Below are 55,742 nucleotides of genomic sequence, written 5' to 3' on the forward strand. Positions count from 1 at the left end.
GTTTGCTACAGGGTTTTTGTAGATACTTTTTATTAGTTTAGGAAACTTCCTTTTTCCTAGTGTGCAAAGATTTGTTTTTTTAAAGGGATAGAGTCTTGCTATGTTGACTAGGCTGGAGTGCAGTGGCCATTCATAGTTGTAGTCATGGTTCACTGCTGCCTTGAACTCTTAGCCTCAAGTGTTCCTCCTGCCTTAGCCTCCTGAGTAGCTAGGACAACAGGTGGGTGCCACCATGCCTAAACAGGTGTTAAATTTTATTAAGTGATTTTTCTACATATATAAGACTGTCATATTGTTTTTCTCCTTTAACCTGACATTTATAGATTTTCTAATGTTAAACCACCTTTTCATTCTTGTGATAAGTCCAGTTTAGTCATTATATGTAAAAAAAAATCTTTTATATTTATGTATATTATATACATTTAAATTTGTTTTTAATACAGCTCTAGATTTGGTTTCCTACTATTTTGTTTAGGATTTTTACATCATGAATGAGACTGGCCTATAATAGTCCTTTCTTGTACAGTTCTTGTTAGTTTTGGTATCAAGATTAATCTGACTAGGGGAGAATTCCATCTTTTATTCTCTGGAAAAGTTTGTATAAGATTGAAGTGATCTGTTATTTCTTGAACATTTGGCAGAGCTCACCTGTACCATTTGAATTTTTTGTGTGTGTATGGAAAGATTTAACTGCTGATTCAATTTCTTTAATAGCCCTAGAGGTATTTTAGCTAATGGTTTGAAAGTTTTATTTCCATTTTTTCTATTGTGTTTCTATTCTTTGTTTCTTTTTGAAGCTTTACCATGTATGCTTACCAAAGTCTAAAGTGAATCAATACTTTTATCTTTGTCCGATACAGTACAAGAACCTTTACAATACTTTGATCACCCCATGTCCCAATTTACATGCTGTTGACTGGTATTTTAGTTCTATCCCATTAAAAAAATATACCTCCACCCTTTTTTTTTTAAGTAAAAAAAGGTTTTATAACTAAGTTGTATGAACATTAGGAGGTTTAGGTCTTAGCAACAGGCCACTGAATGTGTTGAAAACTGATTGCTCACTGTTGTAACTGAGACCACTGGTGACACTGGATGTCCTAGAAGCTTCTCTTCATGGACTATATTAGCCAAAAATAGATGTCACTCATCTATCTCCACAATGGTGATGAGTTGAGATAATCCATATTGTGATGATAATCCATCAGTTGTTCTGAACGTTTCAACTGTTGGTTTCAACGTATCAACTGTTGGTTTCACAGCTACAAGCTTTTTCAGTAAAGGCAAATTTTCTCTTTCAATCCTTTCTTGTTCCCTCTATCTGTTGAAAACTTGGGGGATGACCAACCAGTCTTCTAGGAATTATAGTTTTGCTTCCTGGTTTTTTGCCTGTCCTGACAATTCTTTCAAAAGCCTTTGATTTTCATGATCAATCTGTCTCACCTTTTCTCTTGTGAAAGAGAACTTTTTCCTAGGTGCTACAAAAGGTTGATCAAAGTGATGTTTTTGCTATCCTTTTTTTTTTTTTTTTTGGAGACAGGTACTCACTCTTTCACCCTGGGTAGTGTGCAGTGGTGCCATTGTAGTTCACTGCAACCTCAAATTCCTGGGCTCAAACAATCCTCCTTCCTCAGCCTCCCAAGTAGCTGGGAATGCAGGCTCACGCCACCACATCTGGCTAATTTTTTTATTTTTAGCAGAGATGGGGTCTTGCTTTTGCTCAGGCTGTTCTCGAACTCCTAAGCTCAAGCACTCCTCCTGCCTCGGCCTTCCACAGTGCTAGGTTACAGGTATGAGCCACTGTGTCCAGCTGCAATCCTTTTTATCTAATTGCAGAAAAGCTTCAAATCTGGTCTTGTCAACTTCTTCAGTGCTCTCCAATGCTCTTCTTGGCCACTTATATCAAATACAGGCATACCTTGTGCTTTGCTTTACTGTGCTTTTCAGGTATTGTGGGTTGTTTTTTTTTTTTAATAAATGGAAGATTTGTGGCAGCCCTGCATCAAGCAAGTCAAGTCTATCAGTGCCAGTTTTCCAACAGCATGTGCTAAGTTTGTGTCTGTGTCATATTTTGGTAATTTCTCATTATTTCAAACTTCTGCATCATTATTTTATTTGTTATGATGTGTGATCAGTGATCTTTGATATTACTATCGTAATTATTTTGGGGCACCATGAACTATGCTCATATAAGACGGCACACTTAATCTATAAATGTTGTGTCTGTTCTTACCATTCCACTGATGGCCTCATCTCTCTCCCTCTCCTTGAGCCTCCTTATTCCTTGAGACACAACAATATTGAAAGTAGGCCAGTTAATAACCCTATAATGGTTTCTAAGTGTTAAAGTGAAAGGAAGAGTCCCACGTCTCTCACTTTAAATTAAAGGCTGGAAGTCATTAAGCTAAGTGAGGAAGCCATGTCAAGAGCTGAGATAGGCTGAAAGCTAGGCCTCTTGTACCACACAGTTAGCAATTGCATTCACAGTTGTGAATGGAAAGGAAAAGTTCTTGAAAGAAATTAAGAATGCTACTCCAGTGAGCACATGAATGATAAGAAAGCAAAACAGCCTTATTGTTGAAGAAAGTTTTAGTGGTCTGGATAGAAGATCAAACCATTCCTTTAAGCCATAGCCTAATCCAGAGCAAGGCCCTAACTCTCTTCAATTCTATGACAGCTGAGAGAGATGAGTCAGCTGCAAAAGAAAAGTTTGAAACTAACAAGAGGTTTAAGGAAAGAAGCCATCTCCATAACATAAAAGTGCAAGATGAAGCAGCAAGTGCTGATTTAGAAGTGACAGCAAGTTACCCAGAAGATCTAGCTAAGATTATTGATGAAGGTGGCTACACTAAGTAACAGATTTTCAATGTAGATGAAATGGCCTTCTGTTGGGAGAAGATACCATCTAAAACTTTCATAGCTAGAGAGGAGAAGTCAATGCCTGGCTTCAAAGGACAGACTCTTATTAGGGGCTAATGCAGCTACTGGCTTTAAGTTGAAGCTGGTGCTCATTTACCATTCCAAAAAATTCTAGGGCCCTTAAGAATATGCTAAATCTACTCTGCCTATGCTCTGTAAATGGAACAACAAAGCTTGGATGACAGCTGTTTACAGCATGGTTTAGTAAATATTTTAAGCACACTGTTGAGACCTACTGCTCAGAAAAAAAAGATTCCTTTCCAAATATTATTACTCATTGACAATGCACCTGGTCACCCAAGAGCTCTGAGGGAGATGTAGAAGGAGGTTAATGTTTTCATGTCATCTTATACAGTATTTATTCTGCAGCCCATGGATCAAGGAGTAATTTCAACTTTCAAGTCTTATTATTTAAGAAGTACGTTCCATAGACAGTGATTCCTCTCACGGATCTGGGCAAAGTAAACTGAAACCTTCTACAAAGGATTCACCGTTCTAGATGCTGTTAAGAACATTTCATGATTCATGGGAAAAGGTCCAAATATCAACATAAACAGGAGTTTGGAAGAAGGTAATTCCAACCCTCGTGGATGACTTTAAGGGATTTAAAACTTTAGTGGAGGAAGGAACTACAAAATTGTGTTGGAAATAGCAAGAGAACTAGAATTAGAAATGGAGCCTGAAGATGTGACTAAATTGCTGCAATCTCATGATAAAACTTGAATGGATGAGGAATTGCTTTTTATATTAAGAGTCAATAGAACTTCTTTCAAAATGGGAGTCAATCCTCTCAGACCCTGCCACTTATCAACTAAGTTTATGTAATAGTCTAAATCCTTTTTTAAGTTTATGTAATAGTCTAAATCCTTTTTTGTCATTTCAACAAATGTTAAAGTGACATCTTCAACAGGAGTAGATTCCATCTCAAGAAACCATTTTCTTTGTTTATTGGCTGTGTCTCTAGCTAGGGGACTGTAATCTTCATGAGGGCAAGGAACATACATATCTGCTTTGTTCCCGAATTTGTAGGCATTTAGTAAATGTTGAATTAATATTTGTATTTTAGAAAGATCACCCTAGATGCTATTGGAGAATGGACCTCAGGGTGTAAGACTAGAGGTAGGGAGTTAGGAGGCTGTTGCACTTAACCAGGCAGAGTTAGTGGTGATCTGGACTGGAATATTATTAAGCATCAGGGATAAAGAAAAGCAGAGAGGATTGAAAGATATTAAGAGGCAGAATCAACCAGGTGTGGTAGCTCGTGCCTATAATCCTAGCACTTTGAGGGGCTTTCAGGCACGAGGATTGCTTGAGGCCAGGAGTTCGAGACCAGCCTAGGCAACACAGTGAGACCCCATTTCTACAAAAAATAAAAAAAAATTAGCCAGGTGCGATGGTTCATGCCTGTAGTCCCAGCTACTCAGGAGGCTGAGGGGGAGGTGAGCCCAGGAGTTTGAGGTTCCAGTGAGCTATGATGATGCCACTTCACTCTAGCCTGGGCAACAGAACGAGAGTAACACCCTGTGTCACAAAAAAAAGGGGGGTGGCAGAATCCACAGAACTTTATTATCATTTCAGTATAAGGGCATGAGTTAAGTGATAGTTTTTAGGCATCTCTTGATGCCTATGTGATGTCTTTGCTCTATTCTCTGTTCACAGAACACACCCTTTTTGAGATTTTGCATTGATGCCCATGGCTTCAGTTACTTTCTCTGTGCTTATAACTCTCACATATGGATCTCTAAGTGAAATCTCTTTTCTGGGTTCTGTACCATATATCCAACCATGTATCAGACATCTGTATTAGGATATCTTGCAGGCACCCCAAGCTAAATATGTCAAAACCGCTGTTACTATCTTTCTTGCCAAAGCTTCTCTAGTGTTTTCAATCTTAGGATATGGTACCACCAACTTTCTACTTGCTTAATCCAGAAACCTGTTAGGAGGTGGCTCCTAGAGCCCAGTCTAGGAGAAAGTAAGGGTTATAAAGACTGCCTTTTAATTTAATTTATTTTTTGAGATAGGGTCTCCTTCTGTTGGCTGGGCTAGAGTGCAGTGGCCTCATCATAGCTTACTACAACCTCAAACTCCTGGGCTCAAGTGATCCTCCTGCCTCAGCCTCCCGAGTAGCTGGGACTACAGGCACGTGCACCACACCTGGCTAATTTTTTTTCTATTTTTAGTAGAGATGGGGTCTCTCTCTTGCTCAGGCTGGTCTCGAACTCCTGAGCTCAAGCGATCCTTCCGCCTCAGCCTCCCAGAGTGCTAGGGTTACAGGCATGAGCCACCACGCCCAGTCTGATATTCTGAGGCCATGTTTATTGTAAATGTCTTTACATCGAGCCCCTTCATGGATTAATGGAGGTGAAGGAAGACTATAGGAGTTAATTCTGCCCCTGTCTGTTCCACTAATCAGCACCTTGGTAGCATCCACCCAGATAGATTCTGGGTTGAAAATTGAGTTGCTAGTTCACATTCTCAAAGGGGTCAAGATTGGACATCTTAGGTTGACTATCATCTTTGGGATTCGTTTAGTATAGCTGACATACCTCTGTTTCAGGGAGGACACCATTCCTGCTCATATCTTTTTTGCTTTTTTATTTTTTTTTTTATGTTTTGTTCCTGGTTATCATGACCCTAAACTTCAGTGTCCTAGAGTTCTGTTTCTAGACTTGAATGTTGCTAAGATTCTCCAATCCACTCTAAGGCAGCCTGTCAAAAGCGTCTAGGCTCTCCTGTTATACCAGGCTAAGTTTAGGGTTTTGGGGCCTCCACGTGTGCTACAGAAGACATAGGAAAATAGACTTGATCTGGGTCTGTTCAGTTCCAGGCTGGTGGAACTGTGAATCTGTGTGAAACTACAGTGTGAATCTGCCTTGGGTGTCAGAACCAGGGACAGCTCCACCTGTCACCTTTACTGTCCCTCCCCTGGCTTGGGCTAGGGAGAGAATGGGCAGATTTGGTCATGGTATACTTCTCTAGCCTCTTTTCACTACTTGCTTCCATCTTTATGCTAGAATTTTACTACTGATAGTTCCTGGAATATGTGCTATTTCTTACCCTCATACCTTCTGCTAATGCTGCTTAGTACATTTTTCTCCCGTCCCTCCTTTGCCTAATTCCTGCTCATCTTCACAGGCCTATTTAAATAGCTGTCTCCTCCAGGTAACCTACCCTGATTATCCCAGACTAAATTAGACATACTCCCTCTTAGTTTCCATGCCACCCATGTGCCTCTGTCATTACACTCAAAGCTGCATTGAAATTACCATCTACCCAGTCCAGTCCAGTAGCCACTAACCATATGTATTAGGCATTTGAAATGTGGCTAGTCTGAATTCAGGTGTGTTATGTATAAAATACACACTGTTGATTCTTAAGAAGAAAATAATAAAATATACACTGAATTTCATTCTTACATTAAAAAGAATGTAAAATATTAATAACTTTTTAATTGATGGTATGTTATTTGGGGGTTAAATAAAATATATTAAAATTAATTTCACCTGTTTCTTTTTTACTTTTTATAATGTGGTTAGTAGAAACTCTAAAATTACATATCTCATATCATACTTCTGTTGGACAGCACTGATCTATGTATTTGTCTTTTCTCAGGGGCAGGGACTAGCTTGAATTTATCCTTATATCTTTGTACTTTTGGAGCATAATACATGGGGATGGGTAGGGTTACCTGATGCTCATTCTCAGAACTTGGGGGCTGAAGTAGCAAGTGTCCAGTAGACATTATTACATTATTTAGTTTTTCTATCCAGGAACAACTTGGCCTCTCTCTCTACTTAGGTTTCTCTCTCTCTCTCTCTCTCTTTCTCTCTCCCCCCACCCCATCCTCCCTTTCCCCATCCCCCTTTCTACCTCCCCCCTCTCTTCCCCTCTCCCCTCCCTTCCCCCTTCCCCCTTCCTCTCCCCTTCCCTCCTCCTGTTCCTTTCTTCCTTTCTTTTCTTTTATTTACTTATTTATTTTTTTAAAGGTGGGGTCTCACTCTTGCTCAGGCTGATCTTGAACTCCTGAGCTGAAGTGATCCTCCCACCCCGACTCTTTTCTTTCTTTTCTTTTCTTCTCTTCTCTTTTCTTTTCTTTTCATAGGGTCTTGCTCTGTTGCCCGGGGTAGAGTGCAGAGGCACAACCATAGCTCAATGCAACCTCAAACTCCTGGGCTCAATTGTTCCTCCTGCTTCAGCCTCCTGAGTAGTGGGGACTACAGGTGTGCACTGCCACATCTGGCTAATTTTTTCTATTTTTTGTAGAGACAGAGTCTTGCCATCATATAGGCTGGTCTTGAACTCCTGGCCTCAAGTGATCCTCCTGCCTTGGCCTCCCAAAGTGCTAGGATTACAGGTGTAAAGCAATGTGCCTGGCCTTTTTTTTTTATGTCTTCTTATTGGTTTTTGCATATTTTCTCATATATAGATCACAAACATCTCATGAAGTTTGTTTTAAAGATTTTGAATTGGATTTTATCATTATAGTTTCTAATTATTACTGGTACCAACAGTGAATGCTACAGATTTTTCTTGTTTTCTTGAATCTTTCCACTTACTTAGTCTATTAATTATACTACATCGATTCTTTGTTCCCATGCTGTTTTTTTAAATATTAAAAAGAGGAAAATATAAAAAAAAGAAAAAGGAAAATATAGGTGAGGATGGAAAATACTTTTCAGGTCATTCTTACTGTTTTGGCTCTAGGAAATTCTGTAGAGAAAGTATATAGATAGAGGGCTCTGGCCTACACAGCAGAGGCCCTTAGGTGTGAGTTAGCTATGGACTGAGATGCAAGGATTAAACTGGAACCAGGAGGAGCCAATAGATATTCTGGGAACATAGATCAAGAGCTACTGGAAGAAATTCGTCAGCATAAAAAAGCAAAATGCTATCTGGATTTCCCTTTTACTCTACCACTTTGCCTAGCTAAGAGTAGATCCCTTATGATAGGGACATTGTGCAGAAAGACACTGAGAGGTAGTGGCCAGGCTTGACTCCACTAGCCACTTTGGAGATTGGTCAGAATAGCGATCAGTGCCTTTCCACAAAGTTAAGTATAAGGCTGAGCATTTAGAACAGGGGAGTCAAACTGTTCTTATGGAATGCTGAGCTTCCAAGCTCAGTTATACCATGGCAGAGGTCTTACTATTTCTGACAGTTTTTGGATGCCTTTTCTTTGATTCAGGTAAACCCAAATTTACCGATCATTCTAGCACAGCTTATGCTAGGCACTAAAGGGGGACAGAAATGTACCTGATACTGTCCCTGTCTTTAGGGAACAGACTATAGCGTGAGAAGCAGATAATGATAGCAGCTAATACTTTAATTGCATTCTTTTAGGCACTGTTCTAAAGTCTTTTTATATATCAACTATTAACTCATTTAATCTTCACAACAGCCCAGTGAAGTAGGTACTACTATTATCATTTTACAGAGGAGGAATTGAGAGACAGAGAAGTTAAATAATTTGCCAGTTGTTGTACAACTAGTAAATGGCAGGGCCAGGACTGAAACCAAGACAATCTGGCTGTGGAGTCTTTGTTCTCAACCATTACTTTATACTGTAGAGGAGTAGTTCTCAAAATGTGGTCCTCAGATCAGCAGCATCATCCTCACCTGGAACTTGTTAGAAATGCACATTCTTGGGTCCCACCCAAGATCTACTAAATCACAAACACTGGAGGCAGGGCTCAGCAGTCAGTGTTAAAACAAGCTTTCCAGGAGGTTCTGATGGTTGCTCTTTGAGAACCTCTGCTGACGCAGAAGAGAGGCATGCTATGATAAGTGTCAGAAATTAATCTCCTCTTGGATCTGGACTGGGTATGGTCCATCTCTTAAGTTCCAGCCCTCTGCATAGCATCTAGTGTAAAGCAGGCATAAAAATACATATGAATGAATACATATGAAAGACAATATGGGAAACTGATGTTTGAGTTGGGCCTCTTAGTGCCCATCACTGCAGCAGACTGAATGGGAGGGAGAATAGGAGTTCCCAGAAACTGTGAGACTAGCAAGGAAGTGGTTGTGATACTTCTAGCAAGATATGATAAGGGTCCGCACCAGCACAAGGAATCAGAATAGCAGGTAGTCATGTGAGAGCCGTTCAGGAGGTAAACATGTCAAGACCTGGTGAACAGCTGAATAGAAAGAACTAGGGAGAGAGAGGAACTGTCATTTCTGACATGAAGGTGCCATTCACCGAGACAGGAAGCACAGGGCAAGCACCTTTGTGGGAGAAAGATAAAGGGTTTGATTTAGACTCCTTAAATTTGAAGTGCTAGTATCCAGGTGGAGCTGTCCAGCAGACACTTGGAAATATGAGTGAGACAAGGCTGGAAATAGAGATTTGGAAGGATAGCTGGGCCATTGGGCCTTAAGTGTGGATGATACCTTCAAGGGCAGACTGGAGAGTGGAATGAGAGGTGGGTTTGGAACCACAGTGAACAGTTATTTAATGGGGCAAGAGCAAGAGGGGCCCTTGAAGAAGACTGAAAAGCACTTAGGCAGTAGGAGACTTAAGAAAATGCTGAAGCTACGTAGAAGGCTCAAAAAGGAAGAAGAGACACAATGTCAGATAATGTGGAGAAATAATTCAAAATTATCCTTTGGATTTCAACACAAAAAGTCATTTAAGTGACGTTGTGAGAGTAGAGGCAGATTGACAAAGTTCAAGCGTGAGCTGTCGATGAGAAAGTGAAGGCAGGTGCTTCCCAGATCCGGCAAGTAGAGCTCTGTAGTCGCACTTAAGACTGTGACATCTTCCAGGGTAGGCAGGGTCTCTTAAATATCTGTGGTCTCAGCACCCAGCACACGGCCTGGAAGAGAGGGTGGCGTCAGTGAGTTCGGTGACTAGGGACGGAGAAAGACTTCGCGGAGGCACTCGTTTTGCAGCCAAGGCTTGAGGATGAGGGCGATTGAGAGGAGAGGTGGGAGGCAGGACCCCTGGGCGATGGGGCGCTCGAGGGTAATGGGGTCTGGGAATGAGGTGGGGGTTCCTGTAATGTGCGCGCGGCTCTGTGGGAAGGGCGGGGGCTGTGGGTAGGTTCGGAGGGACCTGTTTGGGGAAAAGACAGGGCCAGAGGCTGCTAGGGGGTGTCCCTCCGCCCCGCCCCTCTTACGCCACTGCGCGGTTCCGCGGCGCCTCTACCGGAGCCCTCCCGCCGGGCTGCATGGCGACGGGTGACCGCCAGGGGCCGCTGCCTCCGGTCCCCGGTGCCCCCGCCCCTCTCCATTGGCCTTTGTTGCCGTCGGAGCGCCCCGCTTGACTCGTTCCCGTCCGCCCCCTGGGCCTGGCGGTCGCGCCTGCGCACTGGCAGCTGGCCGGGCGCTCGCAGGGGGAGCTGCTGCAAGCTCCGCGGCGGCGGCGGCAACGGAGGCTGCGGGGGCGGCGGCGCGAGCGGCCGGGCTTGGTGGGGGAGCCGAGCCCGGCCCGGGAGCCAGAGCAGCGAGAGTAGGGGGTACCTAGGCCCATCACGCTGGACTCCACAGTCTCTGGGCCGCCTGACCTCCGCACGGGTATATGGGATGGAAGCGGGACCCTCGGGAGCAGGTAAGGGCTCCCGGGAATGGGGGACGGTGCATGCTCCGAGGACCAAGGCGCTCCCGCTTGAAGAGCATGGTTTCCGAGTGAGCGAAGGGCTCCTGAGTGAGAGGGGTTCTCATGGGATGGGGGGCTCAGTTTGAAGGAGGCTGTGTGCAGTTCCGGGGGAGAACCATGTGAAGAGAGCCCTGAGATGGGGCCCGTTTGTCCAAGGAGGCTATATGCAGTCCTGTGGGTGGGAAGTAGTCTGGGAGAAGGGCCTGAACGCACGGAAGGACTCTCGGAGATCCGGGTAGGCCTATGGAGAGGCCCGGCAGGTGGCAGGGGGCGGGCTCCAGGTGTCCACGAGAGGAGGGGGGCGACACAGATGGGCTGGGAGCTACCGCATGCTGGGGGCGGGGGCTCAGCCAGACTGGGCTGGGCTAGGCTAATGTCTCTTGGGAGAAGGCGCCAGAGCTGGGCTGTGAGCTCCGCCCCAGCTGGGCCTGACGCGGAGGCGAGGGTCAGGGGGCGGTGGGTGGGGACCCAGCCCTGGGATTCCCCCCGTCAATCTGGGGAGCTGGAGCGGAGGCGCTGGAGCATGCGCGGAGGTGGCAGCTGGAAGGGGCTGCCCGACGTGGTGGGGGCGTGGCTGGCCGAATACCCCCACCCCTCCCCCTCCCTGTTTGGCTTGGAAAAAGGAGCGCGCTGATGGGGTGCATTCTCTCTAAAGTTATGCTGGCAGAGCGCAAATGGAAATGGTTCCCTTCCCCCACCCTGGGGGCTCTTACACTTGGCCCTGAGGCCCCTCAGTCACAATTTGCCAAGAATAGGTTGAGGGATACTGCCAAAGTGCCTTTTTCTGCCGCATGAGGAAAGACTGGGACCCAGGCAATGTTTTGGGGGCGGGTCCTCTTGAAGCTAGGCCTTAGAAAAGATGTTGATTACTGAGGGGCCAAAGACAGGACCAGGTCTACCTAGGAGTTGTCTGCAAGTTTCTCGTCCAATACTGAGTAGAGATGGGGGCTTTTAATTCAAGGATAATTACCTTTTCCATTGAATTCTCTTGAGATTACAGTCTCTATACTTGAATATTTTCATGGCTCCTATCTCCCACTGGGTATCTTTCTTTTTTCTTCTCTCTACTCCCCAGAAACCGTCAGGGCAATGTCATTAGAGCCAACATTGCTGAGTTAGTCTATCTGCTACAAACAAGTTGGGGGAGGGCAGGAGTTTATACCTTTGCCCTGGTGAGTCCCAGGTGATAGTCTTAACTTATTGACAGGCAATCAGGAGAAAAGGAGATAAGGACAGAGGAGAAACTGAGGCAGGGCTGCCCCAAGAAGACTGGAGTCCTAAGGATGGGCTGGTGGTACCTCTTGTGTGTTAGGTGTCTTACCCTGTGATGGGAGGAGCAGTCGGAACCTGGGAATCCTTTAGGCTCTCTCTCACCACTTTCTAACATTTGATCTGGAGATGGAAATCAGATTTCCATTTGGGACTGAACTTCATTATTTTCCTGGTGGAAGAATTTGTATCTTTTATATCAGGCCTAACCTCCCCCTCCCCAAGGAAATAGCTGCTATCACCTCACTCAAGTCATCCATTTAGTGATTATAAGTACTTAGTGACTACTTTCTCCCAAACAGACAACCTTGAGGAGGCTGGTATGGTCCTAAGGTTGAGTACAAGGAGCAACTGACTTCAGTGGAAACTATTTCCTCTCTCTGTCAGGCCCCTCTCTCTTCATCCCAGGAACTCCAGGTTTTCTAGGCTGGAAACTATTTCCAACGACCTGTGGACTAGAGTGGCAGGTGGGGGAGGATCAGGTCCACAGTGGATTATTGGGAGCTGGCACCCATTCTAGACTGCTAATGATTTTATCCTGATGAATTCCTAATGGGCTCTGGAGTGATGAAAAAATTGACTTTTTTGTTTGTTTATTTCCCTAGAAGAAATAATCTTCTAGGGAAGGGTCTAGAGCCTGGTGTCTGGAGTTATTCATAGCCTTGGGAAAAGCCTACTAGTACAGGCTTTGCCTCATCAAAGGGTATAATTGAAATTCAGTCTGGAAGCTGAGGATGGAAAGGCCCCATAACTGCCTCCTTCCTAGGCCAGTACTGTTACTCTCTTGGAAGAAATAGAAGTGGTGTCTTGAGGACACAAAACTAAGGCGTTGTTGCTGGCCTCACTGGGCTCATGCCCAAGTGCGCCTTCTGTGCTCAGGTGTATTCTAAGCACATATACTGTACTGGGTGCTCCCTGAAGGTAGAGGCAGTGTCTGATTTATTTGTGGAACCAGCAAGTGCCTAGAATATAGGCCCTGACACAGAATACATGTTAATTAATTGAACTGAATCACATTCAAGTGTCAATATATATGGTTAAGCACATAGGTGGATATTTAATAATTTCTGTATACTCATGTGAGGACAAATCCTTTTTGGAAAGATTGGCTTCTTAGTCTTTGCTTACCCACCAGCTAACCTAGCCTTGAGTTTGTGTCTTTTGAATAGGCAGTCTGGCTCCTTGGGAGGTATGTGGGCCTCAGAACTGCAGGGAAGGAATCCTGAGCCAGGGCTTTCAGCTCTGTTACTTTTCCTTCTCTGGGGTGGTTGGGGATGGGGGAGGGGGAGTGTCCTTTTCAGAGACCCTCCCTCCTTGCTTTTGTCTGAAGAGAAGGGCCCCGCCCCTTTCCCTCTAGGCCCAAGCTTTGTCCTCTGTGCTGGGGCCCTCATCTGCATCACAAAGTGGCCGTCTGTCCCTGTCTGGGTCTGAAGGGAAGTGTCTCCCTTTCTCAGGCTAAGAGCTGGGGTAAGGGGGTGGGGGCGACTTTGTACTGCTGTTAGGCTTTCAGGGGAATGAAATGGGAGACAGGGTCCCACATCCTCCAGCCTTCCCTAGTTCAGGGATGAAGTGGGGATGTGGGTTCCCCTGTTTTCCCAAAGCTTCCTTGAACAGGAAGGTGCTCTAAGGCTAAGTCTGTTGTGTAGTCCTGTTTCTGGGAAGAGAAGGCTTTTAGGCGAGAGTGTATGTTCCATCCCCCATGATATCCACCCAGCCCCAGCTCTAGGGGATGTCTTTCTCTCTAGGCACCAAATAATTATTTAGCCTGGGAGGCTAAGGAGGTGAATGGAATTTAAGAACTTCGAGATGGGAAGAGTGTCTTTTACCAGCTATATCCACAAGGATATATGTTTATCTTGTGCAGTGTTTATAATTGTTTCTGGGCAGTTGCAGGTGTTCATGTGTTTGTGTGCTGTGTGTGCTTGTGTGTCTGGATATGTTTGTTCATTCATTTCATATTTGTATAATGAACACCTCCTGTGTGTGTGCCAGGCACTATAGATTAAGCAGTGACCAAGGCAGATACAGTCCTTGCCTTTGAAGAACTCAGTCTAAGATGGTAAAGGGTATGTTTATAAAGGTAAACATACCTTGGTGTAAGTGTGTGGATGTTGGTGATGGAAATGTGTGTCTAAGTGTGTCTGTCAATGGGCTTGTGTGCAATTTCTGTCCAGCTTTTTCTGGGATAGGTGGCCAGGTTCCAGTAGTTAGGCTTTCATTTCCTCACGTAGCTGAGTTCTGAAGACTTTTTGCCTCCAGGCTGGGCCTCCATTTCCCTGTCTCCGAGTAGGGCTGGGCTTGACAGGTGGTTCGAGGGAGACTGTACAGCTTAGCTCTGGGAAGGATGCCCCTCCCATGAATGGTTCTGACCTCTTCCTCACCCCCCAGCTGAGTATATGCCCCATCCCCCCCGCTCCAGCCTATCTGACTGTGAAAGCCGAGCTCTGGTAATTGGAGGTCCTGGGCTGGTTTATCCCTTTCTCCTCCTACCTAGGTTGGTCTTCTGCTAAGGACAATAGTAGCTGAGAACAAAGGCTTCTCTTAGGCTGTTTCCGTTTTTTCTGTCCCCGCAAGCTAAAAAATGAGACTGGGGGCAGCAATCAGACTAGCAAGAGAGGAGAAAGCAGCTAGAGCTGGCCCTGCCCTAGCCTTTCCCGAGGGCCCCCTCAGTCTTGAAATTGTTCCCTTTTGCTACTATCTGGACCCTCTATTTGGAAGGATCTGTGGGGCTTGGGGAGAATCTTGTATTCTTCCCAAAGGTAGTGTCTCTTCCTTCTTCAGCATTTTGATTGCTACCTCTCCTTTCCCAACTCCCTCTTCATTCAAGCTTTCTCAACATTGTGTCCCCACTTACAGCCTGTTTCCTCCTGCCCACTTACAGCCTGTTTCCTCCTGCCCTAGCTTCCAACTCTAACCTATCTTGCCCCAGCCCCTAACTCCAGCCTTCCCTCCTTTCCCTGGCCAATTCAAGCTTTTTTCCTGCTATGACCTTCCGTTCTGGCCTCTTCTCCAGTCTCCTACTTTAGCCTCTCTCCTTGCCTTAGTCTCCAAACTGTATCCTTTTTGCCTTTTCTCTTTTTCTTTTCTTTTCTTTTTTTTTAATTTTTATTAGAAAAAATTTTTTTAGGGATGAGGTCTTGCTATGTTGCCCAGGCTGATCATGAACTCATGGCTTCATGCGATCCTCCCACCTGAGCCTCCCGAGTAGCTGAGACTACAGGTGTGAGCAACCATGTCCAGCTTCTTCTTTTCTGTTTCTCCAACCCCAGCCATTCAGTTGCTTTAATCCTGTCTCAAACCTGCCCCCACTCTCCCCAGCTTGGCCTTTGGTTCTTCCTCCTGCCTACATGCAAAGGAGCATCAAGGTGATGCCATTTTATGTTCAAGATGATGATGAATGAAGCGAGCATCTGGATAGGAGAGAATAGGGCATTCTTGAACTATTAGATACCTGGTGGAGGTAGGTGTCTTAATCTTGTAGAAGGAAAAAAGGGTTTTGTTACTGGGAACCAGATTTAGCCCCTCTGCTTACATGTAATAGGAACTTAGCCCCTCTGCTTATATGTAATAGGAACTTATTACATATTCACTTGATGAATTTAAAATAAATGACAACAGTAATTTTTCTAACTGGAGAGAGGTTTAAAAAAAAAACAAAAAACAAAAAAACAAAACACAAATGAACCTGGATGTCTGAGCTAATGGAAGCCCTCAGCTGGGCTGGGTAGTAGGAAAGAGGCTTTCACTATGGTCGCCTGTTCCTGTTCTGGGAGGCATTTTGCCTTCTCTGATCAGAGTAGTTAGGAGATTGCCAGACTTTACCCTCACCAGCCTCTTTGTCCTGTAGCTGCAGGTGCCTACCTGCCCCCCCTGCAGCAGGTGTTCCAGGCACCTCGCCGGCCTGGCATTGGCACTGTGGGGAAACCAATCAAGCTCCTGGCCAATTACTTTGAGGTGGACATCCCTAAGATCGACGTCTACCACTACGAGGTGGACATCAAGCCGGATAAGTGTCCCCGCAGAGTCAACCGGTAAGTATGCACATCTAGGCCACCAAGTCCAGGGGGTCTTTGCTTTCCTGAGTCTCAGAACCTTGAAAGAGGGGCCAGAAAGGTAAAAGAAAAACCGGTAGAGGATAGTATCACCAAATCCAAGAAAGTTTTTGAGAACAAGATGCCAAGTAAATGCTGAAAAATATACTTGGATTTGGCTATTAGAAGATAATTGGTGGCTTTTGCCAGACCAATTTCAGTGGAGTAGTTGGGCTAGTTAATCTTACTATAGTGAGTTAAGGAATAAGTGGAAGGTTATATGGTAGAAATAGTGAGAGCAGATAGCTTTTTCCAGATAGCTTGGCAGTGAAGTGGGAAGAGAGGGAATATGTTGGCTCGAGAGGACTATAGGGGTCAAGTACAGCGCTTAGCACATTTCAATATTTGTTGAAATGAATGAATGAAGAGTTTTCAAGAATGAGACATGGGCATGTTTATAGATTGAGCAGGTACTAGTAGAGAAGGAGAGATTAAATGTATAGGACAAAGAGGGGAGGACTAAGAGTGGGATGTTCTCGATGAGACAGGAGGACATGGGAGGATGCATAGTTGGAGGGATTAGCCTTGGAAGAAGCAATATTTCTTTTTTTTTTTTTTGAGACAGAGTATCACTCTTTTGCCCGGGCTAGAATGAGTGCCGTGGCGTTAGCCTAGCTCACAGCAACCTCAAACTCCTGGGCTCAAGCGATCCTTCCACCTCAGCCTCCTAAGTACCTGGGACTACAGGCATGGGCCACCATGCCCGGCTAATTTTTTCTATATATTTTTAGTTGTCTGATTAATTTCTTTCTATTTTTAGTAGAGACGGGGTCTCGCTCTTGCTCAGGCTGGTTTCGAACTCCTGAGCTCAAACAATCCGCCCACCTTGGCCTCCCAGAGTGCTAGGATTACAGGCATGAGCCACCGTGCCCAGCCAGAAGCAATATTTCTTACTAAAATTAATTTTATTATTATTCGAAAACTATGTGTACCATATAAAAAAAATTCAGGTATTACAAAAAGAGAGATGAAAAATGTCTCCTTATCCCGGTCTCCAGTCCCAGAGGCATTAATTGTTATTATTCTTGAGTATGCTTCCAGATACTTTTCTATGTGTATGCAAGCATGTATGCATGCATAACATTTTTTTAAATGCACAAAATGTAGGTTTCTATATACCTTGTTCTATGCCTTGCATTTTTCCACTAAACAATATATTTTGGAAAATAATACATATCAGTACATTTCAATCTGCCTCATTCTTTTTCATAGCTCCATAGGTATTCCGTTGAATGGCTGTATTATAATCTATTTAATAAATCTATTGAGGAACATTGACGTTGAGTCTAACTTCTGCTACAAAAATGAAACTGTTAAATATTATATATAGATACATTTTTGCACTCAAAGATGAGTGTATCTATAAGATAAATTCCCAGGAGTGGGATTGCTGGCACAATACATTTTGAAGTTTTCAGATATTGCAAAAATTTTTAAAGGTAAGTTGTGCCTATTTATACTCCCATCAACAAGATATCAGTGCCTGTTCCCCATACCTGTACCAATCCAATATATAAGACTTTTTTTTAATGTTGATATTCTGATAAGTAGATAATTATATCTTAGTCTAATTTTAAATTATATTCTTCTAATAAGTGAAGTTGAACATATTTTCTTATGTTTAAAAATAATACATGGAAGGGGCATTTCAAATGTGAGAGGAAAGGAGGAGAAAAAGACACATGTACATATAAATATGTTTGTGTGTATGTCTGGGAATTCAAGGATGGCCTTGAATACTATCTTCTGTTCTTTACAGTGATAGAGCTACTTCCTGATAGGAGGCTGGAATGAATTCTAGAGTTAAAGGATAGTGGAGAAGGTTCAACACAGTCTGTAAGGGTTGGGAGTAATCAGAGACTTGAAACAAGATTGCTGGGCAGCACTGAAGCCTAATGGAATGGAAACCACGTGATTATAGTTGCTCCTTATATACTATTTATCCAGTAATATTTAAGACTTTTGATTTAAAAAGTGGAGAGGTCAGTTGGTTGCATGAGCTGGAATTTTGAAGGAATGATGAACACTCTGGGATTGAAGTCGCAGGGGACAGGGAGTGAAATCAAAAAAGAGATGATAATGGAGAGAAAACATTTTAGTGATACTAAGGGCCTCAGGGAGATGAGGTTTTTCTTCCACAGTTTATTCTTATTCCAGTTCAGATCTCATTCCTGTTTTGCTTATCAGATTGGGGATCGGAGATTGGAGCAGTCTGGATTCTCTTCCTGATTCTTGATAGACCCTGGGACCAAACCTGTTTCCCCTCAGCCTCCCCCGCTTTTCTCAGAGGGTGCTCACATCCACTCTTTCAGATCCCGCAGAGCCTTGGTGATCTGAGGATCAGCAGCATCACCTGGGAGCATGTTAGAAATGAAGAATTTCAGGCTTTGCTCTAGGTCTGCTGAATTAGAAGCTACATTTTAATAAAATCTCCAGGTGACTCATAGGAATGTTGAAGTTTGAGAAGCACTGCCATAGAATAGATGTTAGGAGTGAGTATAATAGACGGGACATTGCCTGGGCTTTGAATTATTTCCAAAAGCTTGAAGTGGTAGTCTCTCAGCTTCCACAGGCCACTCCTATCCCCCACAGGGAAGTGGTGGAATACATGGTCCAGCATTTCAAGCCTCAGATATTTGGTGATCGCAAGCCTGTGTATGATGGAAAGAAGAACATTTACACTGTCACAGCGCTGCCCATTGGCAATGAACGGGTAAGGTTGGGAGTCAGGCTAGGCCTGTGTCAGGGGTATGGGGTGGAACAAACCTCATGTAAGCCTGCTCGGAGTCTGGCCATCCAGAGATCCTTTTCGACTTTTGTGCGCAGAAAGTGTTTTAGGGCGAGGGGTGGGTAGGTGCTGATGTTTATTTAATCTGTTACGTGCCTGTCCTTATCCTAAATATACTGAGATTAAACTTAAAATAGACCTAAAGGGCTTCTTACTGGGTTGAGAGGTGGTTGAGAGGAACAGAAGCACTGAGGTGGCTAGAAACTTCTCAGGTGGCTGGAAACTAAGGGGCTAGATTTACTTTGGAGTCTTCATTATGAGCCCGTATCAACTGAGAAGCATATTCTTGGCAAATCCATGGAATGGGGGATCGTTGGGGCAAGGCAAGGAATGCTGGTCTGTGGGAAAGCAATGCAATCCTTTACCTGTTTCTCTCACCCTCCCGAAGGTCGACTTTGAGGTGACAATCCCTGGGGAAGGGAAGGATCGAATCTTTAAGGTCTCCATCAAGTGGCTAGCCATTGTGAGCTGGCGCATGCTGCATGAGGCCCTGGTCAGTGGCCAGATCCCTGTTCCCCTGGAGTCTGTGCAAGCCCTGGATGTGGCCATGAGGCACCTGGCATCTATGAGGTATTGGGTGTAGTTAGTGTCTGGGGTGCTAGTGTTGGCAGAACTACTGTTTGGGGAGGAGGGGAATGAGCACATATTAAGGTCCCACAGTGTGCCATTTAACAAAAAATTATTTGAAGCCCTACCATTTGCCAGGCAAGTGTGTGTATACATTTAGATGGTTTAAAGCTCTGGCCCTGAACTTCTTAGATGTCTTTGGGCCTCACCCCATTTGTCCCTGCATGGCAGAGAAAAGGTAGAAATTTGCACAAGGTCAGTCATACAACTAGTAAAGGATCGGAGCTGGCATTAAAGCCCTGGTGTCCTGCCTTCCAGGCCAGGGCTCCTCCGTGCCCAGGATGCCTCACAGGGTGGGGGCCTGTGCCCGAGGGACCAGTTCTCTGCCTGTCCCTGCCAGGTACACCCCTGTGGGCCGCTCCTTCTTCTCACCGCCTGAGGGCTACTACCACCCGCTGGGGGGTGGGCGCGAGGTCTGGTTCGGCTTTCACCAGTCTGTGCGCCCTGCCATGTGGAAGATGATGCTCAACATTGATGGTGAGTGGGGAGAGCTATGGAGCCAGGGGCACCCCAAGTCCAGTGACCACACTCCCAGCCTCATCCCTCCCAGCTCTGCAACCATACTCCTAGTCTAATTCCTACAGCCCTGGCACCCCCTACCCCCATCCCAATACCCTATAAGGAAGAGGGTATAAATTGCAGTGCCTCCATTTATTCTGGAAGACAGAACCTGAGCTGAGCTATTCCTACCCTATCCCCACAGTCTCAGCTACTGCCTTCTACAAGGCACAGCCAGTGATTGAATTCATGTGTGAGGTGCTGGACATCAGGAACATAGATGAGCAGCCCAAGCCCCTCACGGACTCTCAGCGCGTTCGCTTCACCAAGGAGATCAAGGGTGAGGACCCAACCAAGCGGGGAAGGGAAACAGCGCTACTTTCTCTTTAGCTATAAGAGGAAATCCCCTTGGGATATGTTCAGGGGAGAGGCCAGCCCTGGGCAAATGAGTAACCTATTCCAACCCTGACAAGCAGTGTGTGTATCTCAGGTCTGAAGGTAGAAGTGACCCACTGTGGACAGATGAAGAGGAAATACCGTGTGTGTAATGTTACCCGTCGCCCTGCTAGCCATCAGACGTAAGTTGGCAGGGCTGCTGAGCCATACTTTGTTGGTGGAAGAGGGTTGAGATTTCCAACTCACCACCCTTCCTCGCCCCACCTCCATTCTGCCCTCAGAGTGAGCCTTGGGCCGGCCCGGTTTTCAAAGATAAGCTGCGAGAATTTGGCATCCTTCCCTCAGCCTTCCCAGATCTGCTGATACTCCGTCTACCATTTTTACCTTCTTGATCTGCTTTCCTCCTTGAGCATTTACTATATTGCAGGCATGTTCCCCTGATTCCTGTTATGGTTATGTAAATGTTAGCATCTCTCTCAATTTATTCTTTCTTCTGAAAAAAGAAAGCCAGGCTCCTGGGCTCCTTGGGGAGACTGTCACTAATTCCATCCCCATTCTTACCCTCAGGCCACACTGTACCATGAGTGCCTACTCTGTGTCAGGTTTTATACGCAACATTAGAAATGTAGATGAGTCAGATATGGTCCTGATTTTGTGGATTTTTCTTTTAAACCTTTCACTTCTCTCTTGGACCCCTGTATTGCCTGGTTTCCCATGAGTGGCAATCTCAAAGATGTTGGGGAGGATGATGCAAACTCTAGGGCTTCCAATAGTTGTGGGTCTACAGAGGTGGGATTGAATGCTGGGTTATGACACCTCCTTCACTTCCTCCAAACAGATTTCCCTTGCAGCTGGAGAGTGGACAGACTGTGGAGTGCACAGTGGCACAATATTTCAAACAGAAATATAATCTTCAGCTCAAGTATCCCCACCTGCCATGCCTGCAAGTTGGCCAGGAACAAAAGCATACCTACCTTCCCTTAGAGGTGAGACTGCCAAGTAATGGCAGGGCTGGGGAACAGGCATTGTTGTGTGTACCTGCATGTTGATCATCAGAGGTCTGTTATTTCACAGTCTGTCATCCTCATTTTGAAGTTTGGAAAATTAACATTCAGAGAAAGTATGAGGTAGTTTTCCTTTGAAATGAAGGTCTCATTCTTACCTACTAAGTTCTTTTCTTATCCCCTATTCTACTCTCATTTTCTTTCAGGGCTGTCAGGCAGAGGTGCAAGCTATATTTACCACTTAATAAATAATTAGTTCATTCAGTACAGAGATTTTAGATATCCTCACTCATATTCTCTTAATTTCTCTTTCCGTGCTGTCTGAAGCTGGGGATACTAAGTGATCTAAAGATACAGTGTACCTTGCTCTACAGAAAATGGAGATGAACATTACCTATAATGTAGATTCTATTTCCCCAATGATTAATGTGTTCCTTTTGAAGAAGTTCTAGCCCCAGGATTTGTCATACTTTTATACTTCAGTAGACCTTTGAAATCCTGCAATTAGAGAAAGAATAGTAATGCTATTTAAGTCATAGAATACAAATGCAGTATCACTGGCTCTATTTGATTTGGTATATACTAGCCAGAATATCTATTGAGAAACTACTCTGACTAATTCATTGTCTAGTCCAGTGCTACTCAAAAAATGTGGTCAGTACACCAATAGGAGGCCGGATATGGTGGCTCACACCTGTAATCCTAGCACTCTGGGAGGCTTAGGAGGGAGGATTGCTTGAGGTCAGGAGTTAGAGACCAGCCTGAGCAAGAGCGAGACCCCATCTCTACTAAAAATAGTAAAAATTAGCCAGGCGTGGTAGTGTGCACCTGTAGTCCCAGCTATTTGGGAGGCTGAGGCAGGAGGATCGCTTGAGCCCATGAGTTTGAGGTTGCTGTGAGCTAGGCTGACGCCATGGCACTCTACCCCAGGCCACAGAGTGAGACTCTGTCTCAAAAAAAAAAAAAAGCTAAAAAAGCATACCAACAGGATAGGCATCACCTGAGGGCTTATTTAAAATGATGCAGAATCTCGGGCTCTTCCTATACCTGCTGAGTCAGAATCTGTCTTTTAACAGGATCCGAAGTGGATTCATATGTACATTCGTTGGAGAAGCACTGTCCTAGACTACCTTCTTTGTTCCAGCAGCAAATGTGAGATTGTCCAGACCAAAGCTTAAGCCTTTGAGCTTCTAGGATTTCAAAACTAACCTGAGGCATTTAGGCTGAAGGGACATGTCACATAAATGGAATCATATAATATGGGGGCTTTTTTGACTGGCCTCTTTCACTTAGCATAATGTTTTCAAGGTTCATCTGTATTGTTCCATTATATGGATATATCACATTTTGTTTATCCATTCATCAGCTGATGAGCATTTGAGCTGTTTCCACTTTTTGGCTATTATGAATAATGCTGCTGTGAACATTAATATAAACATTTGTATGTGAACATATGTTTTCATTTCTCTTGGGTATATACCTAAGAGTGAAATCATATATAACCCTATGTTTAACATCTCGAGGAGCTGCCGGATTGTTTCCCAAAGTGACTATGCCATTGTACTATCTCATCAGCAATGAATGAGTGTTCTAATTTCTGGCCAGGTGGGATTTTATTCTAATTATAATAGGAATCCATTGAAAGGTTGTTTTGTTTTTTTTGTTTTTTTTTTTTTTTTTTGAGATAGAGTCTCACTGTGTTGCCCGGGCTAGAGTGCCGTGGCGTCATGCTAGCTCACAGCAACCTCAAACTCCTGGGCTCAAGCGATCCTCCTGCTTCAGCCTCCCGAGTAGCTGGGACTACAGGCATGCGCCACCATGCCCGGCTAATTTTTTCTATATATTTTTAGTTGTCCCATTAATTTCTTTCTAATTTTAGTAGAGACGGGGTCTCGCTCTTGCTCAGGTTGGTTTTGAACTCCTGAGCTCAAACAATCCACCTGCCTCGGCCTCCCAGAGAGCTAGGCATTGAAAGGTTTTAAGTAGAAGAACAGTATAGATTATTTGAATGTCCCCATCTAGAAACTAGAGATAACCAGTGCCTCCAATCCAGGTCTTTTTCTTCCTTGAATAGTTATCCAGGCCAATGAGAGTGTCAGCAAAATCTTTTGTTCATATTCAAATCACAGTTCATTCCTCCTTTAGTCTTTTCTTTTTCAAATTATGATAAAATGTACATAACATAAAATTTACCATTTTAACCATTTTTAAGTGTATAGTTCTGTGGCATTAAATACATTTACACTGTTGTGCAACCATCACCATCATTCATCTCCAGAACTTTTTCATCATCCCAACTGAAACTCTATACCCATTAAATAACAACTCCCCATTTCCCCTCTCCTGAACCCCTGGCAACCACCATTCTACTTTCTATCTCTAAGAATTTCACTACTTTAGGTACAAATAAGTGGAATCATATAATAATTGTCCTTTTTTGACTGGCTTCTTCCACTTACCATGATGTCTTCAAGGTTGATCCATGTTGTAGCATATTAGAATTCCCTTCCTTTTTAAGGCTGAATGGTATTCCATTGTATATATGTACTACAATTGTGAATTGTTTATACACTCATCCACTTATGGATACTTGGGTTGCATTTGGCTTTGTGAATAATGCTGTAATGAGCAAGAAGTACAAATATCTGTTCAAGTCTCTGCTTTCACTTCTTTTGAGTGCATACCTGGAAATAGAATTGCTGGTTCATATGGGAATTCTATGTTTAATTTTTTGAGGAATCTCCATACCATTTTCCACAGTAGCTGCACCGTTTTACATTCCCACCAGCAATGCACAAGGGTTCTAATTTCACCACCTCCACACTTTAGTCTTTTGCTAGTGTTAATTCTGTATCTGTAACCATCTGTATAGAGTGCTACAACTTGTAAGGCACCTTTAAGAGAGCAACGTCACAAATTTTGACAATTCTGGATTTTCATTAAGTGAATGGACTATTTTATGATTCTTTGAAATATGGAATTTGAAGGCAGGTGACCTTGGCCTGGTTATCCTTCCCATTATTTAGCATGAACCAGTACTTGAAGAATGTTGACCCTATGCAAGCAAGTTATATATTTCATCTCTTTTAAATCCTCACAACCTTGTGAGACAGCTACTGGGTTTTTTCCCATGTCTGAGACTAAAGAAGCAGAGTCTAGAATAGTTAAGAGACCTGCTCAACATCACCTAGAAATGGCAAAGCTGGACTTAAAAGACAAGTCTTCCAAAACTTACTGGCTCTCTCAATTCTACTACAAGCCTTCCTATTAATGGCATCCTGAATATAGTATATTGGGGAATGGAAGTCTTATGTATCAGTAGACAGCCTTTTTTGATCTCCATTGTGTTCTGCTGGGCCCTGAAGAGATGAACTGAATGGCAGGATGTTACTCACCTCAACAGAGGATATGGTCAGCCATCAGAGATGTTGATTTCTATAGTCTGGGGGCTCAATGATCATCTGCTGGCTGGGGCTAAAGGGTTTAGAGCCATCCATAGTCCTCCTGGTGGGTTGCAGGATGGAGCAACTGTCTGCCACCATTGGACAGCTGCTTTAGGAATCTAATTTGTTTATATTGGATTTTTTGGTATTCAGGAGGGCTCAATACTTGGTCCTTTGATAAATAATAATCTGTGCTACAACTTACTGAATGTTTACTATGTCCCAGAACTATACTCAGTCCTTTCAGTGCTTTATTTTATTTACTGTTCAGACAACCCTATGATATTGTTACTGTTCTCTCATTTAATATATGAGACCTGAGCCTAGATCTGGCTCTGGATCCCAAGCTCTTAATCACAAAGTGGCTCTGTTGCCTTTTATATTGCACATGAATATTTTCTAACTATCAAGTAAAATTCAAGAGGAGAATATATGCATGTGTAAGGTTTTTTTGCAGTCCCCTTCTCCATGGCTGATAGCTAAGGTCTCTTCTCACTGTGGGGCTCTGGGTACAGGGTGGACTATACTCAAGCCAGAGCTACCTGTCCTTCTCGTTTCCTCAGGTCTGTAACATTGTGGCTGGGCAGCGCTGCATTAAGAAGCTGACTGACAACCAGACTTCGACCATGATAAAGGCCACAGCTAGGTCGGCCCCAGACAGACAGGAGGAGATCAGTCGCCTGGTCAGTGGGGCTGCAGAGAAATGTTTGCTCAGTCATTGGGGCCCTTGGTAGTATAGGTGTTTTAATGTCCCAGCAGGACCTTCCTTCAGGAGAACCCAAGTCTGGATTTGTTCTCTGGAACTCCACAGGGCTGCTCTTGTTTCTTGACCTTGTATCTACTTTGCTTCTATCTCTATTTCTCTCCTGCATTACTTTCCTGTGTTATCCACTTCCACTTCCCTCATCTTCCACTCTCCCTGGTCCCCCTTTTTAGAGCTATTCCTTGCTAGCTCTAGCTTCTCTTCAGGGCTGTCTCCTTGGGACCCAGAGGGTGAGGAGTATTGCCAAGCTGCTCCTCTCCTGAGATCCCCCTCTTTTGCCCTGCAGATGAAGAATGCCAGCTACAACTTAGATCCCTACATCCAAGAATTTGGGATCAAAGTGAAAGACGACATGACGGAGGTGACGGGGCGAGTGCTGCCGGCGCCCATCTTGCAGTACGGCGGCCGGGTGAGCAGGGTCAGGGCCAGACAACATCTCTGGGGCATATGTGGGTGGTCGGGTTGTATAGCCAGGGGCTTTTGCTCCCCTACCCACCTGGCTCTACTGAGGCTCACCTGGGCGCCCCCTCTGCCTATTTCCAGAACCGGGCCATTGCTACACCCAATCAGGGTGTCTGGGACATGCGGGGGAAACAGTTCTACAACGGGATTGAGATCAAAGTGTGGGCCATCGCCTGCTTTGCACCCCAGAAACAGTGTCGAGAAGAGGTGCTCAAGTAAGGAGGGTTGGGTGTAGGGATGGAAGGGTGGGGAAGGACCCTAGAGCTGCTTGCCCTCCCCCACCCCCAGGGGCTGAGATTGATTGGTAGTGTGCTCTTTCTGTCTTGACTCTGCCTGTATTGTGCTTTCTTTTTCAAGCTTCTACTTATTCCTTTTCTGTCCATCTTTGGTTAGGAGAATTTGATAAGAGGCTACATCAGAGATGATGGTATTAGGGCCTGAATCACCTGAAGAAGGCCTGGATTATTTTATTGTTATTGGTAATAAATAGTACTAGTGATGACTATAATGTTTATGCCAACATTGTACTTAAGTACCTAATTCATGTTCTCTCATTTCATCTTTACAGTGAGTAGGTGGTAATATTTCCATTTTTAGGAGACTGAGGCTCAAAGAGGTTAAGTAACTTGTCCAAAGTTCGCATATCATCAAGAAAGTGTTAGAGTTGGAATCAGTTCAGATCTGAGCTTCAAAACTTGGTTCCTAATTGGAAACAAAATAGAATAGATTGTTTAGCTGATCTCTGAGCTGATCTCTGTCCTTTCCTATGCACAGAATTTGTTCAGTCAGGTCCAAGTGACCTGAATTAGGTTAACAAGAGTTGTAAGGGCCTCTGTGCCACTGTGACTGAGGGGCTTCGAGTAGATGACAGCAATAAGGAAAGTGATAAAGCCAAATGATTTTAAAAAACAGGTTAGATGGGTGAAGAACCTATGGCCTCAAGGACACATGTGGCCCCAAGGCTGCAGATTCCCCACCCCTTGATGGCTCCAATGTGTGAATGAGTAAGTGAAGAAGTCATGATCTTTCCTCTGCAGTCTTTTTTTTTTTAATAGTTTTATTGAGATATGTTTAAAATACCACAAAACACACCCACATAAAGCATACAGTTTCTTGGTTCCTGCTGTCTTTTGAAGTGGTGGCTTCTCATTCTCTGGCTCTGGAGTGGAGTCAGTGTACTCTGGGGATGAAGAGAATCAATGGAGATGACTATTTTGAGTAGTGATGAGGGTAATGGAGATGTGTGCTCTGGTGGGTTCATCTGGCCTTGAAGTCTTCACAAGAATTAGTTCTAGCAGTTCCTGGTGGATCTGGGGACTCTGGATCCACACTTTGTCATTATTCCCTCTCCCCTCACGGATACACAACCACCACTGCCATCATAACTGTAGCTTCTTCTAAATGGGTGGTTCTTGTCCCTTTTCCTGGGTTCTTTGGATATTTGCCCCATTTAGACCAGGCTACTCCTGGCCTTGGCGGGAGGACTGGCCCTTAGCATATTGGAAAGGCTCCCAGCTCTTTGCCTTTGTGCTATAGTCACTTCACTGGCAGCTCTATTCTCTCTGTGCATCTCTCTTACTCCCACGTCCTTCCCTTTTCCAGTTCTTTTGGGAAACAGTCCATTGTTTTGGCCATTTCGGGGTATAGGAACTGATAAACTTTAGAATCTTAGACTTGGAAGAGGTCAGTTTATCAAGCCTCCCCTTCTCCCAGTGACCCTTAGATATATGGGGTAAGAATGCGTTTTGTCCATCTGGGTCAGTAGTAACCAATTAGATGTGTGGTTCTGGGTTAAAGGCAAAGATTTCTGACTCTTTAGCCATGGCAGTAGATGAGATTGTCCAGGGAGAATGTGCATAGTAAACTAACTCAGAGAAACTGGAAAATAAACAGAGCAAAGTCCCTAAGTGTTTATGAGGGGGTGAGATCCACAGCATGGAAAGGGCATCCTTCCCACTGAGAAGAGGGGAAAACATGAAGATTGCTGTGGAGTTGGAGAAATTAGTAGTTGGGAATGGGTGAGGGAGTCCTATGTTCAACCCTCAGAATTTTTCTTGTAGCTAAAGAGGCCCCATTACTTCAGCTCTGTCACCTTTAAGACAGGATTTCAAGACCTTCCCCGTCCTATACATCTCTCAACACTTTGTGGCCCCAGCACAATATCCTAAGTGTGGTCTGGTAGTAGAGAGAAGATTGGGAATACTGTTTTTCTTCAAGTAGAGACCCACTATTAATGAAATCTGGTAACACATAAGCTTTTTTTGTAGCTGGCTACACTGCAGTTGTATACAAGGCAGAGAAATGGAAGAAATACCATTCATTAGTAGTCCATCAAAGCTCTAGTTTTTATTTACATGAAACAATGGTTAGATTGTATTTTTTTAGTCTAACATTCATTTTGAAAAAAATTTTTAAAAATAGTAAATGTAGAGAATACCACCTCAGGCACTCATGTATCCATCATAAGTTTTGTCATATTTATACTTTTTTAAAAAGTAAATAAAATATTACAGATAAACATGATGTTCTTTTATATCCTCCACCCTAGTTCTATTTTTCCCTTCTAATGCAGCCACTGTCACAATTTATTGTAACCTTCCTATCTAATTTCTATATTGTATTTACCTATATGTATATAAATGATTTTAAATTTTGCGTAACAGTATCGTACTATATTTACTTTTCTTTTGCATTTTTATGAAATATGTGAAAAATACTTATTTTCTAACTGAACTATCATTGCTATTTATATTCTGTATAATATCTCCTAAGCAATTGCTTTCATTCTCTGTACATTATTGCTTATAATTTCAGTGCAAGATTTTCACATTAAATTTCCTGCTACTCATTTTAGTCTATCAGTATGTTTATGTAGGTTGATTTTTTTACTCTACTGTACGTGTATCTTCTCTTTCAATTTTGTCTTCATTTCCCAGGGTAAAGCCCTAAAGCCAAAGGAATGAAGTTTATTTTACTGGCTGTTAGGCTTCAAAGAACCAGTTGGAGAGGAGGGAGCTCATTTTTACTGAGCATCTCCTGTGCTCCCATGACTATTGGAACCTCATTTATTTTGAGCAAAAAGGCCTTATTCTTGGTCATCTGCCTGTTTCTTTGGACATATAATGGAGTACAGGAATCAGCTGCTTGAATGGGGCAAGGTGGGAACCCTGAGAATTCCCATAGGTCCCTTTTACGGGCTCCCTCATCTCTTTGCTCCTGTCATTGAACACTTGGCAAGCTGTCTTCTCACACTCAACTATAAATGTACATTTTGCGCTAGCTGTGATTGTGCTGAGCACCTAAGATGGAGGCATTTGGCCAGAGGATTAAAGTGGGACTTACTGCTTTCTGTCATGACCATGCTTGTGCTACAGGAACTTCACAGACCAGCTGCGGAAGATTTCCAAGGATGCAGGGATGCCCATCCAGGGTCAGCCTTGTTTCTGCAAATATGCGCAGGGGGCAGACAGCGTGGAGCCCATGTTCCGGCATCTCAAGAACACCTACTCAGGGCTGCAGCTCATTATCGTCATCCTGCCCGGGAAGACACCAGTGTATGGTACAGTTTTCTTGGGACAGTGATAACAATGGTGGGATTCTTCTCAGGGTAGCTCCCTGGGGACTCCAAGGGAAGACTTGATGTAAATTCTTGGCTCTAGCTAGAGCTGTTCCTTAATGTCAGTGCTCCTGTTATAGGAGAAAGAGCAGCCTATATGAGCCATTCAGTCATCCTAGATCCTAATTAGATGCTCACCTTATCTCCCAGTAATATTTACTGGAGTCCTCTGAGTGCTCATTTTTATGCCAGGCTTAGCTGGGCCAGATATAGAGATGGGTCAGTCCAGATTGCTATCTTTAGGGGTGAGTTATTCATCAGGATACTGTGCAGCACACTCAACCAGAATGTGTGGTGGTTGTTTGATAATGCTTTGGACTTTTTGAGAGGCTTTTTCTCCTCTTTTCTTTTCTTTTTAGAATAGGAGAGACTATATAAGTCTGTGGCTCAGCACTTCTCTCATACTCTGTTTTCCCTCTCTACCTCTCCTGCTTCAAACGAAGAGGTGTTCCTCTTAGTTTGCTCAACTCCTCTGTGCTCTCATTTCCAACCTATTCTGTTACCTTTGGGACTTCATACCTTTCAACTCTGAAACATCTTCAGATTCCCTATCCTAGTGCACATTACCACAATCTTGCCATCTCCTTTAGCTTTTGTCATCCTGTTTTCATCAAACCTTTTGAATGAGTTCTCTACACTCTCTGTGCCCACTTTCTCACCAGCCACATCCTCCGTAGCATCTTTCATCTATCTTGCCTCCTATCTACCTTTCTCCTAAACCTCCTCTGCAAAGGGCTGCCAATGACCTTTCTCAGTTGTCCCCTTCCCTTGACTTCTGCATATTTTCTCCTGTCTCTCCTTACTAATTTTTGTCATTACCAGGAATGGCTAGTATTTGCCAGGTTTCTGTCCTCTGTCCTCTCTGTTTTTACATTCTCTTGAAATTCTTATTCATTTTGGTTGCTTCAGTCATCACCTATTATTATATGTTATATTATTGAAGTCTTGATCTAACCCTTGAACCCTCTGTAGCTCCTGTCTGTACCTTTGGCCTCTCTCCCTTTCTTCTGCAAGAATTTATTAATCATCTATCATGTGTGAAACACTGTGCAAGATCTTAGATACATTGGTGAATATAACAGTCTGTGCCCTTAGAAAGTGTTTTGTTGGACCACCTCTTCAGTGGCTTGTCTGCTCTATAAACCCTTCTCTTTGCTTCTCTTTTCTGTGTTTGGCAACACAGTTACTTCTGAGTACCTTCATTCAAACTTTGGAGGCAGTCTGTCTTCTCTTTGCTTTACCTCCAGTGTTCTTTTTCACAATCTTTCTCAAGATATAATCCCTGCTCTCTACCCACACTTCTCAGCTTAGTTCTAACCTTCCTTCTCAAGGCTTTCTTGAATAGATCATCAGGTAAGACTTTCTGTGACTGTACTACCAAAAAAGTCGACTGGACATGGTGGTTCACATCTGTAATCCCAGCACTTTGGGAGGCTAAGGCAGGAGGATCGCTTGAGTCTACGAGTTCAAGACCAGCCTGGGCAATATAGCAAGACCTTGTCTATACAAAAAATAAAAAAAATTAGCCTAGCATGGTAGCATGTGCGTGTAGTCCTAATTACTTGGGAGGCTGAGGCAGAAGGATCGCTTGAGTCCAGGAGATTGAGGCTGCAGTGAGCTTTGGTTGTGCCACTTCACTTTAGCCTGGGCAACAGAGTGAGACCCCATCTCTTAACAAACACACAACAGAAAAACCCTTCATTGGTTCCCATTCATTACTACCTAAAGGGTTTTCATGGCCCTGATCTTAATTTAAACTTTTCAGCTTTATCTTGCAGTGTTCACTTGCCACATATCCTGGAAAGATCACTGGTTCTAGAATTAAACAGAGCTGGAGTTAAGCCTGGCTATCCTAGTCTTCTGTCTTGGGCAAATTATGTAATACCTAAGCTTTCCAAGCCTCATGAATTAATTACATAAAACGCAGCATCTGGCACAGTGCCTTGCATATAGGTGACACTCTAAGTGCTCATTTCTTATCTATACTTTCCAATCTCTGGTTTTGCTCATGTCATTTGCCTTTGCCTGGGATATCTGAATACCCTTCTTCTTGTCCCCATGTTGCCCTTAAAATTGTCTCCATCATTTAAGGCCCCAATTAAATGCTACTTATTCTGTATTCGTGACATCCCCCCCTGGAGCGTGAAACTTGTCTCAGTCTGAATTCCTCCAATTTATCAGGCCGTTGATCAATTACTATCCTGCATCATATTTTAAGCATGGATTAGATCTGATTCTGCTCTGAAAACTTCTTCCCTCTGCACACATATACACTTAAGGTAGTAACTCCCACTGATAAGATACTCAGTAATTATTAATACTTATTGAGGGAAGTTGGTTGCTCTTCAATCCATATCTTTCTTGGGTCCTAGTATGGATGATAAGGAAGCTTTTTAGAACTGCCTTAAGGAAGTATCCATGTTTCTGATTCCCTCTATGAAAGAAAGAATTCAGTGTTTTGGCTTACCTTGGGAGTATAGTACAGCATGCTTGGGGGAGGCAGTACTTACTCAGAATTTCCCCTTCCCTGGGCTCAGTAATGTTACTCTTGTCTCTAGCTTCATACGTTTATTGAGGCCTTGGGTTTCTTCCATTTACATGCTTTCCTTGGTTATACTACCTGGTCAGTGGGGTCATCTGTGTGGGAATTAAGCCAGCAGATAAGAGAAGCAGTCAGATTCTTCTAAAGACCCTTCACCCTCCCTCCTGGGAGGCTGGGTGAAATGGCATTTTCCCTCTGATGGTCAAAGTCCCATTGGCATCTGGTGGTCCTGAGAGTGTAGAAGGACAGTGTCACATCTGCCCAGTTGTTATCAGGTACTATACCTATCCTGTCTTTAGTATATTTAACTCCTACCTCTCCACTATGTTGATACTATTGGCTTTTTTTAATGTAAACTTTTTATTGAATTATTCGTAGAGAAATTTTACATGTTCAGCTCGGTGAATTTTCACCAAGTGTCAGCTGTGTAATCAGCACCCAGTTCAGGTAGTGGAACATTACCACAACCCCAGGCTACCAGTCACCACAGCCTCCCACCAATGGTAACCACTATTCCGGCCCACCAATGGTAACCACTATTCCGGCTTCTAACACCGTAGGTTAGTTTTGCCTGTTTTTGAACTTTATATAAATGGAATCATACCATATAATCTTTTTGTGCATCTGGCTTCTTTCACACATTAAGTTTGTGAGATTCATCAATGTCGTATCTAGTTGTAGTTTGTGATAGTTTTTCCATTATATGAGTATAACACAATTTACATGTATTTATCCATTCTGCTGTTAATGCACATTGCACATATCTAGATTATTTCTAGTTTTTGACTATTTATAAATAATGCTTCAGTGACTACTCTTGTACATGACCTTTGAACATATGTATCCATTTCCGTTGGGTGTATATCTAGTAGTGGATTGTAAGTATACCAATTTATACTTCCACCAGCAGTGTATGAGACTTCTAGATATTTCACATCCTTACCAAACTTGGTATTGTCTCTTTCATTTTAGACATTCTTGTGGGGTTTTGGTGATATTGCATTGTGCTTTTAATTTCATTTCTCTGATGACTAATAAAGTTAAGTATCTTTTTAATGGAATAGGTGAAGCTGTCATTAGCTTTTTTTATAAAGTGCTTGCTCAAGTCTTCCTTTTTTCGTTGACTTTACTGCCTTTTCTTCATTGATTTATAGGTGTTCTTTCCAGTTTCTTTGTTGAATATATGTGTGTATATTACACATATCTTCTCTGCACTGTGACTTGCCTTTTTACTTTCTTAATGGTGTCTTTTGTTCAATAGAACTTTTAAATTTTAATGTAGTTCAGTTTATCAATATTTTGGCTAGTAGTTCTGTGTCCTGTTTAAGAAATCCCAGGGTCATGAAGGTACTATTTAAAGTTTTCTTTTATATGAATTTTTTTTTAACTTTTCATATTTAGAACTAATCTGTCTCTAAACAGAGCAAAAACTCTGTTGCTTTCCTGTCCCCTGGTAGTGGTCCCAGAGCTTGGAATCTCAGCCTCCTGCCCATACCTAGAATCAGCAAATATACACAGGTTAAAAGCAGCTGCAGAAGATAGCTCATCTCTGTGGGATTTTCTCCCTGTCTGGAATTTTAATCCCTCCAGTTCTTGTTGCCTCAGCACCTCTCTGCTGCCTTCAAAAACATGATTTCTGTATTTTATCTGGCTTTTCTGAATGTTCTCTGCAGAACTGGCTTGCCACTAACTATTCCATTTCTCTTGGAAGTGGAAGTGAACTTCTTAAAACATGCTCAAGTCTCTTCCATTGAAAACATAGCAAATTCTTCATCGATCATAAATTTCCTGCTTGGTACTTTGTATCACCAAAATAGTTTTTGCCTCTATACACTAAATTTTTTTGTTGCCTCATTAGCACTAATTCCAGAGGACATTTCTGGTTCTCAGTTTACCTGATCTCTTAGCTGCGTTTGGCTTTGTTGACTGCTTGCTCCTTCTTGATACTCTTTTTTCCCATGGCATTCATGATACAATTGTTTTGGTCTTCATTCTAGCTCTCTGGATTTTTCTCCTTTGCAGACTCATCATCTTTCTGTTCTGCAAATAGTGGGAGTTCCTCAAGATTCAGATCTAATCTCTCTTCTCTTTTCACTGTGTTATCTTCCTTGGTGATCTCATCAAGATCATGTTTTCAATTGCTCCCTATACCTAAATATTGCACAAATTTGCATCTCCATTTCAGACTCCTCTTTTGAGCATCCAGCCACTATACTCATTTGCCTGTTGAGATCCTCACTGGGATGACAAAAAACCCTTCAAACTCAAAATGTCTCAAAAAAAAAACACCTTATGATCTATTTACTCCTATTACAGAAGCTAGAAATTTAAAAGTTATACATAGAAATTCATTTCCCTTACTTATGTCTCTAGTCTATAAGTGAGTCCCTTAAATATCTCTTGAGTTCATGTGTTTCTCTCCATCTCAACAACTCAACTGCTTTCTTAATCTAAGCTACCCTCAGCTCTTCCATAGATTGGCCTAATGACCACATTCTTTCTCTCAAAACATGGTCCCCTTGCTCTTTGTTTTAGCTACTATGACCTTTCAATTTCTCAAACATATCTTGCTATCTTCTAGCATAGTACATTTTTGTATGCTCTTCCCTCTGTCCGGAATGCTTTCTTCCAAACTCCCCCTCTTCTCTAAGTCCTTTGCTGCCTTCAGAATTCAGTTCCGTCGTTTTTTAAGAATCCCTTCCTAAGTTTTTACTCCCTACTAATGTGCTTTCATTGCTCCACGAGGTTTGCTTTCATTGCTCCATGAGGTTTTCTGTTGTAGCATTTATCAGTATTGTAATTTTCATAGTTTTTAAAATTAGTCACTAGGTAGTAAGCACTGTAAGAGTAGGGACATTATATATTTCCTGTCAGCATTGTATTCCTTAGCACCTCATATACTACCTGGCATCTAGTAGCAATTCAGTAAATATTTGTCGAATGTACTAATCAGTTCTCTCCCTGCCCATAGCTGAGGTGAAACGTGTTGGAGACACGCTCTTGGGAATGGCTACACAGTGTGTGCAGGTGAAGAACGTGGTCAAGACCTCGCCTCAGACTCTGTCCAACCTCTGTCTCAAGATCAATGTCAAACTTGGTGGCATTAACAACATCCTAGTCCCACACCAGCGGTATGAACTCTGTTGTACTTGCCCTTGTTAAGGTATCATGCTGGGAATTGATGAAGAGACAGGACCCTAGCCAAGCAGAGTGAATCAGACACAAGGGGGAGAAGATCAGAATGGGCATTGGATGGTGCCAGCCAGAAAAAACCCAACTCCTCATGATTTTGTTTTCTCTTCCTTGCTTAGCTCTGCCGTCTTTCAACAGCCAGTGATATTCTTGGGAGCAGATGTTACACACCCCCCAGCAGGGGATGGGAAAAAACCTTCTATCACAGCAGTGAGTGATGCTCTCCAGCTATCCCATAAGGTTCTCCTCTAAACTCTGAGTCCCCAAGACTACACATGATTTCCTTCCCTCAGCTCTGACTCTTGACCCTTCCTTCATAAGATCTTCTCCATTTAGCTCACCATCCCATTGCCCATTCCCTTAGAATCTTCATAAAGGTAGCTCTATATGAAGCTCTGTATGAAGCTTTCAGGGAGAGTAGTGAGAATATAGCCAGAGACTTGGCTCAGTCTCCATCACTCTTGCTCTGCATTTGAATTTCTCACTCTCCATTCCTGCTTTTGGGATGCAGGGGAGTGACTATGTAGCTCTTCTCTGAAATCCTTTTTAAGGGAGTTATTTAGTTGCTGAGACTGTCCTTTTCTCTGCCCTACCCCTACCCCTGATCCATCTAGTAGATTAGATGTTTCTCTAGTCTCTCTGCTGACTTTTCTACTCCCTGTCCCCTGGGGCTTCCAAAATGCTAGGGATCAGGCCTTCCTTTCCTTCCCACTTGTATTTTCTCAACACTCACATTTCTGTAGGCAGACTGGTCTTACTGCAGTGGAAACCCTATAATATGCTTGTCCCTGTTTTTCTTGTGGCCGTCCTGCCTATGCTTTGGCCACTGTCCCCTCTGAAAATGGTGTTACTTCCATCAGTCAAAAGAACACTGTCGCCATGAATATGGTTCCTGGGTAGATTAGCACTTGAATGGAAAAAAGGGTAAACTTAGGGCTGAATGAGGTCATTGTTTGATCTAGTAATGCTAGACCTTCACATGCCCCTCTGCAAAGGGTAGGGGAATCAAATTTATCAAGTACCTACTGTGAGATAGGCCCTGTGCAAGGTGCTTTATATGTGTCACTATAGCACTGCAAGGAGATATTCTTACCTCCATCTGAGAAGAGAAAAGAGAAGATCAGATGGATTAAGTAACTTCTACATGTGTGATACAACAGAGATTGAAACCAGGGCTCATTTAATCCCAAGCTCTGCTCATTTGATTGCACAGTTTTCTAAGAAGCTTTTCCCCAAACCCACAGCCTGACATTAGAGGGAGGGTGAAGAAAAATTCTAGGGGCTGATCCTTTCTCTTTGACTGTCAGGTGGTAGGCAGTATGGATGCCCACCCCAGCCGATACTGTGCTACTGTGCGGGTACAACGACCACGGCAAGAGATCATTGAAGACTTGTCCTACATGGTGCGTGAGCTGCTCATTCAATTCTACAAGTCCACCCGCTTCAAGCCTACCCGCATCATCTTCTACCGAGATGGGGTCCCTGAAGGCCAGCTCCCCCAGGTAGGGCCCAGAAAACCTTTACACTAAGGACAGAGGGCTAGGTGCTGCTACCCTTTCTTAGCTATTGGCAGTGGGAAGTGTGCTACTTCTTTTTTTTTTTTTTTGAGTGCTGATTGATTTATTTATTTCAGTTGATTTATACTATAAGTGACTTCCATGAATATTAGAGTTCTTGAGTATCACTAGAACATTTGCCTACATGCTTGTAGGAAGCTTCTGTAGCGTTTTCTTGGTAGGAAGTCCAGTTTTTCTGAATTCTTCCCTTTCCTTTGGGTGTTCTATTTTGCATTGTTTATAAAAAGCTGGATCATTATAGTAAGCAGTTAGACATTCTTTCAATGCAGAATTTTCTTTTCGGCATTTTACTACCATAAGGAGTCCAGAGTTCTTGCAACATTTGGTAAAATCTTGAACTTGTTCAGAACACCTCTCTCTGGCCTTTTCTCTCATTATTTTAGGTATCAAAACATCTTTTTCAACATGTCTAAGATGTTGCTCTGTAGGGTCGAGCGCCATCTTGGAAAATGGAGAACAAGGCAGCCGGTGTCAGCTCTGGGACAGGGGGTGGGGAGAGGAGGAGCCTGGGCTTGGCCACACATGCAGCCTCTGGAAGCTTCTTGGGGCAGGAGGCCAGAGGAGGAGGAGTGGGCACCCTTCACACAGCCTGGCCATGGCCCTTTCCCTCTTCCTTGAGGTGTGCTACTTTTTAGGGAGTTTTGGTAAATGGGATAGGCTTGGGAGTGGGGATTACAACTGAGGGGTGGAGGGTATGAGCATCTATAGACCTTTCTTCTTGTAACAGAGGCCCTCAGTCCCTATTTACTAGTTGGTTCATGTTGAAGACTGATTATTTAGACCAGTGGTTCTCCAAAGTTAGCATATATCAAGATCACCTGGAGGACTTGTTAAAACAATTTGCAGGGCTCTGCCCTCAGGGTTTCTGATTCAGTGAGTCTAGGATGTGGGCCTAGAATTTGCAATACTGACAAGTTTCCTCAGCAGTGCTGCTAGTCTGGAGACCACACTTTGAGAACCACTGCTGTTTACCTTCCTTCACAGTGATCCTCCTATTCATTCTCATTGCCAAGCCTCCATAATCTATTGTTTAGACTTCTATACTGAACTGGTCTCTTTGACTACCATTTAATAGCATTATAACTATTGTTTATTGTGTACTTCTTATGTGTCATGAGCTGTGCTGACCACTTCATTTATGTTCTATTTAATACTTTATGGTAGCCCTATGAGATAATAATTTTATTATTCCATTTGACAGATGAGAAAACTGAGGCTTAGAAATGTTAAATGATTCTTTGTTGTCACCCAAACTAATGAGGGATAGAACTGGGATTCAGACACACTGGTCTGCCTCCAAAGTCCCTGCTCTTAACCATTATGCTCAGTTACCTCTAAGTCATCCAGTATTTCCTAAAATACCAGACAAATTTATCATATCACTTTCTATTGTCAAATGTCTAGTGGCTTCACATAGCTTTGGATTAAAATTCAGACTGCTTAGCAAAGCAATCAGTAGTTATTAAGTTACTAGATTTTCTATGCTTTTACTTAATTATCTTAGTCTTCACAACAGCTTTGTGAGGCAGATCTTAGTAACATTAACAGATGTGGAGAAAATGAGATTTAGAGGTATTGAATAAGTTACTCAAGGTAATACAACCAGATAAAGCTTGGGTTTAAACCTAGTTCTATTTGATTCCAAATTCTATCCTTTTCTACCATACAGTTTTACTCCCTATATCTGACATCTATGGCTGTAGGCAACTATTGCCTATGATTATTTACCTGTGGCTTCTTCTTTAGCTAGCCCATTTTCTTATAATCCTGCTTCTTTGTAGGACTGAATTCATCTACTCCCTCTGCCCCCATTCCGAAACTATGTCTGCTCTTCTCTGGTCATCCAAACCCTGTCTGCTCTTGGAGCCCACAGGGGAACTCCCATTATCTCCTTGATCGACCTAACTTTGGTCATTGTAATTTTAGTGATTTCTCTGTGGACCTAGATTCTGTGTCTTGATTTTAGGTCTCTTTATGCATAGGAACCAGGTGAGTGCTCTCTTCTGATGCCAAGCCTCCCGGCCAAGGTTTTATAAGAACATACCCAGTGAACTGAGTATAAGGCTGATTTTGGCAGGATGGGACTATCATCTGTAATTATTGGGCATCAGCTTAGAAAGAGAGGCTGAGCAAATAGCCATATTACAAGTGGCAACCCCTTAGTTCAGAAGGGCATGTGAACTCAAAAGAAATTGTATATCTCTTTCTCTCTTTCCTCATCCTGTATCTAGATCCTCCACTATGAGCTGCTGGCCATTCGTGATGCCTGCATCAAACTGGAAAAGGACTACCAGCCTGGGATCACTTACATTGTGGTGCAGAAACGCCATCACACCCGCCTTTTTTGTGCTGACAAGAATGAGCGAGTGAGTGAGGGATTGAGGAGACCAGCCATACCCTCATCCTGTCTCCATTGTCTTGATAGGGAAGAAGCCCTTGAGATAAAGTCTGGGGACTTAGTCCTCGTCCTGTCCATCCTTGCTTGCCCCTTCCTTCCCGCTAGCTCTTATGATCCTTCCTCTAGCCCCTCCTTCCTATAGTTCCCCCCTCCTCCCCTCATTCCCTTATACTTCCTCTCCCTCCTCCTAGCTCCCTGGCCTAGACCCCATATATAGACCAGCTCCCAGAGAAGGGGAAGGGAACTACCATTTATTGAACTTCTCCTATGTGCCAGACACTGTACAAGGCGTCTTCCTCACAGCAACCCTGTGAGGTAGGTACTGTTATCTCCAGTTTAACCTCAGAAAGGTTAAATGACTTGCTAAGATCACACAGCTAATAAATGGCAAAACCAGGACTTGAACACAGGTCTGTGTGACTTTAGAAGTCTATTATATTAATACCTGGTACCCTCTGGGAATAGCAACTTCTACTTTGTTCTTGGAATTCTGGTGAAGTCAGAGTAGAATTGAGCCAGGGCCCTGGTTAGGGCCAGGCAGGTCTTGGGATCTTGGTTGTGTTTGTCTCTATACAGATTGGGAAGAGTGGTAACATCCCAGCTGGGACCACTGTGGACACCAACATCACCCACCCATTTGAGTTTGACTTCTATCTGTGCAGCCACGCAGGCATCCAGGTAGCTGGGCTATGTCCTGGGGTTTCCAATGGGTCAAAGATTAGTTGCTTATTCCCATTGCTTCTAGAATGTATCAGTATCACTGAGTAGTGTTCAAATCAGAATCACTCTTACTAAGCCCTGAATGTGCTTTCAGGTTGCCTATAAGAAGGGTGCTTTATGACACTGGTGGCTTTTCGACATGGGTGGGTCATCCACCCAGCCATATTCTTAACAGTGATCCTGTTCCTTATCAGCCATCGCCTCTGCCCAACCTGGGTTCCCTCACCTTCCTGTCTTCCCAGGGAACCAGCCGACCATCCCATTACTATGTCCTTTGGGATGACAACCGTTTCACAGCAGATGAGCTCCAGATCTTGACATACCAGCTGTGCCACACTTACGTACGATGCACACGCTCCGTCTCTATCCCAGCACCTGCCTACTATGCCCGCTTGGTGGCTTTCCGGGCACGATACCACCTGGTGGACAAGGAGCATGACAGGTGAGGCCTGGGATCAGGCTGGTTTCCTTTTTGCTTCAGTCTGTTGTACTAGATGCTCTCAAGTTTCCTTGGGTAGAAGAAAAAGGGTGCTCTCCAGTTTGCCCTCAGCTTATCTGCCCAAACCTGGGATGGGTTTTCTCTTAAGTTGGTAAGGGAATTGGCACCCCAGGGATGAGTGAGGTAATTGGCAGCAGTTCAGTTCACCAGGAAGGATTTCTTTCATTTTTTTCCTTTTCAGTGGAGAGGGGAGCCACATATCGGGGCAGAGCAATGGGCGGGACCCCCAGGCCCTCGCCAAAGCCGTGCAGGTTCACCAGGATACTCTGCGCACCATGTACTTCGCTTGAAGGCAGAACGCTGTTACCTCACTGGATAGAAGAAAGCTTTCCAAGCCCCAAGAGCTGTGCCACCCAAATCCAGAGGAAGCAAGGAGGAGGGAGGTGGGGTAGGGAGGAGTGCAGGAGGCCTTGTTTCCTTCTATAGAGGTGGTGTAAGAGTGGGGAACAGGGCCAGCAAGACAGACCACCAGCCAGAAATCTCTGATATCAACCTCATGTCCCCCACTCCTCACCCCATCTTGTCACATCTGGCCCTGACCCCACTGGACCAAGAGGGGGGCCCACCATACACACAGGTGTCTCATGTGACTCACAGTGCTAAAGACTCATGCTTGACAGCTTGGTAAGGTCAGCTCTGCAGCCCTGCGGACAAAAGCTGGTAGGTTTGGGTTTGATACTTTAGATGGGAAAGTGAGGGGCTTGAGAAAGTGGGTGGGAGGAGGGAAGGATTTTTTAGGAGCCTTAATCAGAAAAGGTCTAGATTTGTTTAAGAAGAAAAATGAAACCAGACCCAGATCAATATTTTAGGATACTAGATGTTTTAATGGGTTCAGAATCCAGTTTGTAGGAAGATTTTTAATGGTTTTGGTTGCTCCTCCCCCAGCTGCCACCGACCCCTTGCCCTCATTCCTCTCTCTCCACATTTTCTACCCCACCTTACACCTCTTCCCTGACAGACATCCGGCCCCTAGTAATACTTAAGGCACTATGGCACTTAGCTTTGAAGTGACACGACCCTGTCTTCCTTCCGCCTGCTGGTGGGTAACCAGTGCCTTCCCTGTAATGGTAATGCTGCAGAACTGCAACCTTTTGTACCTTTCTTTGGGGGATGGGGTGGGGGTGGGAGAGGAGATAGGTGGGGAAGAAATACCCGAAACTCAACAAGCATCCAGCCAGAATGCCAGATATTTTGCATTTGAAGGAATTGACTTCCACATTCACTGAGCTTTTTAAAAGATCATAACCTCGAGATGGTTAAAATCCATTGACATTTGCACTTTCAGACATGACAAGTCTCAGAGCTGCTTCCTGAGATGACTGGCCCCTGGCCTTTCCAGTTATGCCTCCTTTTCTTCCTGTTCCCCCTACCTCCCACCCTGCCTGGATCTGGAGTTACTTTCATAACATTTCTCATTCTTCTTTTTTCCCCTGATGGTCAAGTCTCTTATGTTTCAATATTTCTTAACTGGGGTGTCTTATAACAAAAGATCCTTAGGTCTAAAATAAGAAAAAAGAGAGAAAACAAAATGTTATTTTTATATCATAACTTGAGTCTATTGCCAAAATTTGGAAATCCCTCCATGCTGAATGAGTTTATATCCCAGAAACACTGAGCCATCAGAAGGAACGGTGTACCTGACTTGTTCTCTGGCCTGGCTAGGTAGCGGGTGGTTATCTCCCCAAAGTGGGGCTCAGACTTCATCCTTCCTCTGTGCAGATAATAACCTTTTTCTTGCTACAGCCTCTCTCCTCTGTACTGTCCTGCACTCTTTCTTGCAAGTGCATCTTCCTTTACTCTGGACTGTCGTCTGACCCTTTGGCTTATCCTAGATTGCAGTGTGTCCTGTGGACAGGCTGAGGAATTTTGCTGCTCCCTATTGCTTCTGTTTACACAAATGAATTTTTCCTGGTTTCCCACTAGGGCATGTGAGTGGGTGGCATGGGTTTTTGTTTTTGTTTTTGTTTTTTTTTTTTGTCTTGATACGGGGTTTGGCTGTCTTGCAGGACTGGAAGAGGTGGTTTTAGCTTGGTCCCTGCTGGCCTTGAGGCATGGCCCCCTATTTCCTTGACTGTTCATTTTTTTCCCACTCAACTGCTTGGGCTGGGGAGTTGCAACTTCAGTGTGGAATTTCCTCTTTTTGAGGAACTTTGGCTTGGGTTTGCCCCAATCTGGTGATGAAGCCATGATACTTAGACCTAGCCCAGGCTTGGAGGCCAGCCAGAGGAAGGAGGGTCTGAATCCTGGCCTATGGAATTAGAGCTACCCTTTCCTCTCCCTAGCAGCCCTTGTATCACCCAGATTTGCTATGCAAAACAATCTATCCCAGGTTCTGTTCTGGTAGGCTATGTTGTTTAGTAACTTCACAAACCATAGCACAAACATTCATTATGGAGAAAGCATCAGAACTGTTGAGTAACTCCTCCTTTACTATTTTCCTGCTGGCTACAGCATGGGGTGCCCTGTGGGCACAAGCCCAGCTGAAGAACAGAATGGAGGGCTCTGGGGGGAGGCAGCTCACTGGAGAGCCTACATTCCTTACACAAGTGCCTAAAGAGAGTGATGCCAACACTCCATCTGCCCTGTCCATTGCCTTCACATACAGTCTAGTCGTGTTCTGTCACCCTTTGGGGAGGGAAGCTCTCCTGGGACAGTGGGCTCTGCGTGTTCTCTACTTGGGTACATTTTGGGGCTGGAATCAGGGCACTATTCCTGGAGGGTCCAGTTATTCACCAGCATTCGCAAATGTCCACGGGGAGCAGGTGGCAGCCACTACTCCCAACAACTTTGTGTTCTCTCTTTTTCTCTCTTTGCCTCACTCTCTCCACTTGAGTTTTCAGTTGGGGCTTGACATACATTTTTAGCCCTGTGGCATTGCACGTGGCATTCAGTAAATAAATGCAAGAAAGCAGCAGCTTGGGCAATGACAAGAAAAAATGACTTCTTTGATTTTTTTTTTTTTTTAATTTTTGAGATTTGAAAAATACTCCTGACCTTCAGGATTATTCGTGCTTGAAAGGTGGTGATTGAGAAGTGGTGTTGGCAGCCTTTGGCTTGTGTGGATTTGGTCTAAGTGGTGCTTCCTACCCACGCTCCAGGGAAGCGCTGGGAGAGCCCAGCCTCGTCTTCTTAGACAGGTCTCTTTCTCCCTCTGTTCCTCTTTTCTACCTTCCTTTTCCTCTTTTCTCTTTCCCTGGCTTCCTTTTCCTTTTTCTATTCACTTTGCTTGCTGGCCTGCCTGTGTGCCTATGTGATAATGAAATCTCCGCATGGCCACAATGATCCCACTGTTAGCTGGCAAGCTCAGGCTTAGCTCCTTGACTGCAGAAGACCAAGAGTCTTTTCCCCAAGGACTGAGGTGTCCACCCTGGGCTGGACTGCCCTCTAGCTTATACTAAGGCAAAACAGCAGGCCTGCCCAACTGGCATGAAATCAGGAGGGCTTCTTGCAGTTCCCACTCCTGTTCACTCCTTGGAGCTGGTTTCCCTCATTGCTTTTTCTAGATCTGTTTCCTTCACTCTCTGCCTCCCCCCGCCCCCCTTTTCTAGAGATTGTCTTATGGTTGAGCTACTTGGGTATCCAGGGTTGGAGCATTAGGGGATATACGTGGGGAAGAAGAGAGTGGTGAGGAGAGAATGGAGAAAATTTGGATAAAAGGTAGGAAAGGAGAGCTCTTCTCTTTGTTTATCCAGTCCAGCCTGACCCATTATGGTTGAGGTGCTAATGCTGGCCTCTAGGGATAAGCCTGGGGCTGTTTTTGCTGGGAATTTAGGCTTAGAATAAGGCTGAAGAAGAAGGTACCTAAAATTGTGAAACCTTCCTAAAAATCTCCTACTTCCCACCCACTAGATAGCTTCTCTGTGGCCTCTTCTTAGGCTAAGTAGCAATGTTTTTGGATACTTTTCTTTTTCTGTCCAGAATTCCATGAATGAGGCCAGCACTCAAGATGGGCAGCCAAGGGAACACTGACTTATTAGCTGGCCCATGGATATCTGCAAGGCTGGTGGGACAATGTTTTGGACCTGGCGTCATGTGTAACAAACAAGGATGGAAGTTTCTTCTCCTTCAGGGTAGAAAGGTCATCTCAAACTAGCCAAAAGACAGTTTTGGAAGCTACATTGGGGGAAGTTATTTTTATTTATTTACTGGGCCTAGGCCAATTCAGGATGGTAGCTGGGATGCCTTCCTTCTTAAAGTCTGATCATGGCAGGAATATGCAGGGCACTCTTTCCTATTTGGCCTTCTAAGCAGATTGGGGAGGAGGGATTCTCTGGTTTTCTCTTTCCCCCCACTTATTAGGACTTGCCTTCTCCCTGGGCAGGGAGAGAGGCTGAGTTGGTGCTCTCCCCTTACTCTACTCCTATTGACTTAGAACCTCTGGCTGCTGTTTGGGAGCCCAAGAAAGGGAGTGGAAGGATTGGGCTAAAACCAACAAAACAGAATGAGGTGGGGAAGGGAGATTTCCTTATTTTCTTCTTTGAAAAGGAAACTAGGAAACCCTAGACAAGTTAAGACAGTGTGTCCAATGCACTGAGTCCCCTGGTGTAGTAGCAATAAGGAAAAATGAAATGACTTTCCTGCACACACGGTCCAACCTGATTAGTGTGTGATGTTGCACTTAGCAGCCATGTGGTGGGCATGTGTGACGACTCTGGGTTTCACTTTAGTTTCTAAACTTTTTATCCCTCTCAAGTCCAGCATGGATGGGGAAATGTCCCTGGAACCCCACAGCTGTGTACTTGTTTGCATTTGTTTCCCTTTGAAACTTGTGTTTGTGTCCTGCTTTGAGCTATATCTTGTCTAGTCCATTGTGAAATTATCCCAGCAGCTGTAATGTACAGTTCCTTCTGAAGCAAGCAGCATCAGCAGCACAATTCTGTGTTTTATAAAGACAACAGTGGCTTCTATTTCTAAAGTGCAGTCTCTCTCTTTTTTTTTCCTACCAGCAAAACAAACTTTTGGGATTAATTACATCGCTGATAGACTTTATGTTAGAATAATACTATAGATTGTTATGCAGTAATACTTCACAAGGCCTCCATTTATTTTTCATTTGACAAACATGCAAAGCACTGTGCCAGCACTATTGTGGGAGAGAAGGCAGGCACAGTTTGAAAATGAGGAAAACGGTGTCTCTCTCCTTAAGGAGCTTAAAGTTTGGTGGGGGATATGATTAGCCTGATAGTCCCATGGTACACGACAAAGATAATGAGGGACTGGAACAAGGCTATAGCAATGACTATAAAGAGGGAAGGGCAGATTTGAGAGATGAGATAGTTGGACTCAGTGGTTGATGGGAAGGGAAGAGAGGAGTAGAGGCTAACGCCCAGATTTCTGCTCTAGCATGTGAGTATATTGGGACATTCTTCTAATTAAAATGGAGGTCGGGGAGGAGTAGAAGGAAGGCAGTGAGTTTCGTGAAGAAAGATAATTAGCCTTGTGTAGATTGTTTTGAGGTACCTTGTAGGGCAATGAGGGTAAGGTTTCCAGTAAACAGATTTGGTGCTCAGGTAAGACTATAAAACCACAGTTACAGATATGGGAGTCATACTGATATAGGTGGTAGTTAAAGCCATACGCATGAATAAGATAGTTTAGAAAATTAGTTAAGGAGAGAAACATAGTGTATAAACCTAAAAAACTCAATTTAAGGCATGAGGAGAGAAAGCAAAACCTAAGGTGACAGTCAAATCACTAGTAGATACCTTATATATTTTTGACTGGTTTAATGAAGTGGGAGAAAAATCAAGAATGGAAGAGGATCCGTGAAGAGTGATTAACAACATAAACTGCTGTGGAGAGGCAGTATTTTTTTCTCATTTTAACATCCTACTCCACCTCTTGTTTGGGATCTTACAACTAACTATATGACTGGCTTAGGTCATTTTCCAGTATTTTCTAGTGAGCATTAGATAAACTCAAATAAGACTAAAACTAGGACTTTCAAGTTGACCACAACTACCCACCACTACTACCTCCAGCTTCCTCCTGTCCTTAGGAGATAATTGTAAAAGAGTAAACAAAACCTAATTTTGTTCTTGACCAGTTTTATAGACAGTGTTCCAGTACATGAGATAGCACTTAGTAGCTTGCTTGTATTTATTTTCATTACTTGTCTTCCCAGTGCCTGTGAACTCCTAGGAGCAGAAACTACATTTTATACATTTTTGTCATCTCAGGGCCAGAGCATGTATCAAGGGATCAATATTTGTGAGTAGAATTAAAATGAACTAGTAATCTGTGGTGTATGAGTTTGGTGGGGGGAATCAAGAAGTGACATTGAGTACACAGGATGGATTCCACATTCCTGAATCTTCAGGTAAGCACAAATCTAACCAGATGATCATCATCTTTTCCCAGTCTCACCGCAAGTTGGAGGTTCTATGGTTTTGTACCTAAAGCTGGTGGTATAATTGTCAAGCATGTAAGTTCTGGCATTCTTCTCTGGTACCGCTAGAGCACTGTTATTTCTGTGTACTAAGGAAAGATGGCTCAGAGAGGGATTCTGTTGGAGGCCCTAGTGAGAAATCAGTGGCAGCTGGTGTGTACATACGTGGGCCTAGCATTCCTCTGGATGCCGTGTTGTCACTTTTCAAATTGCAGAGCTAACCTGCAGTCACCACCTGCCAGACTCCCTTGGGAAAAAGCCAAACAGCTCCAGCTCCTTTTCAGCAGCAAGGGTTAGGGAGTTTGAACTTGAGCAAATTGGAACATGGAGTAGATTTTTCCCAGTTAAGATAAGACATGAAATAAATTTATGACCCTGAGTGAAACAGAAATAATGTACTTAGCAGAGAGAGTAGGAGGATGACCATTGTGGTAAAATTTTGCTTTAAACTTCAGTTTTAGAAGAGATTGATGTTGAAAGGGCTTTGGGGTTTGGCTTTTGGTTACTACTCAAGAGAAAAAGACTAGAATTCCAGGGCTTGCATTGCCTGGGCCTGGAGCTCAAGGTTTTGAGTGAAGGCTTGTCCTACACCCTTGGACATACCTTTTCAGCATTGGTCGAGCAGCCTCCCCTCTGCTCTCTCAACAGGCAAAATGTTCTGTCGCCCATTCTTATCTAACAGGTGTCTTCGGTAGAGTAAGGCTGGATATTTGTTGGGTATCTCTTGGCTTAGCGGACCCCAGAATCTCATGGCAATTAGGATTTGGTTGCTAAAGGAAAGAGTTATAGTATAAGGAAAAGACTAGTTTGAAGTTCTGAGCCTGGGCCATCCCCAAGCTGCTGTCTGTACTGCTTGCATGGAAAGTAACATTGAATTGGAAAATAAGCTCTCTCTGTTTGTTTCCAGCTTTCCAGGCATTTATTCCTCTGAAGGTAGGCTGAGGAAAGCTGGCAGGCTTAGAAGGTACACAGCATGTGACAGAAGCACTCCTTCAAAGCAGTTTTGTCAAGGAGGAGGAGCTGGGGAAATGGATTTGCTGGGTAATGAGGTGCATTTAGAAGTTTTCCACTTAAGCATCACAACTGCCTTCCCTAGGAAGGTTTTTTGGGCCTTTGTGGCTTACCCTGCAGGAACATCCTGTACTCTTGTTCTGGACTGCAGCAGCTTCACCACCATTCTCTTGGCAATGAATTGTCTTTGGGGGGATAAAGTAATATTGAGGGACCTTTCTAGGGAGACCTCAGTCCCTCTTCCCCATCTTCCAAAGTCAGGGAACTTTCTTCTTAAAAGAAGCAGTGGGAGCTCCTCTCATTAACAGTGGGTTAATGAGAATGAGCTGCAAAAGGAGGAAAGGCTTGCTTGGGTACTTTGAAGTTCTTGGGTAGGTATTTTGTACAGTATCTGCTACATAATTTCATCTTTGCAGCCATCGTGAAATAGTTTATCAGTTGCATATTACAAAGTCCTGATTAAATAAGGAAACTATCATTTCACATGACAAGAAATCTTGATTTAATATGGCTCCAAGGTTGGTTAATTCAATGGCTCAATGATAACACCAAAGAACCAGGTTCTTGCCATCTTTTTGCACTGCTGTCCCCTGTTGGTTTATCCACATGCTAGTTCACTTGGTCCCAATATGACTACCATAATTCCAGGAATGAAATGCTGAAAAAACAATGTCTAGCTGAGGGACTAATTTTCCCCAGTGTTTCCTTCTAAAGGAGAAGTATTCCTCTGGAAGCTCTGGCAGATCTGGCATCTTCTCGTCTTTACTGTTATGAAATGGGTCGTCTTCTCACTCCTATTCTGTCATTGGCAAAGCAAATAAGATCAACATGAGTGGCTTAGATGAATAAGGAGTTACCCTCTGAGTCATGTAGACTAGAAAGTCTAGTCATGTCTCAGCAGCTTCTGCTCTACATAGCTGCTCTGACTTTTATAGATGAGGAAAATGAATCTCAGAATGACTTTCCCAGGATCACAATGAGTAGCACAGGGCCTCCTCGTGTTTGTCCTGAAAGCCCAAATGTTTTATGTTGTGTCTTGCTGCAATATAAAGTAACCTCTTTCTGCCTTGTAGAAACTGATGGTCTAGGAGAAGAGATTGACTCTAATCTTGTCCCATGTGAGAGGATTGTATCCAGTTGTTCTCCTCATCCAGTTGATGTTTCTTACCGAACATCAGAATCAGAGTATAAAAGTCCTAAGTGGAGTAGAATAATATTGGCAGCAAGGAAGGAGACACAGGTACTGTGAGTCCCTGAGCCTGACTTTCTGGGCTTGGGGCCCTTACCAGCAGTTACAGTAGGCAGCTGGCCACCCTGTCTTTCCTGAGTGTAATGGGTATGTGGTAGCTCCTTATGCCTTTCTCTGATGACCAGTGATATTGATCATCTTTTCATGTGCTTATTTGCTGTCCCCATATCTTCATTGTTAAATTGTTCACATCTTTTACTCATTTTAAAATTGGGTTGTTTGTTTTATTAAGTTGTAAAAGTTCTTTATTAATTCTAGGCACAAGTTTCTTACATATCATTTGCATACATTTTCTCCCAGTCTGTTGCATGCCTTTTCATTTTGAAGAGCAGAAGTTTTAAATTGGCCAGGTGCAGTGGCTCACACCTGTAATCCTAGCACTCTGGGAGGCCAAGGCGGGAGGATTGCTTGAGGTCAGGAGTTCAAGACCAGCCTGAGCCAAGAGAAAGACCCCCATCTCTACCAAAAATAGAAAAAATTAGCTGGGTGTGGTGGCATGCACCTGTAGTCCCAGCTGCTTGGAAGGCTGAGGTAGGAGGCTCACTTGAGCCTAGGAATTTGAGGTTGTAGTGAGCTACGATGATGCCACTACACTCTACCCAGGGCGACAGAATGAGACTCTGTCTCAAAAAAAAAGAAAATTTTTTTTTAAAATTTTGATGTCCAATGTATTAATTTAAAGTCCAATTCATTGCTTTTTTTTTTCTTTTCTAGTTTGTGCTTTTTGTATCATTTTAAGAAATTTTGCATTGGGTATTTTGTGGCTGCTGAGGAGGCTTAGCTTTCAGAGGGCACTGATTCATCTGCACGTGAGATTTTGTACTATTTCTATAGTTCTTTCTTCTGAGAATAACCGGTGCCACCAGGGATGAGGGCAGAGTTTTAGTCTGCTTCCTGAGTCCCATTCTTGAAGCCTATTCTTTAATTCATCTGTCCATCCATCAGTCCTACAGATCTTTGCTGAATGCTGCTATGTGCCAGTTCCTGGCACTGTTCTAGGTACTGGGGCTATGAGTTAAGATACTCAAAGACCTGCTCTGTGCCCTTAATTAAGAGCAGACTCAATTGGAAATGAGTTATCCAAAAATAGAGGGGTACGTGTATTCAGGGGAGATCTTCATACAGCATTGCCTTTGGCAGAATCCTTCAAACCTTTTTGTCTTCCCACTTCCTGGTGTTACAATTCATGAGCCTTTCACATGGGCTCCCTTTAAAGAGGTGGGTTCCTGGATAGCAGAAGTAGATAGGAAGACATCATTGACATTTATTGAGTTCGATGGAATCTGAGGGTATAAATCCTACTCCATCAATGTGAGAAAAGAAGACAGTAGCCCACCTCAAAGGTTCATCAGTATCACCACGTCTATTCTGGAAGAAGCTGAAGAAGCCTGCATTCATTTAGGAAACCAGTTCCAGAATCATGGGGGTTGAGGGTGTAATAGACCCTTGCACAAGAGTTGGTATTTACCCTGTCAGATGCTGCTACCAAGATTTGGATTGTGTACAGTCAAGGATTAAAAATGACTTTAAAATGCAGTGTTTCATCTGGTGACATTTAATTTGATATTTTAAAATTGGGGAGGTTATTTTCAGTCACAGGGGTAGGGATGTGAAGGAAGAAGAAAGTGAGGCAGAATTAGAGTCAGATGTGGTTTTGAGTCCCATCCATTTATTAAGTGTTCATTATATGATAGGTGAATCTAACAAGTGCTTTATAATGGTAACTATAGTAAATACTTTTGTTATTCACTAACATTTAGGGAGGGTTTTCTCTGCTTTATGTACATTACCTAACCTCACAACAACTGTGTAAGGTACATACTGTTCTCTCAATTTTTCAGATGAGGAAATCGAAGCCTAAAGAGATCAAGTGACTGATCCAAAGTCCCACAGTGAGTTGGGGGAACTGAAGATAGGATATTTGTTCTCCTTTTCCTTTAAAAAAAAAAAAATGTATTTTGATTTAAAAGTCTAAACCACATTACTGATGTATGGAGACATAGGGAAAAATCATGAATCATTTCTCAGCCTGAGTAAAATAGTATTATGTTTCATTAAGGCAACAAATATTTATTAAGGACCAACTATTTGCCTGACAATGTGCTAGATCTGGTTTCTTTATAAAGCTTACATTCTAGTGGGGAGGGAGGCACGCACAAAAGTAGTAACTGAACATATTACAGACTAGGCAAAAGGCTATTAAGGCAATATTGTAATAGGGGTGCCCACCATAGATCGGTGATCCAGGAAAGGCCCCTCTCAGATGTCTACCGTTGAGGTATAAAAAGCAGCGTCTGAGGTGTGGGGTGGGGAGGAAGGGAAGGGAGGAGAGAGAGGGTTCCTGGCCAAGGCAACCGAAAGCGAAGAGGCTCCAAGTCAGAAAAAAGAAGCGCTTGGCCCGTTGGGGGAATTAGAAGCCGACCAGTATAGTTGTAGCAGCCATGAAGACGAGTCTTACTGGGGAGAAAGGCAGGGGCCTGTTTACACCATGCGTTTTGACCCTGGAAAGGAGTTTGGGTTTTCTCAGTGTGATGGGGCGCTATTAAAGAGTTTTAAACATAGAAACTATTCGATCTGATGTTTGTGTAATGTCCTGTTTCTTAATCTTTTTCCAAACGATATTATATGTTCTTCTCCTAAAAGTGGTGGCTAAAGCAGCCCTACGGACTTGGAAAGATTTTAAATTGCCGTGGTCACTTGACCGCCTGTGAGGAGGCGGCGCGTGGGGCGGTCCAAACTGGGCGTGGCGGGGGGGGTGGCTCAGGAAGGAGGGTGGCCCTGCCCCAGCGGCTCCGCCCGGGGCCTCTCAGCTGCTGGTCCGGGTCCGCTACCGGCCAGCTCCAAATTACGCTGCGCCTCAGGTAAGCTCCGCCGCCGGCTACGACGTCGCTGCAGGCAGGCACCGCCCCCACTGGGGAGGCGCGAAGAGTCCAGCCCCTCGGGCTTGTCTCTGACCGGCACGGCCCAGCAGGGGGAGGCCGAGCCCGCTGCCGTGTGCCCCCGGCTCCGCGCCCCTCCCTGTCACCTCCCCGGCGTCCTCCGCGCCGGTCGCTCCCGCAGCGACGTCGCTCCCGCACGGCTTGGGGCCCAGAGGCGAGGCGCTGCGCGGACGCCGGCGAGCGGGGCAGCGGAACTGACGCCGGCGGGCTTCCGGGGGCGGCCCGCACTCGTGGAGGAGCGGGCGACGCAAGTTCCGGACGGGGCTCCCCTCTCTCCTCGCCTCACGCTTCTCCTTCCTCTCGCCTAGTCCGGTGCTGTCTCCTGACGGCGGCTCTTCTGGCCGACAGCATTCGGAGTGCGGTTGCTCCGGGGAAGCCGTCGCCGCCCGGCGTCCGGGCTGAGTGAGAGTGCCCGTCGAGCCGTGTCGCCCTCTGCGCCGCCTCCTTGCCCCCAGCGGCGGGCGCTGTTCTCGTTCGAAGCAATCCCCCCAGCTCCATGAATGGAAATCGGCTCCGCAGGTGAGTGAGTCAGAGCTGCTGGGCCGGGTAGGTGGGGGTGTCACCCAGCTGTTGTCGCCTGAGCTTCGTCGCTTCCTCTGCCTCGGCCCAGGTGCGTGAGGTGAGCCTTGTGCTGGCAGCTCCCGGGCTCCCGTCCCGCGCCCGGACCTCCGCGACCTCTGCGCAGCCCAGCCGTGGCTCCCCGGGGGCCACTGAGTAGGCGAAACTGCGGGGCCAGGAAACTGCTTGGAGGGTTTAAGTTTGGGGTTATCGAGGCGATATTACGCTTTTCTAGAGTACTCTTTTTCTAGACTCTAGAAGGGTTTGTCTTCGCTTTTGTTATTCTAGTTGTAGATGTAACGGTGTGCGTGTCCTTTAGCCGACTTCTGTGCGCCGTAGAGGATGGGCGGCCAACCATCTCCTTTACCTGCCTCTTAAGGTAGTTGTGAAGATAACACTGAGATAACGGATAACTTCAAATTAAGTTTGAAGTAGGTGTTAGTGCAGCACCAAATGCAGAATGGCATTGCTTCTACCCTTGAGTAGATGTTTGTGGCAACATGGCATATAGTTCCTGAGGAGCTTGGAAATGCCATATCAGCTTGGATCACTGCTTATATGAAGAAGTGTATCCTAAAGTTGCTCACAGTATTGTTTTTTTTCCTTATTCCCTAGAAATGCAGTTTTCATATTCCTGGACATTTGGAATTTAGGAAAACTGCTTTCTCTCCTGGGGGAAAAATGGTAGTCTTGCGGAAAAATTGCAATATGGACAGGATTTGTCCTTAAAAAAGAAAAAGCACTCTTTATGGCTCTAAAGTAATTAACTTAGGGATATCGGGTAGGTGTTACATAACGGTTTGCTTACCAAATGGTCATGATTGGTATGTTAAATTTGAAAGTATGCTTCATCCAGACGATCACAAATTTATAAGTTAATTTTCAAATATTTTGGGGGGGGGTGTCTTGTTACTAATGGTATTACAAATTCCTGAGTTTCACATCTCTTTTGCCAGTTTGAGAGATGCTGGGATATGATATATGAAAAACTTATAGAAAAGAAACCAGTGACATAACAATAGTAAAGAACTTTATTAAATAGGTGAAGGAGTTTAATTGTTAAGTGAATGCAGAAAAGCACTCAGAAATTGTGGAGGTGGGATAGGGAGAGGGGTTTATTACAAGTTTTATTTGATGGGATTTTCTTTAATCAGTTTCTATCATTTCTCTTTTTCATGCTCCATTTTTTTTTGCCTTCTGCATATCTTCTTAAAAACAGAAAGTTTGTCTAGATTTTGAAGAGATTGTCATTTATTATTGATTTGTGTTTTTCCAAAGCCTGTCCTTACCTTGTTTTTTAATTTTCTTTTTGTTTTCTTTTTTAATTTTCTACTATACTATTCTTGCTGTGTAGGAAATGTGATGATTTGGGGCTATAGGTGATTTTTACCTAACTGTTGTCAAGCCTAGGAAACAAAACATGAAAGTTAGACCTTTTATTAATCATCCTAAAACTTTTAAAGATATTTCAGAAACATTTTAAGTTTTTTTCTTTTTCTCCTTTGGGGATTTCAAATGAAATTATGACCAAATATATGGACAGTATCTTAGAAAATACTTGTGACATCAAACCATTTAGTCAACTGGTACAACTAACCAAGTATGGCTCAGAAAATAAGTTTTACGCCTTCTTTTTGGGTGTCCCATTGGTGAGATACCCATTTAGCTGTCTTCACATGTGGTGGTAGTCAGATTATCAACCATATGCTTAACCATCTTGAAATGTAAAGTTTATTCTTCAGTGCAGTTTATATGTGGTTGACTGTAGTCTAATAACAAAAATAAGCTATAATTTGGCTTAAGATTGTCATCATCAAAAACAAAATTTTCATTCTTCCTGAGGCTTATATATAGTTGTTATGCTTAATGTGAAGTTGAAAGCATAGTTGGGGAAAATGTGCTATTAAGTTTTAAATCCAACTTTTGGCAGATATATATATATATATATTTAAACAATTTTAGATGTAAATGTTCTCTAATAGTCTGTTGATTGGGTCAGTATTGAATATTGGCTGTCCAATTCTGTTGTAAGTTTTGTGTGTGTGTGTGTGTGTGTGTGTGTGTGTGTGTGTGTGTAAGTTCTCAGGAATCATCTTATGATAGGATATTTTAAATTCTACTTGTTATGAGGATACATAGGAAACTGTTAAATTTATTTACATTAGAAGACTTCGAATACAAATACCATGTAATTGTTTCTTGGTGAATCATTCCTCACTAAAAGTATTTGTCTATTCTTCCCTTTCACATGAAATATTTTAAATGACTTTTAAATGTATCCTGTACAATCTACTGATTTAGTACTTTGTGAACTTTGATTTAACCAAAAAAGCTGGTATAATTAGTTGTTTTTTTTTTTTTTTCCAGCATATAATGGGGGTACAGATGTTTAGGTTACGTATGTTGCCCTTGCCCCCCCTCCCCCCCTAAGTCCGAGTTTCAAATGTGTCCATTCTTCGGGTGGTGAGTTTTTAAATAATAATAAACAGTTTAACATCCATGCCTGTGACTCTTTAGTTAGGGGAACTTCTAATAAAGCCCTATTTTTTTAATGGTCTAATTACTGCTAAACTAAGAGTTTAGGTTATGTTTTAGTTCGAAATAAAGTAATAGGAGCAACAGAAATGTTCGTTGAGATACCACTTCTCCTGAGTACTTATTTTTTAGGACTATACTATTTTAGTCTGTATTTTTAGGTAAAGAAAAGAAGGAATTATACTTACTTAATAGTGGAAGGAAAACTTTTACTTTTCCCTTAAATTAATGATATGCAAATTGACATTTTGGTAGTTTTATACAGTCTTGCAAAAGTGATAGACTGTATTTCTTTCTTAGTTGTACTTTTAAATTTGTGTCTGAATATATTTGTTTTAGAGCTCTGCATTTATTTAATAATAAAATTCAAGAAAAGTTATTTAGGACTACATTTCAAAGGAAAAGTTGCATGTATGGGAGGCTAGAACTAAATCAAGGATTTAGGATTTGAATGAGGTGGACAAAAGTTGTGAATTAAAATTACCTGCTAAAGGGCCAGGCGTGGTGGCTCACGCCTGTAATCTAGCTCTCTGGGAGGCCGAGGCGGGCGGATTGTTGGAGCTCAGGAGTTCGAAACCAGCCTGAGCAAGAGCGAGACCCTGTCTCTACTAAAAATAGAAAGAAATTAATCGGACAACTAAAAATATATAGAAAAAAT

General features: G+C 43.5%; 2 protein-coding genes across 3 annotated transcripts in view; both read left to right on the forward strand.

Moving 5' to 3' along the window:
* Positions 1-15,623: 15,623 nt before the first annotated feature.
* AGO1 (argonaute RISC catalytic component 1) lies at positions 15,624-43,310 on the forward strand. The gene is made up of 18 exons (XM_012642341.1): positions 15,624-15,819; positions 18,472-18,592; positions 19,056-19,237; positions 19,635-19,771; positions 19,998-20,132; positions 20,283-20,370; positions 21,027-21,174; positions 25,199-25,318; positions 25,685-25,807; positions 25,942-26,075; positions 29,235-29,419; positions 34,990-35,149; positions 35,330-35,420; positions 36,518-36,712; positions 39,019-39,153; positions 39,762-39,863; positions 40,148-40,347; positions 40,586-43,310. Exons 2-18 carry the CDS (start codon positions 18,488-18,490, stop codon positions 40,692-40,694), a joined length of 2,349 nt encoding a protein of 782 aa, XP_012497795.1. The 5' UTR covers positions 15,624-15,819; positions 18,472-18,487; the 3' UTR covers positions 40,695-43,310.
* An 8,879-nt stretch (positions 43,311-52,189) lies between these two features.
* AGO3 (argonaute RISC catalytic component 3) overlaps positions 52,190-55,742 on the forward strand; it is a 111,091-nt gene continuing 107,538 nt past the window's right edge. For both annotated transcript variants that reach the window (XM_012642355.1, XM_012642357.1), the window contains exon 1: positions 52,190-52,510. In XM_012642355.1, the coding sequence (XP_012497809.1) occupies positions 52,492-52,510 (19 nt within the window). In that variant the 5' untranslated portion in view covers positions 52,190-52,491. The remainder of the gene's footprint in view (positions 52,511-55,742) is intronic.

Source organism: Propithecus coquereli, unplaced genomic scaffold (assembly GCF_000956105.1).
Source record: "Propithecus coquereli isolate 6110/MARCELLA unplaced genomic scaffold, Pcoq_1.0 Scaffold178, whole genome shotgun sequence".
In the NCBI taxonomy this organism is placed as follows: Eukaryota; Metazoa; Chordata; class Mammalia; order Primates; family Indriidae; genus Propithecus; species Propithecus coquereli.

Excerpts from the sequence above, each read along its gene's own strand:
- AGO1 (XM_012642341.1), top strand. The coding sequence starts at position 18,488 with ATGGTCCAGCATTTCAAGCCTCAGATATTTGGTGATCGCAAGCCTGTG. Across the intron at positions 19,772-19,997 it reads GATGATGCTCAACATTGATG|TCTCAGCTACTGCCTTCTAC; the intron begins GTGAGTGGGGAG and ends CTATCCCCACAG. Across the intron at positions 35,150-35,329 it reads ATCCTAGTCCCACACCAGCG|CTCTGCCGTCTTTCAACAGC; the intron begins GTATGAACTCTG and ends TTCCTTGCTTAG.